Consider the following 71,358-nt stretch of genomic DNA (forward strand, 5'->3'; position numbering starts at 1 on the left):
ACTAACAACCACGTGTGTCTGGAGGCCACCACCCTACGGTGGTGACAGAGCCTCCTGAGCTCCCTGGACGGGTGGAAGGAGCATCTCCCACTTGGGCTACAAGCAGCCCAAACCCCAGATGGTGTGAACCCAAAATCCAGGAAGGAAGGGTGGCCAAACGGAAGGAGTCAAAAGTCCCCAGAAGGGCGCCTGGGTGGCTCAGTCAGTTAAGCGACTGCCTTTGGCTCAGGTCATGATCCTGGAGTCCCGGGATCGAGTCCCGCATCGGGCTCCCTGCTTGGCAAGGAGCCTGCTTCTCTCTCTGACCCTCCCCCCTCTCATGTGCTCTCTCTCTCTCATTCTCTCTGTCTCAAATAAATAAATAAAATCTTTAAAAAAAATTTTAAAAAGCTGTACAAAAGTCCCCAGAAGCCGGTCTGTGGCTCAGAAAGTGAGGGAGCTAAGCACTTGGAACATTTGGAATAAGGGAGAATGAGTCTTCCTGAGTTGAAAGAGCAGGGTCCTCAGGGGTCAGCCTTCACGTGCTGGGAGCCGCCTCGTGAAATGGCATGTCAGCTGGGTGTGGAGGGACAGGGTTTTATAGGTCACCATCAGCCACCCAAATGTTAATTTATGCTATCATTGTTGGCAAATGTGTATTCATACTTCAAGTCTTTCTTCGAAATTATCTCCTGAGGATTTTCTCATTCTTCCAAGGCTACATGGTGGACTGCTGTGCAGGGTCTATTCCAAGGGGGGGGGTCACTGCCGCTAGCACCCCCCTCCTGTGCCTACACAGCCCTACGCAGCGCCCCTGCTCCCCGAGGCCGATTTGTACAATGCTTCCCTTAAATCCACACTGGACGTCATTAGGAGCCTTATAACAATTGCCTAAGTGCGTTATACTTTCTTTCACACGTGTTCCCTGATGCTTTATGCCACCTGTTCGCTCTTCTGACCTACAATGAAATGATCTGAGAACAGAAACCTTGATTTTCGGGGCGCCTGGGTGGCTCATTCGTTAAGCGTCTGCCTTCAGCTCAGGTCATGATCCCAGAGTCCTGGGATCAAGCCCCGCATCGGGCTCCCTGCTCCGCGGGAAACCTGCTTCTCCCTCTCTCACTTCCCCTGCTTGTGTTCCCTCTCTCGCTGTGTCTCTCTCTGTCAAATAAATAAATAAAATCTTTAAAAAAAAAAAAAAAAAAACCTTGATTTTCTTTTTTTTCCTTTTTTTTTCTTTTTTTAAAGATTTTATTTATTTATTTGAGAGAGCATGAGAGGGGAGACAGCCAGAGGGTGAAGCAGACTCCCCGCTGAGCAGGGAGCCCAATGTGGGACTCGATCCCGGGACTCCAGGATCATGACCTTAGCCGAACGCAGTCGCCCAACCAACTGAGCCACCCAGGTGCCCCAGAAACCTTGATTTTCAACTTTAACACCTACAGAATGCCTGGGAGCTTAAGGAATTAATAATATGAATTATTGTTGTATTATATCTTAAAAGCTGCTTCCATCACAGAATGCTCAAAGCTCCTTTCAGGTGGGACTGTGTGCCAAGTGGTCTAAGGGCGAGCAAAGGTCAGGAAACAGGCAACTGACCATCTGGTGGAAAGGAAGGTGTCATGATTTACTTACTGAGAGTGTTCACAGTTTAGACATAGACTGGGTCCAGCCTAGGAAGAACCAGACCGTGAACCAGAGGATGAGAGGATGTTTTCACATTGGTTGGCAGTATTAATGGGGATATATTAAGGATTAAGTAAATTGCATTTTTTTAAGAAAAGATAAAGTTTGGTTTCACCTCTCAACAGACCAACCTCTTGAATACAATAATCATTGACTACATACAAAATACAAAATAACTACCCAGAGGCTCTGAGAGTAAACTAAAACAAGCAGATTTTGGAAGGGAGACACAATTTGGAAGAAATGCCACATGGTGAGTTTCTTGTTTTATGACTTTTAGCCACAGTAACAGTATGGCATGGCGGAAAACTGCGATCAAAACCCACAGAGACTTCTGTTCAGCCAGGATGGAGCAATAGAGGCTAGATTTACCCTCCTATCTAAAACAAAAAAGATGCAAAAATATATTTTTCAAAATATGTGGAACAATGGCTATGAGTCATATTTTCTTATTTCTTTGCATGGCTGCCAATTTGGATTAGATGCTGGACATTTCAGCTCAGGACAGAAATCCCATCAACCATTTATTTGAGAGAAGGGAATCAGATAAGGTGAGCCCTAAGACTTCCCCACATTATTACCTGGAGGGAGTCTGCAGGTGACAGAGCAGGAAGCAGAGTCCAAACAGAGCTTAAGTGGTCCCCCTGAATTGAGGAGACAGAATTTGGCATTTGGGAAGAATTTAGGATTTGGGAAGATTCGAATTTCTGGTTTTAAAACCAATGAAGAAGGAGCTCCAGAAATATGAAGAGGTGCACCCTTGAAAATGTAGCTGATACTTATCTGTTCGTGTATATGGGGAGCATACCAGAGGCCAGAGAAAGAGCCATTGTAAAGGAGCAGGGAACACAATCCAGGAAGCTCGCATGGGGCTGAGAACAGGTCAGACTTTCCCCAGCCTGAGTAGAAAGACCTCCTACTACATGAGCATGAGTAAAGTCCTCAAAAGGGTACTGCCTTAGTAATAGGAATAAATTATCCCTAGACTAAAGGCTGTCCTGAACCCACGTCACAGAGTTTTAAAGCAAGCTTTGAAGAGATTAGACTAATTACAAGTAACTAAACTGCATCCCCAAACAACACTCAACAATACTGAAACAACAAAATTTAGCACCCAACAATGTTCAATTTAAAATGTCCAACATCTAATCAAAAATTTTTAGCCATGCAAAGAAACAAGAAAATACAAACAATGCAATAACAACAGAAACAGACTCATAAATACAGAAAACTCATAAATACAGAGAATTCATTGGGGATGAAGATGGGGGGGATGGGCAAAATAGGTGAAAGGGATAAAGAGGTACAAACTTCTAGTTATAAAATAAGTAAGTTATAGGAATGAAAAGTGCACCATAGAGAATATAGTCAATAATACTGTAATAACATATGGTGACAGATGGTAACTATACTTACTGTGGTGAGCATTTCATAACATACAGAATTGTTAAATCACTATGTTGTACACCTGAAAATAACATAATATCATATGTCAACTACACTTCAATTAAAAAAATGTTTTGAATTTAAAAAAACAGGAAAATATGACCCATAATCAGTAGAAAAATCATCAAAGAAACAGACTCAGAAATGACAGAGATGAGGGGTGCCTAGGTGGCTCAATTGGCTCAGCATCCCACTCTTGATATCGACTCAGGGCATGATCTCAAGGTCGTTGGATCAAGTCCTGTGTCAGGCTCTGTATGGGGCATGGAGCCCACTTAAGATTGTCTCTCTCCCTCTGCCCCTCCTGTGCCGTGTCCCTCTCTAAAGAAAGAAAGAAAAAAAGAAGAAAGAAAAGAAAGAAAGAAAGAAAGAAAGAAAGAAAGAAAGAAAGAAAGAAAGAAAGAAAGAAATGACAGAGATAATAGAAAAAACAGAAAAAGATATTAAAACTGCAATTATAAATAAGTACCATATGTTTGAGAAGGTAGAAGAAAGCATGAATGAAATGAGGAGAAAAACCAAAGTTATGAGAAAAAGATCCAATGGGACTTCTGTAGATGAAAAACTACAAAATTTTCAAAATTGGCACAGATAATAGAGAATCTAGATAATCCTATATCTATTAAAGTCATTGAATTAATATCAAAAAGACTTTTGATGTTTGGCCCAGATAGTTTTAGTGTTGAATTCAAATATTGTAGGAAAAAAGTAGTATAAATGTCACCTAAATTCTTCCAGAAAACAAAGGAAGGGGGCCCCTGGGTGGCTAAAATGGTCTAGTGTCTGCCTTCGGCTTGGGTCATGATCTCTAGGTCCTGGGATCAAGCCCACGTCGGCTCCCAGCTCAGCGGGGAGTCTGCTTCTCCCTCTCCCTCTGCCTCTCCCCCTGCTTGTGCCCTCTCTGTCTCTCTCTCTCTAACGAATAAATAAAATCTTAAAAAAAAAAAAGAAAAGAAAAGAAAGGAGGGATAAACACTCCAATTACTTCATGAGTCCAATCTAACATTAATACCAAAACCCTACAAAAACATTAACAAAAACAAAAAATAGGAAGTACAAATCAGTAACCCTCATAAACACACATATTCTGAACAAAATACTAACAAGTATAAATTAAACATGTATGAAAAGAAGAATATATTTTTAAGTTGGGTTTATCTAAGAAATTCAAGATTGGTTTACCATTGATCAAAATCAACCACCCTGTTAGTAAACAAAAAGTATAAAAAGGTAATTTCCAAGTTAATAGAAAAAAGGAAGAAAACCCACATGATTGTTTTAATAGATTCTGAAGAAGCATTTGACAAAGTTCAATATCCATTCATGATTAAAGGAAAAAAAAACCCTCAGAAATGGATGAGAGCATCTTCCATCTGATTAAAAATCTGCAGCTAATGTCATCCTTAATGGAAAATTATTAAATACTTTCTCCTTAGGAGCAAAAAATAAGACAAGGATACTTTATCTCATCACTTTTATTCAACACTGTCCTGGTGATTCTAGAAAGCACAATGGGCAAGATAAAGAAATGAAAGACATAACTGTATAAAGAAAAAAACTGTCTCTATTTGCAGATGACATAACTGCATATATAGAAAATCCTAAAGAACCTATGAAATAACTGTAACTAATAAATGAATTTAAAGTAGTACTAGATTGGGGCTCCTGGGTGGCTCAGTTGGTTAAGCAGCTGCCTTCGGCTCAGGTCATGATCCTGGAGTCCCGGGATCGAGTCCCGCATCGGGCTCCCTGCTCAGCGGGGAGTCTGCTTCTCCCTCTGACCCTCCCCCCTCTCATGTGCTCTCTCTCTCTCTCATTCTCTCTCTTTCAAATAAATAAATAAAATCTTAAAAAAGTCTCTAAAAAAATAAAGTAGTACTAGATTATCACATTAATAAACAAAATTTATATTTGTAGCAAATAATTGGAAAATTAAATTTAAAACAAGTCCACTTATAATACCATTAAAAACAAAATATTTAAGAACAAATTTAGCAAAAGATATATGACTCTACAGTAAAAACTATATAACACTATAAAGAAAAATTAAAGAAAACCTCAGTAAATGGAGAGATATATCATCCTCACTGATTGGAAGACTCACTATTGTTAGGATGACATTTCTTCTCAAATTGATCTGTATACTTAGCACAGTAACTCAATTACAATCAAAATCTCAGCAGATTTTTAAAACAAAAATTGGTAAGTAGATTCTAAAATTTATATAGAAATTCGAAGAACCTAGAATATCCAAAGAAATCCCTTAAGAGAAAAACCAGGTAGGAGGGCTTAAACTTCCTGACTTTAAGATTTGCCATAAAGCTCCAGGATTCAAGACAGTATGATATGGGCAAAAGGAGCCACAAACGGATGGAATAGAATGGAGACCCCATTAATAGACCTTTATTTATATAGTCTCCCAAATTTCAACAAAAATGCCAAAACAATCCCCAGAAAAAGAGAATCCTTTCAACAAATGGCGTTGAAATAATTGGATTTCCATTTTGTAGGAAAAGGAAACCTGACTCCTAGTCGTACCATATATAAAAATTGATTTTCAATAGATCACCATTAAAACCATAACATTTCAGAAGAAAATGTAAAAGAAAATCCTTGTGACTTAGGAGTAGGAGTAGTAAGATGTTTCTTAAGGAAGTCACAGAAGGAAATAACCATAGAAGAAAAAAAATAGATTATATTCAAATAAAAACTTCTCATCAAAACACAGCATCTTTCAGGAAACACGTACGCAAAATACAACTTTTTAAAAAAAGTTGGAAAACATATATCTAAGGACTGGTTTGCAGAAAATATGAACTACTACAATTCAATAATAAAAACACAATCCTCTAAAAATGGGCAAAAGATTTGATGAGCCCCTTCGTAAAATAAGATACAGGAACTGCTGATAAGCACAACAAAAAGTGCTTAACATTATTAGTCATCAGGGAAATGCAAAGTAAAACCACATGAGATACTACTGCCAACTTACTGGAATTCCTACAATTAAAAAGATCAATACCACCAATTACCTGCAAGGATGCGAAGCAACCAAAACTCTTACATGATTGTTGTTGGGAGGATAAACGACATAACCACTTTGGGGAAAAGGTCTGCAATTTCTTTAAAAAATGAAATATATATTTACTCTCTGATCCAGCAGTTCCATTCCTACGTATTTATTCAAGAGAAATAACACATATCTCATCAAAAGACTTGAACAACACTGATCAAAACAGCTTTATTCCTAATAGCCCAAACAGGGAGAATCCCAGCTGCCTACCAACAGAGCAGACAAACAAACCCGTGATTCCCTGCAGAATACTACGCGCTCTACTACCCAGCATGAACAACACGGATGAATCTCAGGACTGCTGTGAAGACACAGGTAGACGAGCAACACCCTCCTAAAGATTTGCGAGGGCTGACCCCCAGAACCCTGGCCCTGTTAGCTTACACGGTGAGGAGGCATTCGGGGTGCTAATCAGCTCACCTGCAGTAGGCAAGTTATCCTGAATCACCCAGGTGGGCCCTGTCGTCGCTTTCCTTACCAGCTGAACAGGGAAGAAAAGAAGTCACAGCGGTGCATGGTGAGGCCAGAGAGGCCGAGGCTGGCTTTGGAGACAGAGGACGAGCGTGTAATTGTGACATAATAAATAGAAATTTTGGTCTTCAGTTCCAGGCTCACAGCCTCAAAGCCCTTGTGATATCCTCAGTGATTAGAGCAATAGGCACCTTTTGTTATATTTGATTTTGTCTTTGGTTCCTGAAATAGTTTCAGAACAATAAAGGTGAAATGTGTGTCTTCCGTTGTTCATAACAAACTCTGAGCATATGTAATGAGGTGACTTTTGGAAAGCCCCCCGATGACCTAAGGACGGGGCTGGTCACCAGGGGAACCAGCCCTGGGATTAGAGTTCGGACTTTCAGCCCCACCCCCAAGTTGGGGAAGGGAGGGGCAGGAGGTTGAATTCATCACCAGTGGCCAATGATTTAATCAATCATGCCTGTGTAATGAAGCCTCCATAAAAACAAATAAGGATGGGGTTCAGAGAGCTTCTGGGTTAGTGAACAAGAACACATCCATGTGCAGGGGGGTGGTCACCCCACACTCCACAGGGTCAGAAGCTCCTGCGCTTGGAAGATAAAGTTGCATTGTTTAAGCTGCCAAATTTGTGATAATTGGTTACAGCCCCTGTAGAAATCCAATATAACGAAGTAGAAGAATTCCGATGTGAAAGGGCAAATGCTGTTTGGCTTCAATTTTGTAAAGTTATAGAATAGGCCAATCTCATGTGTGATGGGAAAAAAATCAGCACAGTAATGGGGGCGGGGATTGACTGAGACAGGTACGGGAACCTCTGGGTCCATGGTCTGTTCTCTATATTGATAGGGTCAGGGTTATAAAAGTGTGTGCGTTGTCAAAGCCCAGTTAACGGACACTTCAGCTCTGCGTTTCACTGCATACGAATATGACACCTAAAGTGAAAACCTATAAACAAATGTTAATCTGGTTAATGATATATATGATGAAGTATTTATTGGGAAGTATAGAGATGTTGGCAGTTTATTTTGAAATGGGTCAAAAATAAGATGGCTCAGTGGATGGACAGAGGGATGGATAAGTGGACAGATGGCAGAATGAACATAGGAAAATGTTCATGGTAGAATCTAACTGATGAGTATACAGATGTTCACTGAGATGTTCCTTCAATTTTGTTGTTTGAAATTGCTTATTTTTTAAAAAGTAACAGGTTGGATCTGTATAAAGAATGTAAACAAAACTCTGAACCAGAAAACCCAAAGCTTTGGTCAGGGGTTAGATCACTGGGGAGATTTTTTAAAAAGCTCATGTCTGAGGCTCCCAAGGATTTGATAATAATTGGTCTATGCATGATTGATTTTTTTAAAAGAGAGAAAGTAAGGGTATCATCAGTCAGGATCCTTATATTCTACTTTCCAACAAACACCCTCCTGAAAAACAATTAGTCCTTACAGCACGTGGGCTGAAGACCTATCAGATCTGACATAAGAAGGAAACACGATTGCTCATGTAGCATCCTTGCATCATCATCACTATTGCTCATTTTCCTCTCAAAGTAGGACATGGGAAACCGAGGCAGGGCCAAAGAAGGACTAGGCAACATATTTTTATCCTTTTCAAGCCTTGGGCACGTAAAGCTCGGTTAGGAGGAGAGAAACCTCGGCGCCCAGGCGTGTGCGTGCACGGGGGTGACTGGAAACCCGTGTGGGTGTTGCGTACTGGGCTGGAGGGTGTCCCGCATCCAAGCCCCGTCCACCTGGAAGCTGCGGATTGACCTTCTCGGGAAACAAGGTCTTTGCAGATGCGGTAAGATGAAGCCATGCTAGATCTGGGTGGTCCCGCTCCGGTGACTGGTGTCTGATAAGAAGAGAGAACTTAGTCACAGGGGAGGCCACACGAAGGCGGAGGCAGAGGTTGGAGGCTCGCGGTCACAGCCAAGAAACGCCTGGAGCCACCAGAGGCTGGACGAGGCAGCCGTCGGAAAGAGCCCAGCTGCCCGCACCGTGGCTTTGGGGGTGTGGCCTCCAGCCCTGGGGGACAGTCCGTGCCTGTGTTGTAAGCTGCCTGGTGGGGTCATGTGTTCCGACAGCCTGAGCAAAGTGGCCCACCCCCGTCCTGGCGCTGGGGCGACGTGTCCGTTCTCCGGGCTGACAGACCGGCTGTCCCCGCGCGGCGGGCGCCGGAGGAACAGCTGAAGCACCTGCCCCCCGCACAGTCCCAGGGCCGCGGGCATCACCTCCACTTCGACCAGAGCCTCTCGCCGTGCGGGCTGAGCTTCACGCGCTCACCTCACAAATACCGCGGGTGGAAGATGCCGGATGCCCCAGGACCAACCTGATTCTTCTCTGGCAGTTCCTACCTGCGGAAGGTCTGGCCCCCGCGTCATGCCCTGGGCAGACGGACAGACAGAAGTGTGGAGGACGGAGCACAGAGGGGTCGCAGTTCCCTCCTGTTCCCCGAGGCCGCTGGTCTTGGTCTGTCTCTGCAGAGCTGAGGAGATGCACGGCCCGTTTCCCTTCCAGCCGCATCCCTAGCTGGAGACACCTGAAGGCGGAATCCCACCTGGATCTCAGGTGGACCTTGGCCAGGTATTACTCGTTGACAACAGTTTTGGTGGATTTGTGGAATGACACGAGCAGGGCCCCGAATTTAACTTTTCCTCCCAGGGTTCAGGAGAAGATGCTCCATCCACCGGCAAACGTCAGTGTTTCGGGGCGCGGCAGACACGAGAGGCGGAAGCCCGAGCCCTGGTGTCAGAACAAAGCCTGTCGCCGGCGCTGCCCGTGCGTATGACAGGCGTGGCTGTCCTGCCCAGCCGAGGCCTGAGACGTGGCGTCGCCTGCTCTGCCTTCTCTCCCCGGCCCACTGGCTGAGGGTCTGCCCCTGCGGCGGGCCGGGGGTCTGTGGACTCAAGTGGGGCAAAGAGCTACGTCTTTGTTTTTACTGGCCTCCGCGAAGTTTCTATTTCCTTGGGCTGTGAGCGTGGAAAACCCAGCGGCTGCATCAGGACCGGTGCTTTTGCTGCTGATGGAAGTCGCGTTTTCACATCCCATTCCCCGTCAGCCCAGGTGCTTTATTTTGAAGGAGTTATTCCGAGAAAAGCCCATCCCTCAGGCCGCCGGAAGGGGTCCAGGGCCCCAAGGCCATAAAGCCCAGCAGGGAGGCGAAAGGGGCCGGCAGGGCCGCCCTCCACAGGGGCCTGGGTGCCGGGCCCCGAACGCTGCGGTCGGTCGGACAGCGGCGCAGGAAGTAGGCGGCGTGTTTACCTCCCGGGCTGCTGCAGGGACAGCAGGCGGCCACCGGGAGCTGCCCCGCGCGCCCGCCCCGAGCCCCGTCGCCTCCCCTGTGGCCGGGGGTAGAGGGCGTCCTGGCCCAGGAGCCTGAGTCAGGCAGCCCCTGCCCGGCCCCGCTGCTGAGACGCACGGCCCGGGCTGTCCTGTCACGATCACTCTGCTTTGGAAACGGGGCCACGGCCCCACCGTCCGCTGGCCTCGCGGGGGTGCCCGAGAGCTGACATGGTCGCACAGCGGTGCCCTCCCGCGCAGAGAGACCCCGGCTCTCTTTCCACCCCTGCCCCCCGGGCAGCCAGGCCCTCGCTGGAACACGGCCTCGGACGCACAGGAGGAGGCGAGGAGGGGGGCGGGTGAGAATCGGGCCTCACCGGCGGGCGGAGGAGCTGCTTCCCAACCGGCACCCAGCGCCTCTCACCTGCCCCGGAGGCTTCTCGGGGAGCGATGGCCGCTAGGCCTTGGAAATCTCAACGCACGCCGGACACACTTCTGGGCCTGTCTGCGCGGACTCGCCTACCGCTCCCTAAAGGGCCCGCATTTCACAGGCCAGGGAAGTGAAGCAGAAACAGGAAGCCAGTGCACGGTTGGACCGGGATTCGAACCCGGGACCCTGCAGTCTCTCCTGGGCCCTCCTGCCCTGATGCCCCAGCCTACGGGTTTTGCTGCCATTCTCACCCAGCCCTGCCTGCCCCTCCCTGCTGGTTGGACTCAGCCTTCCAGTTGCTGCTTCAGGAGATGGGAATCTGTTTGGTTCTGTGTCCCAGATCCAGACCCCAGTCCTGAGCCACCTCGCTGGGAGACAGTGCGGAGCTGGGGAGACACTGAACTTTCCATCCGAAGGACAGGGTGGTTGTGGCGGCCATGGAGAGTCCCGGCTCTGGGCCCCCGAAGCCATGCTTGGCGGAGGGCATCGAGTACAGCAATCACCAGGGTCCCTGCTAAAATGCAGACTGAGACACGGGTGGAGGAAGAGCCTGAGGCTCTGCATTTGTAACCAGCCCCCGGTGATTCCAGTGTGGGAGGCCCAGGGCCCGCGCTGGAGTAACATGGACCTGTCGGAGGCTTTCTGGTAACCTTTCAGATGAGTGTGAGCATACCTGCTCCATGTACCTGCCCAGGCTCGCTGGGAGGACCACGTGGGAAGTCGCAGGAGGAAACACTGAAATCATAAAGCACAGTCACCCGAGGTGGCTTGTTGCTGTGCTGACCTTTCGGGTTCCTGCCGCCGGTCCCTGTGGAGCAGAGGGGAGACCTTGGCCCAGAAGTGCTGACAAACAGGCCCCACAGAGGAGGAGGAGCAGGACAGGAGGAGCCCGGCGGGGAGCCCGGCCTGAGCAGCGTGCAGACAGCGGAGCCAGGGGCAAAAGGAGGCTGGGGGAATCCGGCCGGCGATCGCCGCTCCCGTGTGATGCCAGGCTGGGAAAGATGTGGTCTCTTCCCTGCTCCCGGAAGGCTATAGCTATGTATGAGTGTTGGAGCCAGTTCCCAGCTGGGGAAGCAAACTGCAGAGTCACCCCAGCCTCTGGTGTGCCGATCAGGGGGCTCAGCGCCAACCACACCGCTGGCAAGTACACGACATGGGGTGCAGGACCACGAAGCGAAGAGAGAGGATGCAGGGGCATTCCAGTTACCATCTGGGAGCCGAGCGCCAGAACCGTAGCCTCGTCCTCCCTGGACGTGGGCGTTAAATCCCAAGGTCGCAATTCCCGGCGCGGAGATGAGAAAGTACAGCATGTGGCTGTGCGTTATGTCACAATACGTACTTCTCTCTTTTATTGGCTGCCTCCTCCCTCCCTTTGCTCGCAGCCTTGACTGCCGCGGGCAGGAGGGGCCCCCGCTGAGTGGGCCTGATTCCATGGCGGTGCGGCCCGTGGCGTGGGCCTGCTCGCTCACACAGCACGCTGCTCTGGGCGCAGAAGAGCAAGGACAGCGTGGTCTTGACCTTCTGGGAGCCTCTGGGAGGTTTTGCGCACAGAGATTTGAGTGTTTTCTGTGCTGGAGACCATGGAGACCGTGGAGACCGGGCGGGTAGATTCTCTGCTCCAGACGTGGATAGACTGTTGCAGGGAAAGCAGAGACACGTGGGGGACACGGGGTGGTGATCGAGACGCGTGAGGTCCCCAGAGGCCCTCGTGCTCCCAGCGCCTCGTGGGACCGGCCTCACGCTCACCGCCCCTATCCAGGCGGGTGTGGCGGGAGGAGGAGGGTGGTCCTGGATTCCTCCCTCACGCCACGGTACCCCCAGCCCTCGGCACACTGCTCCTCGCCTGGAGGAGGCACTCTGGGAGTAGTGGTTGAATAAATGAACGAATAAATAAAGGTGAAAGTGGCGGGAGGTACAAGAGGTGCCCCTTCCTGCTCAAGTGGCGGTAACTGCCCGGGTCCTGGCGGCCCCTCAGCCCTTCTCCGGGCGCACTGCTCTTGTTCACAAACTCTGCCCCATCCCGGCTCCTGCCCTGGGGCTTCCCCACTCCTCCGTGTTGTTGCCCAACACTTCTGCTTCCCTGGGGGGCCCTGCCTTGCTCCCCCCGCTTGGCGTCCTGTGCCATTCACACCACGGCTGTCTCGTGCCCCACCTGCGTCGTCACACTGTAGATCTTCTGGGTGTACTTTTACCCAACTGTAGAGCAAACGTCTAGAAGGCCTCGACCGGGTCTTCCGCTCTGTCTTTCCAATTCCTTAACACAGAGGCCATGATAACTTAATTTATCATGAAGATACTACTAAGCATTCCCAGACAAATCAGGACAAAAACGTCCTTGGCTTGGAAAAAATAAGGGGGTAAAATAAGGCGGGTAACTTACAGGCCCTCTCTGAGATAGCGAACGGTCTGAATTACACGTTCTTTCACAAATCATACTCCACGGTCATCGGCATGAGTGAATTAATTGTAGGCACATTTCTTGAGCCTGTAGTTTATAGAAACTACTGCTTTTAAACTGGATTTCCCCTTTTCACTGAATTATTCCTCCAGAAATAATTACACCTTGATACTGACTCAACTAAGCCCAGTTTTAATGATGCTATGGTTGATAATCATTGACAGCAATCCACGGTTCAGCATCTTTTCCTCTTCTGCACAGATGTCTAGATGGTCCCTCTGCACGAAGGGGGCATGTGAAAGGCAGCTCAAGCCTTTGGGTGAAGACCCGAAAACTGAGGTCTCCCGCTTTCCCTGTGAGCAGGTGAAGAGTAGATGCAGCCGACAGCATCCTCGGGTTAGACGCTCGTTCCGCCGCCGGCTCGCTCCAGACACACCTCCAGGAGGCGCCTGAGACTCCCCGATGCACAAGAACCAGGAGGTTCCCCGAGATGACTAGATCTGGAGTCAGAGGCCTCCGCTGGCTTTGGCTCCTGGGAGAGCCTCAACGTTTGTGTCCCCCACATTTGTCATGTTGCGGTCTTCATCTCCAGTGTGATGGCGTCGGGAGGCGGCCTTCGGGAGGCGATCAGTCATGGGGTGAAGCCTTCGTGAATGGGATGAGTGCCCTTATAAAAGAGACCCCAGACACCCAGACCCTTGTGCCATGTGAGGACACAGCGAGGAGGCTGCTCTGTGAACCAGGAACGGCCTCCCGGACCCTGACTCTGCGGGTGATCTGGGACCTCCCACTTCCGGAACCATCAGGAGTCAAGGTCTTGTTCAGACGGCACCCAGGCTGCGGTGGGTTTGCTAGGGCAGGCTGACGGGATGAGACAGCCCCCACTACCGGGGGCGGGTAGTGTGTCCAGGGCACGGGGGATGCTTCTCGGCAGACTCACTCCTGACTGTATGCACACGATTTCCAAACACGTCCAGGGGCCGGGTCATCCACAGGACGTTGGTCATAAACGGTCCTGGGTGGTTATGTATGTGGAGAGATGAAAACTGTCATCGAGAAGGGACACTTGGCAGCTGGTTTCGGACTCGGACGTTCCTGAGCTGGGACTGCTGGCCGGGCACTCACGGTCCGCGTGGCCGGGGCTGGTCCCTTGCTTCCCTGATGCCGCGGCCCATCTGTCCCAGTGTCTGCCGGGCGCTCAGGCCCCCATAATGGGGTGAGACCAGGGATACGACGGAGGGTCTCCGCCCCACCGCGAACACACCATGAGTGCTAGTAACACACTAATAATAAAAATTGCAGACTTCACAGACAAGCGTGAATAAAACATGACGGCAATGGGATTAAAAGGCCAAGGAGGCAGTGGGAGGAGGATGTAAAGTGCCTGTCGGCAGCAGGTTGACAAGAGGGGCCGGGGCGGAGGCCCTGGGAAGCACGACCCCTACAAACACAGCCAGCCCCGGGTGCGAGGGAGCCTCGGCCACGGCCCCCTCGAGTCTCCGACCAGAAGGAAGTGAAGTCACTGTCTCCGAAGTGCCTGCTTCCAGAAGCTGGGGGCCTGCACCCCTCACAGCGTGGACAGGGCAGAGGACAGGCAGCGGTGGTATCCGGGCCACCAACATGGGCAGGAGCTGGTTCATGCCACCTACTGATGCGTGACCACGTCCTCTGCCTCTGATGGCCTGGACAGAAATCTGCCTGAGTGCTCTTCCTCGTCCGGCTCATGAGTCCTACTCAAGGGCGCTCTACAAGTCCATCTGTCTGCCCTGCGTCCTCCATCTGCTACAGGCACCATTTCTCCCAGGCAACCTGGGGAGCCAGGTGGACATCTTTCTTAAGTTGAAAAATGATTCTTCTTGGGGTGCCTGGGTGGCTCAGTTGATTAGGCATCTGCCTTCGGCTCAGGTCATGATCCCGGGGTCCTGGGATCGAGCCCCGCGTCGGGGTCCCTGCTCGGCGGGAAGCCTGCTTCTCCCTCTCCCACTCCCCCTGCTTGTGTTCCCTCTCTCGCTATGTCTCTCTCTGTCAAATAAATACATAAAATCTTAAAAAAAAAAAAAAAGAAAAGAAAAATGATTCTTCATAACACAAAAGATTCAAAAAGGGCTTTCATCTCCCAATTTCCCATAAGCTCCTCTCTCCTGGATCTTTGTTCTCTGCTCCCCAACCCTGCGCTGGACCTGTGCCCCCCAATGGCTCTCCTGACCCTGGGATACTGAGGAAGTATTGCTCTCATGTGCTAATGAGCAATCACCTCCGGATTCTTCATTTCTACGTAGTGCCTGGGTCCCTCTCCCATGTCCCAGTAAGTAACACCAGTACTGGTTAGTGTGGACACCGAGGTTCAGACACAGGCCCGCCTGTTTGGGATGCGTGTGCTTCATCTGACCTATCCATCAACAGCCATCAAAGCAGAGCCCTTGGCAGACTCCCAGAAGAGGGACCAAGCGCGTCCTGGGACCCCGAGGGGGTGACGGGGCAGTCATGGGTGCCCGCTGTGCGTCTGTCCCTGAGCCACCAAGCAGCGGTCGGGCCTGACCGCCGGCGCTGTGTGCTGGCTGCAGCCACGGCCTGGGGTTGAGCCTGTGCCCGGTGAGGAGCCGCCGGGGCCCCTGGTGGTGAGCCCCTCATCATTCACGGGGTGACTGTCTCCCCTCCCCTCCGTGGGGGTGAATCCAACAGAAGGTGGTGTGTAAGCGCCAGAGCTTATGGAATTTCTCACCCCCGGAAATTCTGCTTCCTTGGTCTCCTGCTCATGGGGATTTGTGTGATAAACGGGAGAGGGGAAAGGGGGCGTTTTTAAAACCAAGACTGCCTGCTGCATTGCATCTGCCATGCGAGCTCTGAGAAGGGACGGCCCAGGGAGATGCTCGGGGAAGCCGGAATGCTGAGCGGGCCTCTGGTCCTGGGCCAGCCGCGGAGCTGGTGGCCCGCGTGGCTCCGCATGGCTGGCAGCCTCCGAGCGGCGCCACCTCTCTCCCCGGTGCTCGGGGACATTTCTCTCACACTGGCGCTTCAGGAAGCAGCATCAGCTGCCTCTTCAACCTTCCCCAAGTGGTGCCCCCCTCCCCCCGGCTTCCTCCAGGCGACAAGCCCTCCGTGAGCTCCGCTCAGCGCCTCCCGCGCTCCCCACACAGGTGCCCCCCTGCCAGAGGCAGGCACGGCCCGGGCGAGGGCCCCGGTTCTCCCGGCTGCAGCCAGCTCAGAAGGCAGATGTGGTGGCAGAACAAATTATTTTAGAAGAGTGTTATTGCAGCATCACAAAAATCCAGCATAAAGGGAACCAGAAGTGCCCCCCGACTCCACCTTAGAGGCCCGGCCTCCGGAGCCCTGCAAGGTGAGGAGAATCCAGGCCATCCCCCACCTTCACCCCCAGCCGAGACCCTCGCCAGCCCTCGGGGTGGGTTTGCACAGCGGATAATTGGGATACAGTGTTTTGAGGGTTAGCTGTCAGAACGCTTCATTACTAAGCATACCCCATTCTGTCTGGTCTCAGGGCTTCGGTTTTACAAGTTCTGGAAGAACTTGTGCATGGGCATAGACTTCGTAGATCACAAACACGCAAACGCCATGACTAGCTTCACAAAGGGTAAGACTCCCTTCCTCCCCTGGTCCCTCTGGGACGTTGGGGCCCCGGCGTGACGAGGCCCCGTAGGGACGGGGGACAAGAGCGTGGGTGTTGGAGCGCACGCGTGGGGCACAGCAGGGCAGGAGATGGACGGATCAACAGTCAGCTGTGCCGACGCTGGAGAAAGTCACAGACGTGGAAGCGAGCAGAGCACTGATCTTTGCAGCGTTCAAGTGGAACCGAAAGCATCTGCGTGAACCCAGCATTTGCAATATATATGGACCAATATGGGAACACATGTAGATGTTAAGCATGGAGAGGCATTTTTCTGTGCCAGAAGGTAAGGAAATGCTCAACCAGTGACAGGGCCACGTGAGCAGACACAGAGGCCAGCCGGAAGGGCTCCCAGGGGCCAAACCGGGGGCTATTTGAGCACCAAATAATGAAAGTAATGGGTTATAACTCACAGCATAAAACAGGAAGCCTGGGTCCACACTGACTTAAGTTACTAAATTAACAGATTGAAAGTGCCGTGAGGAACGGGATATTTATGTCACTGCAGAGTCCGTCCACTCACAGAATAGTCACTAACGAGGAAGAAAGGAGACATGCAATGGTGAAGACGCTGTCAGCAGCTGGCCGGGATGCGTGGAAATCAGGCGCCCCTGGCAGGATGTGGGAGACCCAGGCCTACTTCTCCAGCAGGCTCGACAAAGAACGTGCCCTGAGGAAACCTCAGAGGAAGCCCACCAAATAGTCTGCCCATGTGCCGAGGACAGGAAGGTCACACAAGTCCCGAGGAACATTCTGGATGGAAGGCCACGAGGGGGCATGGCCACTAAATGCAAGGAGGGGTCCCGGGTAGATGCTTTTCTCTACAGGTGATGTGGGAACAGTTGGTGGAGATGGAGCGAGTCTACGGACTGGGTCAGGCCAATTTCCTCATCCAGATGGAGGCACTGTGAGCTCGTAAGAGAATGTCCTTCGTTGTAGAAAACACACTGACTGTGTGTGGGTGACGGGAGACGCATTTTGTACCATTCTCGCAAGTTTCCTGTAAACTCAAAACTCTTTAGAAAGAAGAAGACATATGGTATCATGTGGCCAAGTGTCTCTGAGAGACTAAGAGATGGCACGGGGTGGGGGTAGTTCACTGGTCACATTTTTGGCTCCACATTTTATTTTTAAGGTTTTATTTATTTATTTTAGAGAGAGTGCGTGAGCATGCGAGCACGGGGAGAGGCAGAGGCAGAGGAAGAGAATCTCATGCAGACTCCATGCTGAGCAGGGAGCTGGACACAGGGCTCGATCTCAGAACCCTGAGATCATGACCTGAGCAGAAATCAAGAGTTGGCCGCTCGACTGACTGACCACCCAGGGGCCTCCCAGCTCCACATCTCACTATTTGCACCAACTCCGTTGATATTGGTGGTACCGTCTGTGTTAGGGTTCTGCAGAGAAAGCGGGAACTTACAGGATCCATACAGACATAGAGGAGAGCTTTATTCCAGACTTGGCTCATGAGGCCTCTGCCATCTGCAGGCTGGAGAACAAGGAAAGCCCGTGGGGTCCTTCAGTCTGAGGCCCAAGGCCCGAGAACCTTCCTCTTATGTCTGAGGGCAGGAAAAGAGAGACATGTCAGCTCAAAAACAGAGAGTGATTTGCCCTTCCTTTGCCTTTCCGTTCCATTCAGGCCCCCGCGGATGGGATGGTGCCCCCACGGCTGCGAGGGTGGGTTTCTACTGGGTAACGATGAGTCAAACGCTCATGGCTTCCACAAACACCCTCACAGACACACCCAGCAACGACGTTTACCAGCCCTTAGCTCAGCCGAGTCGACACCTCCAATTACCCATCACGATCTGTCTCTGTGCATGCTCATCCGTTCTTGGTGGTGGAGACCTTGTAGGGAGCCCTGCATGGAATCAGAGTTAACCCTTCATTTGCCCCTGAAAAGCAGAACAGCAGAAACTCAGCCAGTTCAGGGAGACCCCAGGAGCCCAGCTGGCTGGGAGCCTTGCATGTGCTAATGCTACCTTCACTCAAAGTGCGTATATCAGAGTTCTCCAGAGAAACAGAGCGGGTAGGATGTGTGTGTGAGAAAGGGAGGCTGATTAAGTGAATGAGTGAGTTTACATGATTATGCAGACTGTCAAGTCAGAAACCTGCAGTTCAAGTCTGAAATCTGCTGGAGAATTCCTTCTTGCTCTGGGGAGGTCAGTCTTTTGTTCTATTCAGGCCTTCAACTGATTGGACGAGGCCCACCCACAGTAGGGAGGACAACTGTATTACTCAAAGTCTACCCATTTAAAAGTTGATCTCCTCTAAAAACACCCTCACAGAAACATTCAGAATAATGTTTGACCACGTATCTGGGCACAGTGGCCCAGCCAAGTTGACATACACGATTAACCATCACAGTGGACCAAGATGTTGAACAGAAGAACCAGAAGGAAAGCAGAACAATTTTTCAATTCTTTTGGCCCATATTTTCATGTGGGCTCCTTCAGTCTGAGGCAAGGCCCGAGAACCAGCAGCTTGCTGGTTAAAGTCGTATTTCATGATTTTAATGCAAAGGTGGTAAACTGCCTGAATGTCACAGCTATGGTCCAACGTAAATGCAATGACATATTCCAAATACTATGTCACTGTTCTATGCATTACACTTATGATGAACGGCATAGTGACCCACGGCAGCCTTACAGGGAACACAGAAGCAGGACCGTCCTGAACTCAGCTTAAAAATCAGTGGCCAGTCTGGGGGCACCTTGGTGGCTCAGCTGGTTGAGCGACAAACTTTTGGTTTCGGCTGAGGTCATGATCCCGGGATTGTGGGATCGAGCCCCGTGTCGGGCTCCACATGGATCCTGCTTGGGATTCTCTCCCTCTGCCCCTCCCCCTGCTCTCTCTCTCTCTCTCAAATAAATAAAATCTTTAAAAAAAAATTTTTTTTTAAAAATCAGTGACCAGTCTGGAAATTAAAATAAGGGGAAGATGTACCACATTCTTAAGAGGTTGACAGATCCTCCTAAAGAGATCGTTGACTACAGAAAATCACTGATAAAGGAACACGGACCCCATCAGACAGGGAAAATCGTTATCGCGGAGGCAGAGGTGAGCTTTACAACACAGTCTATTTGCGGATGGAACATTGATGACCCATCCTTTTGCATACAAACTAACACAGAATTAATAGCAGCCCTGCAATCAAGCTTAGTGGGGAGGGATTAAGAGGTCCTCGTTTTAATATTCAACAAGCCACACTCACCTGAGTGAAAGCTAACTGCCATCTGCCTCCTCGTGGTCACCCTAGAAACTGCCATCCCAATGCACAGACAACGGCGGGTGCTGGGAAGAGCTCCCATCCAGCCCTGGTGCCCAACAGGAGGCGAGAGGACGATGGGGTGGGTCTCCGGCTCCAGGCAGCGCGCTGGGGCCGGGCTCCCCCCACCAAACGCACTGTCTGCACACCTCAGATTTAAGGAAACTGCAAGTGACAATTTTGCCTCCAGGAGGTCTCAGGCTGTCTTATCCCCACACGCAAAGCAGTGAGCCCTTCCCGAGCCACCCGCGTCAAAGCAGGCATCCGTCCAGGGCACTCCCACCCCCCCAGGGGACACGGGGTGCCTGGGAGGCGCTGAGCCCGTGGTACAAGGCCCGAGTCACCGCCTGCCCTCCTGTTCTCTCTCGGCAAGAACGAGGGAGGAAAAGGCACAGGGCAGAGCCAATTCACTCGACTATAACAAGTGCTCGGTCATTAAGCGCATTCCCGGCCGGGAGCAGGTCCCCGGAGAGAGCCTGCGTGGGAGCAGGGATAGACTCCCCATCTCACTGCCTTCTCTGGCCCTCGGTGGCCCCGGTACTCCCTGCCCCACGTGGGGGCTGCGCGGCGACCTGCACCACACCCCTTCCTGGGACGTGGGCCTCCCAGCTTTGCTCATCGGGTGAAGAGCCACTGTGTCCCTCAGACCATGCCTGTCGCACTGTTGAGGAGCTGTCTGGGGTCGGGGTCTGAGGCCCTCTGTATGCTGGGAATGTGGCCCGGGGACCCAGGGTGTCCTCTGAGCGGCAGCAGGCCGTGTTCTGCTGACCTCCGTCCTCTGCTGGCCCAGGACGGCCCTGCCCCTGCCCACCTGGCTCCCCTGCCGGAGCCCTGCCCCATGGCGGCTCCCCCCACCCCCGTCATTCTCTGCAGGAACGAGGGCCCAAAGGAAAGGTGACTGAACTGCACGGCGTGCGAAGCCACACCGCAAGCCTCACCTCGAGGTTAAAGAAAGTTGGAGGACAATTGCCGGCGGCATATACCCAGTATATGACTTGAGGTACTTACCATCTGTCGTAATTAGACATAAAGCATAAAACTCAGCCTTTCCTACAATCCTGCAGCTCTGAGTAGCAGCTGTAGAAGGAGACTGCTTGTCCTTCTAAGTCCCGTAGAGATAAAAGTGAAAGAGAGTACGGAGTTTAGGGAGATTCAGTTTGGGGGAACGTTGCTTTGCTTTCAAAGGAAATGACTTGGAAGCTCCTCCCGCATGGACCGGAGGCTCGGCACAGCTACATGTGGAGACAGGGCAGAGGGAAAACCGCCATGTGGAGGACAGTAATTGAGCTGTACCCTTGATCAAACTACACCTGAAGGCAGTTTTCAATTACTGAGGCCAACTAATTCCCTTCATTTTTAAAGATAGCTTTCATTTTCTTGCTCTTTGTAACTGTCAGGGTCCTAACTGATATGCATGCATGTATGTTTTCATGAATATATATGTTCATATTTCTGTCCGTGATATACATTATCAATGTGAAAGAAGTATCTACGCACATGCTCATGGATCACTAACTCCCATACTCAAGAGGCAAGACTCTCCGAGAGCTAGTAACCCCTCTTCCATTGGTTCCTGCCCATACCTCAGTGTGTCACCTCCAGTAAGCGGCACCCCACTGCACCCACATCATAGACGAGACCGTCCATTGTAGCAACATCAAATCATTTCCATCGATGCACATGGCGTAGCCCACCTGCAGGAGACTCCCAGCATCCTGGGTGGGACCACGCAAGTATCTATTGCTGTTCTTGTTTCTAACTGCTGTTTTTTGTGCTCTAACACGGAGAAAAAGCATGCTGGTGACCGTCAAGTCTGTGACGAAGGGAGCCCTGCACCTGAGTATAGGACACTTGTGACTAACTAGGGCCACTACGAGGTGACTTCTGATGAACAGGAACCCCTCTGGGCCACTGCCAACCGTCTTTCCGCAAATCTGGTCAAATGTTTACTAAGCACCTACAGTGTTCGACCAGCTATGCAGTGCACAGGTCACGGCAGAACCCCAAACAGACCCCAATAACTGGGAGAGCAGGGCCGGCCATGACCGGACCACTCACGCTGGACAAGCCAGGGTCAACGCCTTTGCCGGCGAAAACGGGTCCGTCCACCCTGCAGACTTTTCAACGTCCAAAAATGAATAGGAATTACTGCATGATTCTTGCTTTCTGAATGTACGGAAGCCGCGCAAGTGTGGAATGTTCCAGGCGAGTCCAGGTGAGGTCACCGTGGAACCTATCAGCTCTGACCCGCTGCATTTCCTACCCTCTGGCAATGTAGCGTCACCTGAACCTGAAACTCCGTCCATCTCGTCTACAGTCGGTGGAGGGCTGGCTACAGCTCCCAGAAACACAGAATTCCTATCACAAACCAGCACTTCTCACTGTCAAAGGTTTTGCTCAGGATGAGGAATTCCCATTACCGCCCCTCTATGTAAACGCAGCTCACCCGTACAACAATGCGGCAGGCCGACCTCACAGAAGTGCGGACATCAGTGGGACATGTGGGGCCGTGTCCTGGCCTCCCACGCGACGAGCCTGATCCCGGGAGCGAAAGCAGCTCTCTGGACTGCACGAGTGTTTTTCCAGCCCTCTGCAGTGATGAGCACAGCTGATCTAGTTGAAGTTTGGAAAGATATTTACAAAGTGCCTCGGGACCTGGATTAAATTCCTTGTATTCCTGATCCAAAGTTCACAAAAACACCGCAGAAAGAGAAAACGTAATTAGACAGTTCCGGCGCTTTCCTCCCTGACCAGGTTCTTTAAACCTCAGCCCTGCCCCGACCCCCAGACTCAGCACCACGCAAGGGCTTCATTTTATTCATTGTCTGTTGCTCCCTCTACTAGGCTGTAGGCTCCAAGAGGAGGGGCTTTTGTCTATCTGTTCACTGCTGGATCCCAGTGCCTGGAGGAGTGCTTGGCTCACGCAAGTGCTATAACGTTTGTTGAGTGAATAAAGAAGCCCCCGGTCTTATGGCAAGTGAGGTGTGGCCCGTGTCTACACTCAACAAGAGCTCTAACAGAGGCAAGACCCCAGACACCGGCCCCCCCGCCCGACCCAGGGGCAGAGTGGGGTCCAGGAGGTCTGCAGGAAATTCTGAGGGTCCCAGTGGCGCTAGCTGTCTGTAGGACAGCCGCCGAGCCAGCCTGTAAGCGTGTAAGTGGGGGTCTGGGGGTCCCAGGGGTGCTGGGCGACGGTGTAAGTGGGGGGTGGCCGAGCTGCAGGAGAGCGCTCCCGGTGCACAGAGACCTGCTGGCCGGCCGGGGGGGCCCCTCCAGAGCCCCCCCGGGGGGGGGGCTGGTGCCGCTGAGGGCCTGACCCCATGGCAGAGGCCTCGGCTGTGACCCAGAGTGACAGAACGCGGTGCTGAGGTGCCTTTTGGAGGAGAGACGGCCTGGAGTCAGCAGTGGTCTGCAGAAGGATGGATGAGGCTCTGAACTAAGTCCTCGTGGAAAGGAGAGAAGGAATCTAATTCGAACACGTTCTGACTGACAGGAATAGAACAAAGGACGAGAAAGTTCCGAGTTAACGCTGGAGTTTCTGCCAGGACCGAGGGAGGGGAGGGTGGTGATGGCATTCACTGAGGGGGGACACCAGGCTTCCACGGGAAGCAGTGGCTGGGGCAGTGACCACTCAGGAATGACAAGTCACCAGCGGGCACTGTTTTGGGCAGGTCGGGGCACCGGGTGCCAGGTCCCTTGCGGGGGGGCCAAGGTCATTCTTGGGCTGCACCTCTGGCGCTCTTCGTCTGGGTTTTTCAAGGGCTCTTTCCGTGGTGCTCCACGCAAAGGGGTCTGCCCACAGCGGGCTCGGGGGCAGGCAGAGCTGTGGGAGACCCCTGCCCCCCGCCCCTCCCCCCATCCCGCTTGCCCCCGTCCCGTCCCCCCCCCCGCTCCTGCCCACCTGCTAGGCACCGACTCCCCGGGGAGGAGCCTTCCTTGGTCCCATGGGAGACCCCTGCCCGCCCGTCCCCGCCCGCGCCGCCCCTCCCCGCATCCCGCTCGCCCCCGCCCCCCATCTGCTCCGCCCACCCTCTGGCGCTGACCCCCGGGGCCCACCCCGGCCCCGCCCCCGGGCGTGTGCAGCGGGAAGGGCGTGGGCAGTTGGATCCAGGGAGTGATGCTCACACGCAGACTTCCCTGTGTCTGCCGGACTGCACTGAGCCCTTGGGGCGGACTTCTGCTGCTTCGCGGCCCCGGGGCCCCCCGCAGGGCCCGTACTCGCTGGGTTCCCTCCAGGTCACCGGACGCGCGTCCCGCACCTGCTGTGTGCTCCAGGCCCAAACAAGGGCTGGTGAGCAGTCCGCAGCAGGGCCGGGTGGCCTCCCGCAGTGATCTAAGCCTTGTCGTGCAGCTTGCCCGGCCTGCCCCCGGCTTGCCCTCCGCCCGGCTCCGCGGGCAGCGCCCCGCCCCCTGCGCCAGCCCCAGTCTCCCCCGCAGGAAATGCCCCGGCTAGCACGCTGATAAATACGCCCTATCTAAAAAGAGAATGGCTTATCAGAACAAAGACAAGGCAGGCTTTAGATAGATGGGTGTCTGAGGAGCCTCGCCAGACGCCCGCTGTCCCGGATCCCCGCCCCCTGGGCCAGCACAGAAATGCAGTTCAAACGTGAAGCTTGTTTAGGTTCCCTGGCCAGACTGGAAATAATGAAGTTGAAACCCTAGCCCCGAGCCATGTATTTGCAAAACGACTCAAGGAAACAATAGCAATCTTTTAAATGACTCTGGGGTATGAAGTTTCTTTATGGAGTAAGGACACTGCAGGTGACCCAGGCCTGGAGGGCTGTCAGCCAGTCTAGACACAGATAAAATCCTGTTTCTGTTTCACCCTCTGCCTCTCCAGACCGGGACACAGGTGGTCCAGCAGAAGACAGGCCAAGCTGCACGGAGCCAGCAGGCCCACAGGAGAGCCTGGGGCCAGAGGCCAGGGCCGCAGGCTCTTCTTTCCTAGGTGACTGAGCCTGGGCCCTCAGCTCCCAGACGGCAGGGCCCCATCCTCGGCCTTGCAGAGATGACAGAATAATGCCACTGCTTTTGATCAGACTCCTGACACGGCCACTTTGTGACCGGTCTGGGGAAAGCAATCATGAGCATCTTTGTCTCAAGAAACCAGGTCTTAGCGTAGTGTTTACTTTTAGACATAGCCAAGGACCCTCTGCAGCCCCTGGAATGCTCTGGGGAGACAGATTCTCTGAGTCTGAGACACCTGATACCCTCCTGTCTCCATTTGCCAGTCAGTCGCCCTCCCTCTCTACTTGTTGCCTTATAAATCGCTGCACTTCAGGCGCATCTCTTTTATACCAGGGAGTTTGGGTTTTGCTTTTGAGCCATTTAAAAAAGTTTCTTTTTCAATGGTAAGTGATGTGCATTCACGTGTCTGGATAGGGCTGCTATGTTTGGTCTCAACTCTCATTTATAGCATGTGGCAATTACCGTGTGTCTTATGTTACATTTAACGTTTCCTTATTCGGTGTGTTCTTTTTGTTTTGTGAAAAATTGATTTTGGTACTTGGGAAGGTTTGTGTTTTCACTCTAGTGGTTACTGATGTGAAGTGTTGGGGTTCGGGGGTGAACGGTCAAGAAAGAATTCTTGAGACGTCTTTGGTGCAAAAAGGGTAGCTTTATTAAAGTATGGGACCAGGACCCGTGGGCAGAAGGAGCCGCACCGGGGTGGGCAGGAGTGGCTGATTATATACTTTCAGTTGGGAGGGGGTTAGGGAGAGCCTCTGAGGCATTTGGAAGCAAGGTTTCCAGGACCCTGAGGGGTCATTTACTACTGTCTAGTAAAACCTTAGTCATGAGACCCTACAGATGTCTATCAGTGGGTCATATGCTTGAAGGATGATTGCCAACATACATCTTGGGGGCACTGTCATTTGTTAAAGTAGACTTGCAGTATCCTGGAGGTCCGGCTGATGTCAAGCTAAGGTTGCGTTTTGCCCTTTGCCAAGTATTCACATTAAGGCAGTTGAGTTCCTGGAGGAAGGTTACCCTGCCTGTCTCAAGTAGTTGTCAGTGTGATGTGGGGAACAAAGGCAGAGGGAAAGATAGATAAAATTAAATGTGCTTATAACCTGCAGCCCACTGACAAATCCTTGAGGCAGGCAGAGCAGAACCTTCCTCCAGGAAACTCCCAACAGTCTTCACGCTGATGCTTTGTTAGAGGGAAAAACAACCTCAGCTTGACAAGAGCCAGGCCTACTGGGTCCTGTGAGTCTTCTTTAGCAGATCAAGGTCCTTTTGGAAACTTCCCTTTGTCTTTACCTCCCCAACCCCAAAGTCTCTAATCAGTTGCTCCTCACAGTCCTGGGGCAGCAGCTCTTTCTGCCCACGGGTCCTGTCCCTGTGCTTTAATAAGACCACCTTTTTGCTCCAAAGACGTCTCAAGAATTCTTTCTTGGCCCTTGGGTCCAGATCCCAACATCACTCCAAAACCACATCAAATGGGCTGTAAGTTATGAGGAAGTTTAAGACTCTATAACCTATAAATGGTGTCCCTGAAGAAGAAAATTATAACAATGTAACAAAACTGCCCTTTAAAATGATAACCCTTGATGGGGCGCTGTGTAGCTGTCAGTTGGACGACCGTCCAACTCTTATTTATTTATTTTATTCTTATGTTAATCCCCACACATTACATCATTAGTTTTAGATGAAGTGTTCCATGATTCATTGTTTGTGCATAACACCCAGTGCTCCATGCAGAACGTGCCCTCTTTAATACCCATCACCAGGCTAACCCGTCCCCCCACCCCCCTCCCCTCTAGAACCCTCAGTTTGTTTTTCAGAGTCCATCGTCTCTCATGGTTCGTCTCCCCCTCCGACCTCCCCTGCTTCATTCTTCCCCTCCCGCTACCTTCTTCTTCTTTTTTTCTTAACATATATTGCATTATTTGTTTCAGAGGTACAGATCTGAGATTCAACAGTCTTGCACAATTCACAGCGCTTACCAGAGCACATACCCTCCCCAGTGTCTATCACCCAGTCACCCCATCCCTCCCACCCCACCCCCCACTCCAGCAACCCTCAGTTTGTTTCCTGAGATTAAGAATTCCTCATATCAGTGAGGTCATATGATACATGTCTTTCTCTGTTTGACTTATTTCGCTCAGCATAATACCCTCCAGTTCCATCCATGTCATTGCAAATGGCAAGATCTCATTCCTTTTGATGGCTGCATAATATTCCATTGTGTATATATACCAGATCTTCTTTATCCATTCATCTGTTGATGGACATCTTGGCTCTTTCCACAGTTTGGCTATTGTGGACATTGCCGCTATAAACATCGGGGTGCACGTACCCTTTCGGATCCCTACTTTTGTATCTTTGGGGTAAACACCCAGTAGTGCAATTGCTGGATCATATGGTAGCTCTATTTTCAACTTTTTGAGGAACCTCCATACCGTTTTCCAGAGTGGCTGCACCAGCTTGCATTCCCACCAACAGTGTAGGAGGGTTCCCCTTTCTCCCCATCCCACCAACATCTGTCGTTTCCTGACTTGTTAATTTTAGCCATTCTGACTGGTGTGAGGCGGTATCTCATTGAGGTTTTGATTTGGATTTCCCTGATGCCGAGCGATATTGAGCACTTTTTCATGTGTCTGTTGGCCATTTGGATGTCTTCTTTGGAAAAATGTCTGTTCATGTCTTCTGCCCATTTCTTGATTGGATTCTTTGTTCTTTGGGTGTTGAGTTTGATGAGTTCTTTATAGATTTTGGATACTAGCCCTTTATCTGATCTGTCATTTGCAAATATCTTCTCCCATTCTGTCGGTTACGACCGTCCAACTCTTGATTTCAGCTCAGGTCATCATCTCAGCGTTGTGAGATCCAGCCCCATGTCAGGCTCAGCGGGGAATGTGCTTGAGATTCTCTCCCTTTGCCCCTCCCCCCAACTCATGCACAGGCTTTCTCTCTCTAAAATAAATAAATAAATCTTTAAAAAAATAAAATTTACAGGGGCGTCTGGGTGGCTCAGTTGGTTAAGCATCTGACTCCTGATCTGAGCTCAGGTCATGATCTCAGGGTTCTGAGACTGAGCCCCACGGCTGGCCCCACACTGGGCGTGGAGCCTGGTTAAGATTCTCTCTGTCCCTCAGCCCCTCCTGCCTCCCCCGCGAGGGCGCGCTCTCTCTCTCTAAAAATAAATAAAATTAAAAAAATAAAATTATAACCCTCGAAGACATTCCAGAGATAAAAGATATGGATGTACATAACTGAAAGGACCTACTGGGTATGCCAGGAGAAATTGATCCGGAATGATCCGCTGAGACATATCCTAGCAAACGTTCTCCATAGAACTAACCTTCCTGGCCCTTCTCAACTATCATGTCCTCTCTAATCTCCTGTTGGCCAGGGCCTGGCTGTTTGTGCCCTTCTCTCTCTCCCAGAAGTTTATTTATGCATCTGTCAGCTGTCTAGGAGCAAGAATTCCTGTCCCCTTCAAAGGTCCTTCTAGCTGAACTAAGAATCAAATTGCCATGAGACAGATTAACAGGAGAAAATCAGATTTAATAGTGTACACACGGGAAGTCCACCCAGACCTAGAAATTCCAGAGACCAGCAAAATGAGGTGTATGTGTCATTCTGAAGTAAGAAGGGGGCAGGGGTCTGGGACTTCCAGGAAGAAATGCAATTCACAGGAAGAGGAAAATGAGCACATGTTTGGTAAACAAATGTTTGCTGGGCCACAAAGACCCACTGGGCCTAGGAGACTCTGATCAAGCAGGGCGCTGGCCCTCCCCCCGGTCTCCCACCCCTGGTTCATAGGCAGACAGCTCTCTTCCAGGAGCAGGGCCCCTACCAAATTCTTTTTTTTTTTTTTTGGACGTTCTTGAAGGGGAGACAAGGAGCTTTTCCAAATTTGGGTTTTGATTCCTTCATAACTCAAAATAATCTTTATGCCGAAGTGACCTATCTGGGAACAGCCTGCCCTTGGCCCCCAACAGGGCACCTACTTCAAGTTCCAGTTGGGCTGTAACTATTCACATCCTGATCGGACCTGCTGAGAACCTGTTAAATGTTTCCTCACTGTAGTCTGTGCATTACCAGAAAGGTACGTGTTACAAAGGATAACCTCAATCTTGCTTAAAAATCTCTTCAGCCCTGATCAAGTAAGCCATCTTTACTGCGTGGGTTTTAAAGTGTGTTGAGAGCCTTCAGAGATCTCCTCTCCAACAATTCCCAGGTTCCTCGTTTTTGTAGGAGGATAATTTTCCAGTGGGCTCCTCCTTGGGGTAACGGCATCACAGCGCATCAGCCCTACTGTACAGAATACAGAGGCCAGCAGCCAGTCAGGTCTTGTCTGTGGTCCGTGTTGTGGGTTCTAATCCCCATGACTGGTGAATGTGACCTTATTTGGAAATAGGGTCTTTACAGATGTAATCAAGTCAAAATGAGGTTGTTAGGGTGGCTCTAGTCCAGTATGACTGGTGTCGTTCCAAGAGAAAGGAGAGGGAGATCTGACACAGACAGGCACATGGGGAGAAGCCACAGGAGGGTAGAGGCAGGGGCTGAAATGAAGCCTCCACCTGTGGGGGATTGCCAGGAGCTGGAAGAGACAAAGAAGGGTCCCCCCTGCAAGTGTTCAGAGCGAGCGCAGCCCTGCCCACGCCTTGGTCTCAGAGGTCTGGCCCCCAGAACCATAAAGGAATAAATTTCTGTTGTTTTAAGCCACTCAGTTTGTGGTCCTTTGTTACAGCAGCCCTGGGAAATAAAATTAGGACTTGCTCTGATGAGAAATCCAGCATCTTTTAAAAAATCTTCTTGCTTGCTATTGGGATCAGTCATGCCTACCTGTTCACTAACACTAACCCTAAAACGTGAAAGGAAACATCAGTTATTCCTCACAGCATGACCTTTTATAGCCCTTCAATTCAATAGGTTTTTTTGTTAGAGACAGGGTTATTTTGAAAATATGGCTGTTCTTAGGATTAAGTAAGTTAGTGTTCTGAAGTACACAGAGTCAATTTTATTTCAAGTGTTTGATAAACAAAAGAACTAGGACAGTATCAACCAGATTAAAACAAATAGATGGGTCGTATTTTACCCCCCACAGCCAAACACGTCTCGGAAGGGCAGAGACCAAGGGGGAGTCACGTTCCGAGGGTTTCCATCTCACAGACGGTCAGGTGTCCTCACTTCGCAGACGAAGCCTCAGTGCAGCAGGGGGAGAGCCTGTCCGTCGGCGGGGGGAGCCGCGTCGTCCTGCACAAAGGGAAGGGCGCAGTCTCCGGGGACAGGGAGGGGGCGCTGCCCCCACCCCCCGGGGCTACACTGTGTCACTGGGCGCTTTGCATCCTGATTCATCAGCGGCCCCACCAGGCTGCGGCTGGGCTACCTCCTCTCAGAAAGGAACCCAAACAGGGTCTGGGCTGAGGTTGTGCAGCCCCTGACTGGGTGGGGATGCCGGCTGGCAGGTCCCCTGCAGCCCCCTGGAGCATCTCCCCTGCCTGCGCCAGGCCACCAAGGGGACGCGGGTGAACACGTTCCGAGCTAGGAGGTGAGACGCCCACCCGCCGCTGGCCTGATCCCGGCCTGAGAACAGGCCCCACGCGACCCCCACGCCAAGAAGGCCACCTGCTTGGAGGGGCAGGCGAGCCACTCTGAATCCCCACCGTGTGCCCACCTCCAAGGGGCCTGCCGAGCCCAGGGCGCCAAAGAGCGTAATAAGGGAGAAGGAAAGAAAATCTGTATCCTTTATTCCAACCACAAAGCCTCCACCGAGGCGTGGGAGGCGTCCTTTCTCCCGCTGCACCCATATTCAGCCCAGAGTTACAGGTACAGCATCAGCACACGGCGTGAAGGGAAACGCAAAACCGAACAGCCTTGCAGCAGAGACGCTTGCAGACGCAACGTTCCACTTGGCAGCCGCTTTCTGACAGGCAGCGCTTTGTGCATCTCCAGCTTTTCAAAACATCCCCGTGGCCTGTGGGCGCCAGGGAGCCGTCTGCTGTGGCGGCGGGTAGAAGGCCGGGCCGTCCTCGCAGACCTCCAGCCCCGGGCCCCCGGCCCCCCCGGGCCCCCCGGGCTCCCCCGGCTCCGTGCAGTTTCGTAGCCGCAGCTCCTTGGTGAAGCACAGTTCGATCTGACCGATCGTCTGCACCTCCTCACCCTAAACACAGAAAATGAGGGGCGTCTGAGAATTTGGATCTCGGAGGATCGCCTGTTCTGTGGTCATCAAGTCTCAGACTCTGAAGACACAAGGGGGGACTCCAGGGGCCAGCAACGAGCGGGGGCTCCCCACTCTGTCCAGCAGCGACCGGCAGGGGGCTGCAGGGCTCGCCGCCCGGTCCCCACCCAGATGTCCCCCTGCCAGCCTGGTGGCCTGGGGGAGGGGACACCGCTTGAACCTGAGGAACGTGCACCTCTGTGCACGGCATATGCATCACGGCATCGGGAGACGTTTTGCAGAATAAATGGGTCATTCCAATTTTAGTATATGTGCTGCCGAAGCGAGCACCAGAATAAATGGGTCAAAGGACCCTATTGCTCAAAGAATTTAAGTCTTTATCGAAGCTGACAAAAGAAACTACAGGCCCTGTACACACTAGACAAGTATCTACGGTTAAAATGACTAAGACTAACAATGGAAAGCCTGAGAAAATCCCTAACTTAGAAATGTTTCGTACACCCGCCTCCTTCACCGTCCCTGCCAGAGCCCGTGTGTTCTTGTCGGGGAGAAGTCTCAAGAAAACAAACCCTATTCGAGCATGGCATCGAAGAACAATGTGTGTGTGTGTGTGTGTGTAATTTTTTTTTTAATTCCAGTACAGTTAACGTACAGTGTCATATATGTTTCGATGTGCAATACAGCGATTCATCACTTCCATCAACAGCCGGTGCTCATCACAAGTGCCCTCCTCAGCCCCATCACCTAGCCCCCCATCCCCCCACCCCCCTCCCCTCTGGTGACCAGCAGTGGTTTAGCTCTAGAGTCAAGAGTCTGTTTCTTGGTTTGTTTCTCTGTTTTTCCTTTGCTTGTTCCACATATGAGTGAGATTACATGGTATTTGTCTTTCTCTGACTGCCTTATTTCACTTAGCATCATACTCTCCGGCTCCATCCATGTTGCAAATGACAAGATCTCATTCGTTTCTATGGCTGAGCAACATTCCGTTGTGTATACACCACATCTTCATCCACGCATTAGTCGGTGGACACCTGGGCTGCTGCCACAGTCTGGCTATTGTAGATGATGCCGCTGTGAACAGGGACGCATGTGTCCCTTCGGATCCGTGTCTAACTGTCTGCGATTTTAAAGTGCACACAGCATTACCTGCACGCACACACTCCCACACACATGGGCACACACGCATCTCTGCCCCTGGGAACTCCACGGTGAGCACACAGATGCTGACAACATTAACCTGTCTTCTCGATAAAGACAAAGAGCAACAAAACATAGCATAGCACCTCTGACCTGTTTCGGTGGAAGACACTGGACTTTAGGTACGACTCCGTATATGCTGGCAAGGGCGTCTTTAATATCTGAAATCTGAAATGAGATAAAATGCATTAGAAATACTCGGGCAGAGGCGGTGTAAGGGGTCCACCCCATGCACACGGGACACTCCAGCTTCCGCGCTCACAAACACGCACAGCAGACCACAGGGCACAGTCCTCCCGGCACTCCGGGCTCGAAGACGAGACCCCGGGGACAGGCCGTCAGCCACCTGGGCTCCACCCTCAGACCGCAGTGGCCCCCACATGTGCTCCAGTCTCCACTCTCCCCCCTGCCCTGAGCTTCTGTCCACACCCAGAACGTAGGTGCTACGTGCAATAGATCAGACCAACTTTCACGGGCCAGGACTCCTGTCTGAGCTCACATCTTGCTGCTTCCGAACCTAACAAAGTGCCTACGGCACAGACAGGGAGCTCAAGACATTAGTTGTCCTTGGTGCTTTTACTGTCATTGAAATCCGTTCTCTGATAGACACATTCTGGGCAAAAATGTAAACACAGTCCCCCTACCTGCTTGAACATGAACCCTGAGGACCTAGGGGGCCCTGCAAACCCTCTCTCTCCTGGGGCAGCTGACACTGTCTCCCCAGGGTCACTGTTCCCTCCCAGCCCCACTCTCGCTGCAGGCGGGACATCAAGCGGAAGATCAAGATCCAATCAAGATCAAGATCAAGCGGAAACCGGCTACAGGGTGGAGCACAGATGTCCTAGAGCGCAGCAGAAATGCCAACTGATTTCACAGTCAGGAGACCTAAATGACAGCTCGGTGTGCAGCCAGGAGCCTGGAAACCAGGAATTGCTAAAATCAGTAACTTTAATCTTTTTTTAATCCCAGGAGATTAAATCAGCTTATGTAGAGAACACATCAGTTCCCTAACGCAAGAGTCAGCAAGCTTACTGTGCGAAGGACCAGGGGAAGTACTTCAGGCTCCGAGGGTCACTCAGTGTCTCTCCGTGGGACACCTGCCCACGGAGGGTGACCATGGGGGACAGTAAAGGGACCCGCCGGGCCGTGAGCCAGTAAGACTCCCTTTATGAAAACAGGCTATCCTGGGTGGAAAACAGTTATCTTTTGCATATGCTTACCAGACAGTAAGATCTGGTCTGTTTAAATTTCTGTAGTTTTATCATGAAAACAAAAAAAATCTTATGCGTCTTCCACAAACAAAATACTATAAAATGGAATGTGCTTTTTTTTTTTTTTAAAGATTTTATTTATTTATTTGAGAGAGAGAGCACATGAGAGTGGGGAGGGTCAGAGGGAGAAACAGACTCCCTGCCAAGCAGGGAGCCCGATGTGGGACTCGATCCCGGGACTCCAGGATCATGACCTGAGCCGAAGGCAGTCGCTTAACCAACTGAGCCACCCAGGCGCCCTGGAATGTGCTTTTCAAACCACTTACTCCCCTGCCCTGTGCGAGCCTAGAACACGCTTCTCACCGAGGGACCGTGAACCTCGGCTTCAAGGTTTACACAGCTTTCAGATCACAATGAGCACTGGGAAACAAGATATAAAAAAGCCTATTTGGAAACATAATAGTCAAATAGGAGAGGGCTTGTTCGAGTCACTTTAAAACCCAAGTGCGGTGCTCAGGCTGCAGACACTCTACCGTGGGCGGGATGCTAGGTGTCCTCAGGTGGCAGACATACATTCGGTTACGAAGCTGAAAGCAAGACTTACCTGGTAGTAATTGATAGATGGCTTTATTCCCAACTTTTGGAGCATGCTAAAATTTAAATTAAAAAAAATTAGCTGTATAATACATTTTCCTTTCTTGTTCTTTTAAAATATATTTCTTAATAAAAATGAAGATACTCTTAAAAGAAAGTACTTATTTTCTATTGCTTTCAGCAGTAAGTCTGTGAGCAAGGACAACACATAAATGGGACTCGGGCTTCCCTGAGCACCCCTCCCCAAGGCGCACCCACTGCGGATCTCTCTCCAGCACCCGGACCCTTCTCGACAGTGGCCAGATGGCCCGTACCTACTGGAGTTGGCACACACATTACCACCTATTTGCCAAGCATGCTTCAAAAGATAGTTAGCAACTGATTTTGGATTCCAGGCTTATCCTAGAAAACCACACTTGGTCAAATCTTTAAATACATTCAACACCCACAGACCTGAATCATTTCCTAAAGCATATGGTTTTGACCAGCTATCCCATCAAAATACCATATGACTAATTTACCTGTTAAATGATGGAGCACAATATAAACAACTCTCAGATTAAAAGTCCCAAAACAACACTCGAGCCTCCATCACGTCTCCCTGGATTATCGGGGCTATGACCACCCGGAGCAGACGTGAGACCCGGGCTGCCTCTCCGGACACGGACATCGTCAGATGAGTCTGCCCGAGGAAAACCGGACTGACCAGGGCATGCCTCCTCCAGCCGTGATTTCTGGCAACAGTATATATTGTGTTAACAAGACAGTGTTTGTAAAGACAGCACACCACCAAGGGTCTGGGTCTCCGCTGTAGCGCTCCTGGCCCAGGCAGGAGGAGGTGGTGGGCAAGGGTCCTCGGAGCCTAGAAATAAACGTGCCCACGGCCTGTCCTCATGCTATCTGCACAGCGTAAACACCAGATTTCAAAAGCTCTGGCTCTAGAAATGCAAAACTTTGCACATTTTAAATATTTATTTCAAGTTGCACTATTTTGGATACATTGGGTTAAATAATATAAAATCAATTTCACTGGTTTCTTTTTGCTATTTTTAATGAGGTACTAGGAAATTTTAAGTTACGTATATGGTTTGCATTATTTTTCTACTGGGCAGTTGAAGAGCCCGAGAGTCAGGTCACCAAGGAAGTGAGGCAGAGAAAGAGAAATATTTGGGGAGGCCTGGCATTCAGCCCAGATTAGTCTATAATATTTTCTATGGTGTTAAGATTAGATTGGCATTAATTCCCTGGCCCGTGTCTGTGGGTTATCCAAGATCTTCGGTTCACGATACTTTGCATTTTTCAGGTTTGCTACCTTCATATTATAAAGTGAATAGAACACTGCTAGTTTATGATAACATGACAGGCTTCCCTCTGAGAAAAAGATAATCTGTGGTAAGGGTTTATAACATAGAGAAAAATACAAGGGATCTTATGTTTTGACTTGCTAATTTTGTGAGCACTGGGATTTTAGATTTTCCTTGGAGGAACGGGGAAGGAATATACTTTCTCTACAACCCTATTCCCAGGTAGTCTAACAGACCTCATACCCCCGCAGAGCGTTGTGCTCAGCAGGCCCCGAGCGCACGTTTCTGCAGGAGGAATAATTAGGCGCCCCCAGCAGTGGTGATGGCCTTGCCCGAGCCGCAGTGACCCCAGCACTGGGGATCCTGCACCTGCGTGTGCACACAGAGAGCTACAGACATTCAGAAAGAGTAAGCAGGAGGTGCTTCCTAAACAGTTGTCAGATGAAAGGATGAATTATTGAGATGTTTTATATAAAGCCTTTCAGCAGTCCCCATTCACTGCCCTTTTCCTGATTGAGCAGAACAGGGCCTGGGCAGTGAGCCGGACCTCGCGCCGCTCAGGCGTCAGGAAAACCTGGGGCAGCCTCCTCTCTGCAGACGGCCCGCGAGTGGACCCCGCTCCGCCACTCTGCACTGCGGAAACTCTCCCAGGCAACCCTCACCAGGATGTCCGGACTGGGTATCAGCTACACTTCTGGGGTGAGGAAATGTCCCCAAAGGTCTTGCTCTTGCTGTGAGAAGAGCTGCAGAGAAGCCCGGCAGGCGGGAGCCGGGACGCCGGCTGGTGTGTACCCCCCGTGCGGCGGTCCTCAGTCCTGCGGTCCAAGAGCAGGAAGGCGTGGGAACCTGCGGGGACCCCTCCGTTACCTTCTGGCACGGAGACGCAGAACCTACAGAACCTACACGGTGCACAACGGGCCAGTGGCAGCCGCAGGATCCAGGGACATGTGGCTCTGAGGCCTCCTCTGCAGGGCGTAGTTCAGGCAGTCTTGTCCTCCCCCGGGGCGCTCGCCCCTCCCCACCCGGATCCCAATGACACGGGGGGCCGGCTGCGCCTCTGTAGGCCGGGGCAGTAGAGCGCATGTGCAGAGAACGGATGCAGGCCTGCGCATCTTCTAAGCAGATGTGGTTCACAAGCTTAAACACAGGTGACTAGCGAAGGTGCTTGATAGGATTCTGGCTGCTTCTAACTAAAGCAAACTATCTACTTTCCTGTCCTGGTCTTTAAAACAAGGTCACAGGTTTACTACGTGACCACTTAAATGAAGAAAAGCAAGAATTGCCCACACACCTGGTCACCAAAAGTGCTCAGACAGTGGACGGCCAGCCTCAGCCCCAGCTCTCAGTCACGGCCAGGCGGGGCGAGCAGGTGGGGCCCTGGCCCTCAGCAGGGCCATCTGGAGGGGGTTTTTACGAGTTCTGGGTCTGGGTAATTTCTAGGCTCCGAGGACCCCTGCCTACCACCTCCTCCTGCTTCTTCCAGAAACACTAGAGCAGCGATCCAAACACCTAGAGATGCGCGGTCTTTACAAAACCTGCCGCGTTAATGCAATAGACTTTCGTCAGAAATCCCCGCTGAGGGCGCCTGGGTGGCTCAGTCGTTAAGCGTCTGCCTTCGGCTCAGGTCATGATCCCAGGGTCCTGGGATCGAGCCCCGCACTGGGGTCCCTGCTTGGCGGGAAGCCTGCTTCTCCCTCTCTCACTCCCCCTGCTTGTGTTCCCTCTCTCGCTGTCTCTCTCTCTGTCAAATAAATAAATAAAACCTTAAAAAAAAAAAAAAAAAAAAGAAATCCCGGCTGAAAGACGTGTGCCCTGGTCAGTCTTGTTTCCTCGGGCCCACTCACCGTCCGATGACGTCCGAGCCCAGACAGGGCCCTACGTCTCCGAGGCCCACACTGACCTGCAAGGCTGGGTGGGAGATGCTAAGATTCCTCAGGACAGTTGCACGGCCTGGGAGGGCCAGGACCCAGGGGGCCCCCTACCTGTTAAGCTCCAGCCCCCGGTACAGGTCCAGGCTTCCACCAAAGTATTTCTTCTGCGAGTTGAGGGCGTCTACTTGGGCAGCACAGGTGCCGTGCTTCTCCCACTCGTGCTTCCTGGGAGAGCGTTTTAATCAACAGTCTCCGGTTAAAAGTCATGAAACAGACCCACAATGAAGAGTTCACACCTAGGACAGGACATTCGCACGCACGTTGTTTCTTGTATGAAGAAGGAGGCTAAGATTCCTTCTGTGCAACGGGCACGACTCGTGAGCCCCCTGCGCGTGGGAACGAGGCCCCAGGGGACAGAGTCCGGTCTCCAGAGGGTGCTCCATCTCCCTGCAGCCCCTCCCTGCCAGTCAGGGACAACTCACTTCGGTGACTCAGCACGAACCACGGCTGAGGAAAACAAAGCGCCCCCACGCAGGCAGGCACCCAGCCATCACGGGGCCCGGGTGTTCTGCTTCACAGGGACGCCGACCGGTCCTTTCTCAGCAGCTAGCCGAGAAGAGAAACGCCGCGGGCCCCCTCCCCATCTCCGCCTCCGCCCATCACGACGTGTCCTCATCCGCCCACAGACAGAACTCTAACAGAACACGCGAACAGCAATATGGATTCGAGAAGAATACTGTTGATAACAATTCCCCATGTTTTATTGCAGTTAACTAGGAAATTTCACATTCTTCTGCAAGGCAACAATACTGCTGGCTTAGAAATGGGGAAACTGAGGCAGAGGGGCTAGCGAGGCACCCTGCTGAAGCCACTCAGCCAGGAAGTCCCAGAGTCTGCACCCGAATGGCACTCTGGACTCCACAGCCGGGGCCCCTCCAGCTGCGCTGCGGCGCCATCCCAAGACCCCACAAACGTGGGGTGCGCCGCCTTCACATTCGCGGACGCTGTCGAGTCGGATGGTAGCCATCGTTAGTGCGGGAAAATGGAAGGGGCATTCATGAAGGGGTCCTATGCTGTCTTACAGAAGTGTGATCTGAATGGACACTGATGCGTCAGTAAAGCTCATCCACAGGGCCAGTGTTAAATGACAAGTCGCTCCAGCCCAAGAAAATGGCGTGGGAACAGCTACCTTTCTTCATCTACCACGGTTTCTGGGGTGAATTATTTCTACAGAGTAGAAAAAGGAGTTTTTTTCCGACTAGATGAAAATGGAACCCAAATTACAGACGCCCTCGTTTCTGTGGAGCTAGAATCATTCTAGAACCTGTCGTACAGGGTGCTGGCGGAGCAAAGAGCTTCGTGCCATTCCCAGCACATAAGAAATATTCAATTGGGGCGCCTGGGTGGCTCAGTTGGTTAAGCGACTGCCTTCGGCTCAGGTCATGATCCTGGAGTCCCTGGATTGAGTCCCGCATCGGGCTCCCTGCTCGGCAGGGAGTCTGCTTCTCCCTCTGACCCTCCCGACCCTCCCCCTTCTCATGCTCTCTCTCTCTCAGTCTCTCTCTCAAATAAATAAATAAAATCTTAAAAAAAAAAAAGAAATATTCAATAAATGTCAGTTATTATTACATTTGGATCAAGCTTAGCTTAAGGATCAGAATCTATTAGAGCATTGTTAGCGTACATCCAACACTGACTCCCACATCACCTGGAATTGGACAGTTTGCATTTAACACGAAATGGTCAGTTACCAGGCAGAGGTGCCCATCCTGTGGCCCTCTCACCCGCCAGGAGGGCACACGAGCAGGCCCGGGGGCCGCCCTCCGGGATGAGAGATGGGGGCTTCTCTGGGACGTCGAGGCCCAGGACAGTGAGGCTGTCCTCCCACAGTGAGGCCGCTCACCAAACTGGGCCTCACTCAACTCTCATTCTTCTTTGTACAAGCATCAAAAAACAAACAGAAATCCTACTTTGCAGGGGGCTCTGTCCAAGGTATTTTTCAATATGGCAAATTTTATGAATAGATTTAATCTAGAGAATTATCTCGAGCATAAAGTAATACCAAGACCGTGTACTCTGCATACTTGATTCCTATTTGGGATGAAAGAGGACAGTTTTCGGACAGGAGCCCTCCTCCATCCCCAGCCCCCAACAACGAAGCTGAGGTGGACAGGCCCGCGTGCCTCTAGGACCCTATAGAAACTCACACAGCAAAGGGAATTTGGGCAACAGGGAAGCATGACCCAACGCCGCACGCAGGGGGCCAGTGACGGTGGCCCTATACTCGGGTGCTCCAGGAGCATAAATACTAAGGAGAGCGGGATAGTCACCTCTGGGTTTACAACAAAAGTTTTTAGATGTGCTACTTACTATCCAACCTGAAAAAGTATCATTTTGCCTTTACAGAGCACAAACACATGTGTACTCTGCCCGCACTACTTGGATTTCATGTTCAAGGACCAGCTCGGACCGCCTTCTTTATGGGTATTTGTTGATTTATTGTTAAGTCACCTGGCAACAACAATCTGACCGATGGTGTCATGGAACACATCGGAACAAGTGGAAACTATACTTCGCACAGATTCGGCATTTTACGTGCACTGTGAAGTGCTGTAGAGGGTTTCCCCTGCGTTCCCCCATCCCCCCACTCCAGCTCATTCGGGCGTCAAGTTCTGGGAAAGCGTTCTCTGGAATGCAGCTGTGCAGAACATGTGTCGGAGACCCGGGCCATTCCTCTCCCTAACTCTGAGTGCTTCTCCTGTTGAAGAGACCCAGGGGGTGCATCCCAGAGCCACGCCCCTGCCACACTTGTCGGCCTAAGCACCAGGGAGCCTGGGGGACAGGCACCCAGTGCCCCTCCATGGTTTCAGAAAGCTTCCGTCTACACTTAATTCCTTTCCTGAATGTTCTACACACAAATATTTCCAAATTGAATTAATCATTTTGGACAAAATCTGAATAACTGCAATGTGAACTATAAACTGCCACACTGGGGCGAGGCAGAGATAATAATTATTTTCGGTTAATATAACGTAAATGAACGTTAATTTTACCTTCTTCAAAAGCAATGACTTAAAAAGCTATCTTGAGTTAAACACAGCATTTTTCTCCTTGGCTCAGCTCCCACTACACTTAAAGATGTTTCTGCGGATCGAGCCGCAGGTGGGACCTCACCCTGTCCTCCCTAAGTCATAGCACGGGACCGCGATCTTCTGAAGCGCCTCTTCTTCTTTCTTGATGTATCTCGAGACAACAGCACAAAGTCTTTTAAGAAACATTCTCTCCTGCCTGCGTTGAAGCGACTGCCCCTTAGGTACCCATGTATTTGGCTTAGTGAAACCACAGGAAAGGAGAGTCTAAAACAAAGTGATGAATGAAATAGTGGATTAGGAGCAACTCTATAAATTCCACTTGCCTGCATTTTTTTTTTTTTTTTTTCAAATACCCAGCACAGAGCCCAACACGGGGCTCGAACTCACAACCCTGAGATCAAGACCTAAGCTGAGATCAAGAGTCAGATGCTTAACTGGCTGAGTCACCTGGGCGCCCCTCGCCCACATTTTTTATCTATTGGAGAAAGGCCCTGAGAATGACATCCCAAATAAAAGGTGGTTCACACATCTGCGCCTCAGAAGGGCGGCCCCGTGGTCTGTCCCCGCGGCCCCAGCCCAACATGGTGCCCCCCGAGGCTATGGCTCTCCTGCACTCACCAGAAATGGCTGTGATTTAGTGGATGGATCACATCAGGCCAGTACATCTTCATTTCGGGCAGAAGGTCCTGTGCATAAAAAAAAAAAAAAATCTGTGTAGGACCTAACAACTCAAAACCTAGAAGGCAAATCTGATAAACCAATACATTAGAAGAATTGACCTCTGTTAAGCAATAACAGTCAGGTGAGTAAGATTATTTCTTACAACACATATAAAAGTGAAATCTGACTAATCATGAAAGTGCATTGGAAGCGGGAGTATGCAGAGGGGAGTGGGTAAACACACAGTGGTTCACCCAGACAAGGGAATGTTAGCTCTAACAAGAAACCAGCCATCAAGCGATGAAGGGACACGGAGAGCCTTCCATGCACATCACTGAGCGGAAGAGGCCAATCTGAAAAGGCTGTGGGTCCCGACGTGCGCTACCCTGGAAAAGACACGAGCACAGAGACAGTGGAGGCTCAGTGGTGTGAGGGGCTGGGGGAGGGAGGGGGATAGTGGGAGGATGAGGGATTTTAGGGCAGTGAGACGCCCCTGCATGGTACAGCGGGGGATGCACGTCATTACGTAGCTGTCGAAACCCCTAAGGCTCTGTGACACAGAGCGAGCCTACTGGGAACGGCAGTGTCTGCTAGCGACGAAGCACCCATCCTGTGACAAGCATACCACATGCATGCCAGGTGTCAACCACAGGGGACACGGTCTGTGCGTTCGGGGGACACACGTGGGAACTCTGCACCTGCCACTTAATCTTTCTGCTTTAGGTTTCTGAGACTGCTGTAAAAAGTAGCATCTACTAATTAAAACACACACCACAAAACTCAGGTTCTCCTTTCCCCCAGGAGGAGCTCATCTGGACTGGGCGCGCTGTACAATACAGAGAGTTGCCCTGAACTGCACAGCATCCGGGTTTACTTTTCCATTTCTACAAACGCACTGGACCAGAAACGAGGTTCACTTACAACAGCGTCTAAACAAACTCAGGGCGACCTCGCTTTCCCCTATTTGCCACCACCCCCCGCTACCCGCCAGTCACCGGACAACTGGACACCCCTTGCGTCCCCTGCCTGGTCAGCCTTGTCCTCACGCTCCCACGGCCGAACTTCCCAGGAAGCAGTCTGCCTCACTGTGTCCATGTGCCCCCGTCTTGCACCTGTCCCACACTCTGGCTTCAGCTCCCAACAGCTCCACAGGAGGGGGCAGTAGGCCACTTTCGTAGGGGACCAACGCTAAACTGGGCTTTCTGGGACAGAGCAAGTCACCCAGCAGTGTTTTGAACAAAGAGTGGCTTGCGGCCACCTCCCCACCTTGCCCAGCAGGCCGCTCAACTGAAAGGGCATTTTCAGCCTTCCTTTTACGAACCCTGTTAGTGCTCCTTCCCAAACCCCCCTCTCCTGGCTTCCCCCCTCCCCTCCCCTCCTCTGGCTGCTTTATCACATGCCCTGCCCCCCCAATCTCTGCTCCAGGCTCGGCCCTGCTTCCCCACCCCCTCCACGTTCACACCTATGGGCTTCATACCACCTATGCACTGATCCCACCAAAGCTCGTCTCTAGCCCAGACCGCTCCTGTGACAGACACACGTAACCCGCCGGGATGTTTCCAGGGCACTTCAAACTCAACACGTGCAAAGCTGACTGTCCACCACACACCCGCCAAAGCCCGGTTCCCCCGCCAGCGCCCCCGTGTCAGGAAGGAGGACACCCCCAGCAAAGCCCATACCCAGAGCCCCACGGGAAGCTTCTCTCCCAGCTAGTCACCGAGCCCTGTTCCTCGACTTCTGGGCTCCCCTCTTGCTCTCCATTCCCACGGCCTCTGCCTACTCAGCTCTTCAGCCCTGGCCCGTCCCCCACACCAGCTCTCACGCGAGCCAGCACGGCATCCGGGCTCTTTCCCTCTCGGGCGGGAAAGCTAGAGGCACTCGGTACACTGTCCGTGAATCTGTAATTCCACTGTCGGGTCACGAGACTCTAACCAGGAACACCCCCGCAGTATTAGGCAAGCTGCAGTGAGTCTGGGAAGGGGGACGTGGGTCTGAGGAATGAGACGTTGCCAGGCTTTGGGGTACACTAATAATTCTTACAGACAGTCCTCAGACTCAGGCCTCTGGGTTCCTGCCAGTGAAGGCCCTTACAGGAAGGAAAGAGGAGAAAAGAATACCACATGGACTAGAACGTGTGAAGGGTATGGAACTTCCTGCCTTGCCCTTTTGGGGGCCATATATTCATGGGAAGGACCCTCATTCTAGCAAATCCTGATGCCATCTCATGTTTTCAGGGAGGCCCTACCCTGTAAGTCCAGGTACTTGTTACCTGACAGATGACTGGTTACATGCCCAACGAAGTGTCTCAAGAGAGTGTCTGCATATTGCGGGTAAAAGCCGCTCCCTGGGCTATTCGGCAACACAGGCCTTTGTGCTGGGAGGGCCCATCCTTTCCTTTCTGCTCACAGGCCCTACCTGGAAGCCCACCCGCCCACAGCCAGAAAGGACAGGTGTGGTACCCTGTGCCTGTCCTCCAAGCCAGAGAGGTCTAGAAATGCTGACCGGGAGGCACAGGGGACCCGGGACTAACGTGGCCTGGCGGGGGGCAGTCAGGGTCGGCTTCACCCTCGTCTGCTGTCACTTCACAATTCACTTCTAGTGCTGTGGACCCCGGGCAGGGGAGAAAGGTTAGTTTGGATTTAATGTGTGGGATTGTTTTAGGGGATCCATAAATCCGGAAAAAGTGCCAGGGGTTGAATCCTGGTGAATACGATCGTGATTCCTCATTTGAAAGCATGCCTTTGAGGGTGCACTTCTGAGGAGTTAACCGAGCACAGTCTCTGCACTAGCAACAAAATGAACAGTGTTACCTTAATCTCTTCTAAATTAAAGGGCCATGATCCATTACATTCTTCTGCTTTATCGGGCCTTGAAATTAAAATGAAAAACAACAGCAATTAGTCTTGGTTGAGATGAGCTCCCAATGCAGGAGGAAGCACTTCTATTAACGTCTGTGGGAGCATCTGCGGGAACATCTGCGGGAGCAAAGGCAGAGACACGCTAAGGCCGTGTGAGTCACTTAACAAAGAACACTCAGGTAGGGGCAGTCAAAAAATCCACCCAGGAGCAAGGCACACAACGACTCCCTCCCCGGAAGCAAACGAAACAAGCCGGTCGGGGGAGCTCGGGAGTCAGGCCGGGGCCTGAAGTCTCTGCCCTCTGCCAATCTCCATGCCCATGGGCCGCGGCGCGACTCCCTCTCTTTACAGGAGGATGAGGCTCAATGACGCAGCGTACAGACGGTGCTCAGAGTGCCTGCCGATGACCCAGGCTCAGCTAGCACGGCTTCCTAAAATCCTAAGCACGGATCCCCTCCCTACTTCCCCACGTCTAATTCTGGACGTGTCAACTCCCAGTCTTCAGATGCAGCTGAGTTCACCAGGCCACCGAATCTACTTCCTAGACCCCCAACATGTCTCCAGTGTCAACAGGCCGGCCCAGCACCCCGAAACCAGAGCAGCTCCCTGCCGGGATGGGGGCACACGGTGCACCGTCCTCCCAGCTACAAGTGAAGCGGCAGGAACATCAGCACGACCCGAGGAAGCTCGCTCCCTGAGACTGCAGTGTGGGATCACTGACAAGTCTGTGGCAAAGGAGGGGCTGGAGCCGGGTCCCCGGGCCGCAGTCTAATTTGCTGCTCACAGAACCCCGTTCCTGAGGAACAAGCACGTACTGGCAAAGGCCAGAAGGGCCCCTCCCCCCACGGGAGCAGCTGGGCAAGGGCATCCCTTTGACAGGCTGACTCATGGGCACAGTTAAACACGATAAACACACGCACAAAGAGGGAAGAATAAACTACACAAAATGCAGGCAAAACCTGAACGATGAACTCGGGTATCCGTGTACGATGTAGACACATACACGCATGTACAATGCACACGCGCTTACTTATTTTTATGCATCTACTTATTGCCCCCAAAGAAGGATAAAATGAGAGGGTTACATTTAGTGACCCCAGCCTGGACCCAGAGTCCCTACCAGCAGATGTAAGCCGGATCGTCCCTGTTCCACCAAAGCAGAACTAAGCCACAACAAAATTAGGGTTATTGTACAAACAGTGAAGATATTTTAAATAAGGATTTGGTCCACTGAATAAACTCCTAACAAAAATCACTAGGGTAACTCTTAGGACCAGCCTCAATCTACTTTTGGGTTGGCTAGTTTTTTCCTGTTTAAATGTGAGCGGCGCTAGGGCTTGCCATAATCCGTGGATGGTCCAGTAATCCGGAGGGTCTCTGCAGTCGTTCTCAACCTCCTGCAGAGGAAAGACAGACAGCACATCACGGTTCCGTTGTTTATTTACTGCGGCTTCCAGCCCAGAGGAGCTACGTGGGGGCGGGCGCTCCATCTGGAAGGAGTGGCCCAGTCCTCAATTACATAACCAATTAAAAACTGAGTTTTGCCTTTTTTTATATGTTCTCAAATTAAGTCAATCTGATGGAAACACACCTATTTGCCCATTAATTTTCTTATCGTGTAATCAAAAATAAATGTTTGAGGGCTCACAGCACCCGTGAAATGAGCTGGTTCAGGCGCCAGGTCTGGATGTGTTAGTGATACAGTAAGTGTGAACGTTACAGAATATAAACGTGAGTGCGAGTGCTCTGGAGCGAAAACGCCAAGGTGAGGATAGGACAATAAAGATAAACTCACGGAGATAAAAGCTCAGTAGCATACGCTTTAGGGACTTCCAAATTTTTTAGCTAAATTGGGGAGTTCTTCCAAAACAACCATCAAGAAATGTATCGGCTATGGGATCGATGCGCCCGCGGGGAATAAACCCATGAAAAGCGGGTGTGGGTATCTGGTGAGGAACAAGTGAGGCTCCAGGCAGATTTTCAAGCCTTTCCTGTGGGGATCACTTTCTGTGGAGAGGCAGCTCTGCCCCAGGTTGGTCTGGAAATTAGGGAGGCTCTGGTTTAGGAGACTGGCACGAGGGGGGCATGAAAGGTACCTGCCACAGACCGAGAGGGCAGAAGAGCAGGACAACAAAGTGCAGGATCAGAGCGGGGGGCGTATACTTCACCTCTCCCGACATCCCAGGTTCATCCCTCAGGAAAGTACAGTCCAAGCAGGGGGCCCACTTCCCGCAGGTGCCCGGCTGGTAAAGAGCAAGGTCAGGACCCACGGCCAGGGCAGTGGGGGGTGTCTTCTGTTGGCCCTACGTCCAATGTCTCAGATGAGCCTTTAAGGGGATGACTGAGACCCAGGGGCAGCTAGTACCTGTCAGTCCCCGGCATGTGCCCGAGGTCCGTGCAGAGCACCGAGGACCATGGAGAAAGACAGACTAGCCACTGCACCCTATAACACCTACGTCACTCATGCAGGGAACAAGCCCGGAGACAGCCCCACTGCCTGGGATGACACCAGGGCCACAGTACAGGGACCCCTTGTCATGGGCACCCTGCAGTGAAATTAATTCCCTAACAATGACGCTTCACCGGCAGAAGATTTTTTTAAAAATCTCATGTCTGAAGCTTCAAGGTAGGAATGCATTTCAGTGCGCAAGAACACACCCACATTTTGTCCCAGAAACACCTCAGCCACCAAATGACCTTGCTCCGTGCCCCCAGGCAGATCTTCTGGTGTTACCCAGCACGGGAGCTCTCTACACCGGCCCTGCCCACAGGACCCAGGGCTCCCGCGATGCCCCACCGCCAGCGTGGAGAGCTAGATCTCCAACCGCACTCAAAGCTGGTCACCACTGCTCCATTCTCCGCCCTCCAACACTACTCGAGCCAGAGCACAGCAACAGCACGAGAGGCAGAAGGAGACAGTGCAGTGTGCAGTTTAGGCAGGAAAACTCACCTTGCACACTGTTACGGGCCAGTGGTGAACCATAATTAGCTTTTTCCACTGATGGTTGTCACTGTTAAAAGACAAGGAACTTATGTTTCAAGAACTGTTTAAAGAAAAATTCATCCATTCATTTACACCATCATGCATTCAACAAACACGGAGTGACTGTCATGGGCCAGGCGCTACTGTGGGATGGGGCCACGCTATGAATGAGGGACCTGGTCCCCAGGCACTACCACGGGGTGGGGGCACTGTCCGGAGGGACCCGGACCCTACCCTCGTGAAGCACGCGTGCCAGGGAAGGAGACAGTGACCGCGGTAGCTAAGAGAACACACACGGTGCCCCACAGTGACAAGTGACAAAGAATATAAGTAAGCAAGAGGACGGGCATGTCAGCAGTGGGGACAGGAACTGAAATTTTAGGCCAGAAAGCCCGGGAAGGCCTCGCTAAAGGTGGGGGCAGAGGCCAGGAGGCAGAGGGAAGGAGCCCTGAAGTGCCTTCCTCCTAGGGTTGGTCACGAGTGTAGAAACAGAAGCATTGTTGTCCCTTAGCCACATCTGTGAAACCCATAAGGCCCTCAAACCTGAATTTTTTTGTGGTTCATTGGGCAACAAAACATGACCTCAACTAGTTTGAGCTGCTTAGTGCTCTACACCCCTCAGTGTGAAGGTGCAGGTGCTTGGCCCCACGGTGCTCCCTCAGACACGGTGCTCCCTCAGACTCGGTCTGGAGCATGGCCATGCCCGCCATGACCCACACGCCCGGAAACCCCTGGCTCTAGGACCTCCAGGTGAGGGGGGGTGGAGCTATGTCTGCAAACAGGTCGAAGCAGGAAGGATAGCTGGTGAAAACACTCTACAGATGGGAAACGTCAGCGGCCACAAAGGGACTTCACTCAAACAGACACTTAATTCAGGATAAATTAGATTTTAAAAGGAATGACTCAAAAGTAAAACAGGACCAAGTGCTCACACATTGGTTTCTGTAAAGAGGTGAGTCCTGCTGAATAAGTACAGAATCACAATTCAGATGTTACACAAACTTAGTTGTAAGTTGCACTCAGTATAAAAGAAAAAGATAAGCTGCAGCATGAGAACTAGAGCTGAGACAAATGTCAGAAGCTGCTTTTTTCTGGGTGCAAAACCCTCGTTTAGGAGGAAACTGAGACTACAGGATCAAGTTACGGCCAGGGAGGGAGACCCCGAGTATGCTCTTTACCAGGACTCTATCAAGACTCAGAACGTCTACAAGACAAGGTCCACACACAAGCCAGGCAAGAGCGGCGGGGGTGTAGAGAAGCCTCCCCTGAAAGCAGTGCAGAAGCTGTTCTAAAGAGAAAGGCCACCAGGCAAAGGAAGAGAGGAGAGTCACCAAGTTGTCCACCCAGCCAGCGCTTGGGAAAACACCTTCCGACCCCTTAAGGCCTGGAGGGTTGAATCCGCTGCATTTTCTCCAGACCACGCCTCACTCACTGTGCTTGTCCAACTACATCAGTGCATGAATTATGCAGGGATGGGGGTGGCGGGGACCACATATTACAGAGTCAGGTCTTTATCCGACATTTACTGACTGCTACTGGCCAGACATGATTCTAAGCACATTCTGCCTCGCCTCGAATCAACACTTAGGAGGCAGGTGCTGTTGTTACGTCCACTTGACAGATGAGCAAAGCCACACAGGGAGCTCCAAGGTCACACATCTGGATGAACCAGCGGCTGGTTCTCAACCAGTACCCCACACTACCTCTCCAACGATACACTCTTAACCTGACGGCAAAAACTAATCCATTAATGAACGTAGCTCGTTTTCAAAAAATAGGCTTCCTGGGGAAAGCTGAAATACAATGTTACCTTTTCAAGTAGATGATGAAACAGCAATGACACTTAATTAAAAAGTAAAACCCACCTTTTCCCTCCCCTACCGTGTAAGTACGAAAGCTTTTATTAAATACGAAATCATTACCCAAAATAAATAGAGGAAAAAATTAAAGTCTGGTGCTCAAAATTTGGTTTCCTCTACAAACGTGCAACAAGAATCCTCCACAAAACCGCCTGTTTACCCCGGATCAGCTGCAACCCTGAATGAAAAGGAGGAAGGGGAAGGCCGGGGGATGAAGAGCCTGCGTAAGACACTTAAAAAGAGGAACCAGCACCGTATCCCCGACGTCGCACCGGAACCTAACCCAGAAGTGCGCGTCGACGATGTCGGAGGGGGTCAGAGCACCTGCCGGCGCCTCGGCCCGACCCCAGGCCCCCGGCCCCCGCGGAAGCTCAGAGCCGCCCCACCGCTCCCAGGGGTCCCGGGCTCACCTGCTCCGGGACCCGCGCGCGCCGCCCAGGCAGCACAGCGCCAGGCAGAGCGAGCGCAGCAGCGGGCTGTGGGGGGCTGCAGGCTTCATCGAGCCCCACGCCCGAGGACTACACGCTCACGCGCACAAACGCTCAGCTCCGAAATATCCGGCGCCAGGCCCTGCGCGTCCCTGCAAATGGACAGGATTCCTGAAGCCCAGCTCCGACCCGCCGCCGGCCGACCCCACCCCAGGGCGTCCGCCGGCCCGAGGGGGCCCCGCCCCTCCCCCAGCCCGCCGTCCGGACGGGGCCCCGCCCCTCCCCCAGCCCGCCGGCCCGAGGGGGCCCCTGCCAGGGCCCCCGCCTCACCCGGGCCCCCCAGGCGTGCACGCGCCCCTGCCAACGCCGCACCGCGACCCCAGCCGCGACCTCGCAGTGGACACCGCCCGGCTTCCCGGACCTGCGCGTTTCCGCCCCTGGGCGGCCGGCCCTGTTCAGGCCTCCGTAGGCGGGCCCGCCCCCGGCCCGGCAGACACGCCCCCGGACGCCCCGCCGCCGGGACAGGCCCCCGTGGACGGGCACGCCCCCGGCCCGGCAGACACGCCCCCTGACGCCCCGCCGCCAGGACACGCCCCCGTAGACGGGCACGGCCCCGGCCCGGCAGACACGCCCCCTGACGCCAAGCCGCCGGGACAGGCCCCCGTAGACGGGCCCGCCCCCGGCCCGGCAGACACGCCCCCTGACGCCCCGCCGCCGGGACACGCCCCCTGACGCCCCGCCGCCGGGACACGCCCCCGTAGACGGGCACGCCCCTAACCCCGGCCCTTGGCTCTTCGCCCTTCGCCCTTCTCCTGTTTGTCTCCCCGAGGAGGCTTCTCTTTCAGCCTAGCCTGCCTAGTGCCCAGGCCTGCCTTCTGTGATGTTCTCTGTGTCCCCTGGCCCTTCCTCGCGGAGTTGAATCGCCTGGGATCCCGCGGGGCACGGCCTCCTCCGGGCCGTTCCGCGCAGAGCCCGTGACAGGTGCGCTCAGGACCGGCTTCCAGGGCCTCGGCAAGTCCAGCCGCAGAGAAGGTGGCCCTCTAGGGCCCTGCTGAAGTCTCAAAGGGGCTGGGGCGCGACTGTTCCCTCAGGACCCCCTGCCCTTCCTGCCGCAGGGCCCGTTAGGGAGGCAGCCTGTGACCTTCATGGAGGTCATGTGTGTTCAGTTCCAAGAGCACGAAGCACGGCCCTACACTAGCCCCACCTAACTGTGTTCGGCTCCGCTCCATTCACAGGTCCCTCCTGTGTGCAGCACTTCCCAGAAGCCGGAGGGCACAGCTGGATATCACAGCGGAAGCTGCCCGCTCGCCCTCCGAGGGCCATCAGCCTTCTTTCAGGACCGTCCGACGGAAAAGCAAAGCCGTGCAGCAAACGAATGTCCCTGGGCCTAAGAACAAGGGGGCGTGGGGCGAGGGGCGGGCGCAGATCTGTCAAAGCAGTCGCTAAAGTCACTCTCCTTCATCCTCCACCATCTACTGCGCTGGCCCTCACAGTCCCTCCTTCTGGGTCCTCAGAAACTATACCCTCACGGATTGCCCAAGACCTCCCAACTGCGAAGAATGTCTTGTCCCCTTGGTTTTTCTGCAGCCCTGACAACCTTCACTGCCTGGGTCTCTTGTGCAGGACCAGGGTGCACACCCGTCCAGAGGCCCTGGCTCCCCCCGCAACGCTGGTCTGTTCAGTTCCCCAGCCATTGTCACTACCGAGGTAACTCTGCTCCCACCAGTGCCCACCCCACACCCTTCCAACCTGGTTAACGCCAATCATATTTACCTTCCGAGTAAGGACATGGCTTCCTCAGGGTCCTTTGTCATCCAGGACCATCTAAAGATCAGGTGCACAGGTAATATGTTCTCCTGGGTGGTGTCCGCATAGTACTTACCGCTGTTTGAATAAGTGTGTGATTATCCTGTAAAATCTGTTTTTCCCTCTAGACTGACCCCTTACCTGTGGGGTCTGATGCTAATTCCAGGTAGTGTCAGAATTGAGTTAAATTGTAGGAACCAGCTACCAGGAAAACTCCCCATGCATGTGGTGACCAGAAGTGGGGTGTTATGTGGCAGTAGTAAGAGGGACTCATAGGGAAGGGACACACAGACGGGAAGAACTGGGTTTTTCGCTCCATGGGGAAACTCGGTTTTTCCTTGACACTGAGTAGAGGCTCTGTCGCGGGGACAAGCAGAGGTGGCTCCAGCTTGCAGGAACCGGGAGGAACCGGAGGGTGGTATTAACAGCTCCCACGAGACAGCATATTCGGGGACCAGTTGTGAGGTTTAAGAAGTGGAGTCGGCTCATGCAGAAGCAGGTGCACAGGAGGCAGGGACAGATGGCAACGGCCATTTCTATGAACAGACCATCCTTAAGTCATTGCTGATGCCTCGAAGACTAAGATACTTTTATTGACCAGCTTCCTGTCGATTCACTCCTTCTGGTTTCTCATTCCCAAGTCAGTTTCGCCAGGTTATGCTGCAATGACAAACAGTCCCCAAACCTCAGTGGCTCACTAACTACCCCAACTGGGGTTGACCTTTGCTCACTCCATGCTGGCTGGAGGTCAGGGGCAGCTGCAGCCCCTGGCCTTCTTCACTCTGGGACCCAGGCTGAAGGAACAGCCACAGCCACCACCTGCCGTTCTAACAGCTGAGCTGCGGCAGAACCACACTGTGGCTCTGAACCTGGGCGTCTGATGTCTGATCTTCCACTTCAAGTGTTTTTGGCCCAAACAAGTGACATGGTCAAGATTGGCATCAATAGAGTAGAAAGTATCCTCCTCCTACAAGTGGGGGCCTTGCTGTAACAGGGCAAGTGTCTGGTACACACGGGGAACAACAGCAAATAGCTGGGAAGAGTAATATGGTCTATCATAGGTGAGGAGGCAGAAATAGGACCTTCAACAAGCCCAGGTGGGAAAGTGAAGGGTGAGCAGTGTGGACAGCATGCGGGGTCCGGATAGGAGGGCCCTATGCTGCTCCCACAGAGGGGCAGCCTGGGGGGCGAGGGGTGGAGTAACAGGAAGCTCCGGAGAAGCTCAAACTCAACTGAACAGCTCCACGTGGGCGACCAGCATCTGTTGGTGGGGGATTTGTCAGATGCAACTAATAAACACGAGCACTCAGTTGTGGAACAATTGAGTGTGCCAAATGTCAGGGTGCAAAGTTTTCAAACATGCTCCTCAAGATCCGCATGTGCTCAAGGATAGAGACTCTGGGAGCTTGCAGGGTCCTGGCCAGCCGAGGGAGGACTCTGGCCCATTGGGCTCAAAGCTTATGTTTACTCGTGTCTTCCAAACAAGCAGCCCTGACCTAAGCCAGGAGGCTCAGGGTGAACAAGGGCTTCGGGTCAAGTGGCCTTGTTTTAGAGCAGAGGGCGGACAGTGGTGAGGACCTGGGCTCCGAAGGTGTAAGTTCGGGTTTTCCCACTCGCTACCTGTGTAAACTCGGTGAACTAGCTGGCTCCTCTAAGCTTCGGTGACCTCATTTGTAAAGTAGGAAAGCAATCCTCTCTAACACTGTTGGGATGATGAAAAGAGATGTCAGTGGTGGTTTAGCAGGAGCCCACTGAACCTGGTGCAGGTGGGAGCTCAGGTCTGCGTCCTGTCTTACTACAGACACTCTGGACCCTCCGCTGGGAGGGAAGGACAGCAAGGGGCTCCTGGTGGGAACTCTGCAGATTCTGCCTTAGCCCTGAGCCTGGCTTTGGGGGGCTGCTTGTAGACCTTGTGTGTTAAAGGTGTGAGGGGTGACTGTGGTCCCCGTCTCTGCTGTGTCCGCTTAGGATTCTCAAGCTCTAAATAGCTTTGCCACCCTTAGGAGAATCTTCTTTTAAAAACTCCTTTGTATTCTAAATTATTTGTATGCTGAGAAAGTTAGGACACTTTCTAAATGTTTTCATTCTGGTCTTTCTCTTTTTTTTTTAAGATTTTATTTATTTATTTGATTGAGAGAGAGTGAGCATGCACACAGGCGCTGGGAGAAGGGCAGAGGGAGAGGGAGAAGCAGACTCCCCGCCAAGCAGGGAGCCCAACGTGGGGATCGATCCCAGAACCCCCAGCATCATGACCTGAGCCACCCAGGCGCCCCTGAGCTTTCTCTTCTTATTGTATCAGTATTTGTGACCTCTCCATGTGGTGTGGCGACTGTGGCAGTAATTTTGTTGGCCTGTTTCTTCTGGGCAGTGACTACCACGAAACAGGGATGGGAGAGGAGCAGGGAGGTCAGACGAGGGACTTTCAGGGTAATGCTTTTTGAAAATGTCACTTTAATAGTTGCAACCACAAAGAAGAGACTTTCTGGAACAGAAAATGATGACTAAATCAAATCAAACAGCATGAGATTCTGAAATGTGAGATAAAAGAATGTACAGCTGACCCTTGGACAACTCAGGGGTTAAGGACACGGAGCCGTGCAGTCAGAAATCTGCATATAACTTTTGACTCCCCAAAACCTCAACTACTAATAGCCTGTGTTGACCAGATGCCTTACATAAACAGTCGATTAATATGTAGTTTGCATGTTGTATGTATTATATACTGTAGTCTTAAAATAAAATAGAGAAAAGAAAATGCCATTAAGAAAATCATGAGGAAGAGAAAATGCATTTATAGTACCGTACTGTCCATTGGAAAAAACCGCATATAAGTGGACCCAAGCAGTTCAAGCCATGTTGTTTCAAGAATCAACTGTATTGGGGCGCCTGGGTGGCTCAGTCCTTAAGCGTCTGCCTTCAGCTTGGGTCGTGGTCCCAGGATTCTGGGATCGAGCCCCACATCGGGCTCCCCACTCCACGGGAAGCCTGCTTCCCCCTCTCCCACTCCCCCTGCTTGTGTTCCTGCTCTCGCTGTCTCTGTCTCTGTCAAATAAATAAATAAAATCTTAAAAAAAAAAAAAGAATCAACTGTATTAACTTTATTCTTTGATAATAAATTTTAGACTTCAAGGTCAACGAATTATTATCAAATGTTTACTAAAAAGTCTATTATTTATGATATTTCTGACTGCTCTCATAAAAGGCTCTGAAGGGGCGTCTGGGTGGCTCAGTCATTAGGCGTCTGCCTTCAGCTCAGGTCATGATCCCAGGGTCCTGGGATCGAGCCCCGCATCGGGCTCCCTGCTCGGCGGGAGGCCTGCTTCTCCCTCTCCCACTCCCCCTGCTTGTGTTCCCTCTCTTGCTGTGTCTCTCTCTGTCAAATGAATAAAATCTTAATAAATAAATAAAAGGCTCTGAAAAAGGAACAGAAAAAAGATGAGCTCACTCACCTATATATGCACACGTGTTCTCACACCCACACACACATTCATATACACTTCTCTATAGATATTAGAACAGACTGTTTACTTGGGCTATTTTTAACAATTATCTTAAAAGAAGCAAGCGATCTACTATAGACTTCTGAGGGGTTCCTACCTAACTGAGCGGCTCTCCTTCAGAGAAACATTCTGCATTATGAAAAATAGTTGAATATTGCATTAACAGTTCATGTAGTGGATATTCTCAAAATTTAGTCCTGACTTACAGTTTTTAGGAGCTGAGAGAATGCCCAAACATACTGGAAAGAGCATGCACTCTAAAGCCAGCCACTGGGTAGCATAAAGCTGTCTTCATTGCCCATCGTGTGGCGTTAGAGGCTGGGGATGTGCCCATCAGCCCCTGGGGGTGGGGGGACCGGCCCCTTGTGCTCATTCCACCCACCCATCACGTCCTCCCTAGAAAGACTGCATCTGCGTGCGCTAGGCGAGGGGCCCACATGCATTGTCCAGGAGGCAGCTCGCACACCGAAGCTTGCCCTGTCTTTGAATACGAGTCCCATAATGGTAGCTCTCCCTTATACAGAAGCGTTTACAAGTCAATTAAAAAAATCTCAACCAGGCAAACAGGACCAAGTGTCCTCCTTCCCCCAGAGTAGAGGGAGAAAAGCGGGCTCCTACTGGCCTGGCCTTAGGGCCCGGCCCTGCCCTCTCTGCTAGCCCCTCTTCCTCACTCTTAGGGAGCCTGTCCCTCCTTGACACCACCCCTCCTCAGCTTTCCAGTCCCCTCCCAGATCCACGGCCATATGGAATGAATGCTCCTGTATAGCTTTTCCCGCTCTTCTCCAGTCTTGTACTGCAGAAGACAAACCAAAATCTAACTAAAATGTGATGGCACTTTGTATTCAAAAGTGGCCTTGGCGTTCTTCCCAGCCCAGAGACTCTTCCAGAACCTTACCCTGCTGTATGGAAATATGGAGACCCCCCGTCCCCATGAACCTGGATGGGACTGCTGACCCCGACAGATAGCAGGCGGCAGAAGGGACTCCGGGTGGCTTCTGAGGTCACGTGGTCACCGTGGCTTTGTCCCTCTGTCCTAGGGCGCTCACTGTGAGGAGGCCACCAGCAGGGCCGCGGGGAAGCGCAGGTTCGCCCAGGCAAAGGGACGCCAGGAAAGGCCTGTCTGGGCAGGAGCTGAGAGCCGCCGAGGACCTGGGCCCCCGGGGCCGTGGCCGATCCCCGCTGAGGCCCGCCCTCATCCAGAAGCACAGCCTGGTCATCCTGCTGTGGGGCCTGTCTGAATGGATGACCCACAAAGCTAGTGAGTCTAATAAATGGTTGTGCGGGCCACTGAGCTTTGTGTCTTTTGTTGCACAGCCTTAGAAACTGGGACAAATGGGCCTCAGTGGAGGGAACAAAGGAAGGAGACTCTGAGAGCGATTGCCTTGCGGATTTAACTTCAGAACAGTGTACATGTGACATAATTGTGCAACACAAGTTAATTCTTAGAAAGGCAGCCCCTAAGAACTGAAAGCCAAGTGGAAGAAATGGGTGTAGGTAGGGAATGGGTGGCATAACCACACAGTCCAGAATTCTGTGAAGTTACCCTAAACCCTGTAATTTGACCGTACTGCTCAGTAGGACACATCCTACTGGCAGAACGAACCGGAAAGGGACCGAGCTGTGTCCACTGTCCATTTTGTTAGCAAGTGCCCAGCGTTAAGAAAATAAATCAACGCAACAAGTAAGGAATGAGATGAAAGCCACTAGGGATGTTTTAAGAATGAGAGAAAGCCATTGCCAACCTAAAAATTAAAGAAAATGAAGAAATGTACTACAAATTAAGTGGAAGTTCTGTCAGGCTCAGTTTGAATTGCGAACCTCATTACAAACCCGTGATCTATTTTCTGTAAAAAGGAGACACAGAGCCAGCCAAACAGAAACCTTGTTTCTGAAACCTCTCCACTGAAAAGTCCCGGGAGCAGTGAGCGGCTCGCAGCAACAAGCACCAGGGCTGTGGTCTCGGCAGGCAGGTTCTCACCGGGGGGACCAGGGCTTCTGGGGAATGGCTGCTCCCAGGCTGGAGGGGTCACCACACCCCGCAAGCCAGAGCATGGCAGGGGGAGGAACGCTGTCCAACACGGCCAGGCCATGCCACGCAGCTCAGGAGTGTACCTGAGGGGCTCCTGTTGGCAAAAGTCACATTTTTTTGAGCATCACACACACAAAAAAAGATAACTGCAATGGAATGAAACACATCAAATACATTAAAATCTGTGAATGCTTAATGGCACCTCCCTCACAGGGAACGAGCCTCAGTGGTCCTTTGAGGACCAAGTCATTAATTCTGAACACCTGTGACTAACGAGGAAGAATCACTCGTTCACTCTTCCCTGATGAAGTGCACATCAATCAAATCATTGATCAGGAAAGTTCTTCTGTATAGAGTTCCAGCCAAAACATGAAGAAGGAATAAAGGTATTACAATATTGCCATTTTGCAACCCCAAGTAAAATAATGGATCTTGGTGATGATCGTCAACAGAAGCCAAACCATTGGAGGAGAAGCAGAGGGAAATTTACAGGGGGCAGATGGGTGTGGTGACCCCCGCAGCCATGATCCATGCTAACATCACGGGAGACAAGCAGACGGGGTGTCCTCTGGGCTCGAGGTGACAGGGCGCACACCACACCATCCGCGCCACATCCTCGCCATGGTCTTGCATTTCTGTGTATTTTGCTTTGAGTTGTTTGGTGCTACAGCTTCACGTTTTCTTTATAAAACTCCCATTTATCATTAGGAATGTTTCCCTATTTCTATTGTATTTGCCTCAAATTCCACATCAGTTAATACACATTTTGCTACTCCTGCCTTTCTTTGTTGAAAGGCACTCTGGATCCTTCTAGGTGGAAATCTGTATTCAGAGACCACAGTCCTGGGGCTTTCTGCCCTGGGGTGAGCCATGGTTTTCCAGGCCTTGCAAAGGCCCAAGCCTAGGAGATAAGTTTTGTGTGTCCATATGTTTGGGTTTTGTTTTGAAGAAAACGCATCATGGGTTCATTGGTGAGTCAAATCTAGGATGGAAGGGCTGATTTTCTTATTTTGATACATCTTTGTGTTTCCCTTTCATCCCTTTCAAGCATTTATTTGGCCACAGATGAAAAAGGGGACTCTTTAGTCTAAGTGTTATCTTGTTCCTCCTTCAACACATAGCTAGTCATTAATGCAATTTGCCCTTTCCTTTGGGGTTGATTTGACCTGGAAGCTACTCCACACAATAGTTTACCTGGGCCAGATTAAGATGGTGACTCATAATTTGTCATAACTAGCTTAAAGTAAACAAGAGCTCATCATAATTTGGCTTTCATCATTGTCTTAAAAAGTCTGTGTCATGGGGGAGTCATTTGGCTCATCATTAATTAACCCTCTGTATCTGTGCATAAACACAGCGTCGAACGCAGCAGGCGCAGCAGGGGAAGCGAAGAGTTAGGGCGGCCGGGAGGAGAGGAGGCTGCTTCCTGCCAGGCCAGCAGCAGGCCTGGGGCCTCCAAGTGCATCAGATGTGTGGGCTCAGAAACCAAAATCATGCTCTTTCCCGCTCGGTTTTAACCGTTCTTAACTGTAGCATCTCTGCTGGGAGCCGCTCCCCCTCTGCTTCAAATCCCGTCCATTCAAAATGTACGGCATGGAGACCACAGTTAGTCACTCCCTATTGCCTCTTTGAAAGTTACTAAGACAGTAGATCTTAAAGGTTCTCATCCCGAGAAAAGAACTGTGTAACTCTGTGGTCCCAGATGTTAACTAGACTTACTCCCATGGTCCTTCACAATGTACACAAACGTCACATCATTGCCTCGTACACTGGAAGCTAATATGATGTTACCTGTCAATTATATCCCAATAAAAAGGGAAACAAATCCTGCCATTCATCAAAACTCAAATCAAGTTTCATCTTTTTCCTTGAAACTTGGCCCCTTCATGGAATCCTTCCAATTCCTTATCCGAATTCGAATTTCTTTTAGCCTAAAGCCACTGAAAATATACTCTCAGATATGGACGTTGCTACTCACTCTCTGACACGAAATTATGAACTCCCCAGGACAGAGCTGTGTCTGGTCATTCTTGTATGTGCTGTGCTGTGGGTAGGGGAGGCAATTAACAGACACTTGCTAATTAATAAATTCAGCCCTGCTTCACCCACTCAGCCAAAAGCTATATTGTTCCCCTATTTATGCTTATAAACAAGACAAAACAAATAACTTCCATTTACATAGCAACATCTGGATTCGAAAGCATTTTACTCTAATTATTTAGTCTCTGACAATCCAATAGGTAGACAAGCAGGTGTTTGCGTCCATTTCTCAGAGGAGGGGCCTGGGGCCGTGAGAAGGTCAGCAGGTGTAAAAGGAGATGGGTCCTTGCTGGGGGAGCCCAGTGTCCTGAGTCCTCAGAGACTGTTCTCCCTCCTACACCACAGACGTTCTGGAAAATATTTAAGAAATGTTACCTAAGACTTGGAAATAATGCAGAAAACATCATTACGGGCCCTTGCAATGTCATCCTGGAGCATCATTTTACAGGCCTGCCCAAGGATTACTTTATTCTCTAAGACAGCATTTCTTTTCTTTTCAAATTTTTTATTGTTATGTTAATCACCATACATTACATCATTAGTTTTAGATGTAGTGTTCCATGATTCATTGTTTGTGCATAACACCCAGTGCTCCATGCAGAACGTGCCCTCTTTAATACCCATCACCAGGCTAACCCATTCTCCCACTCCCTCCCCTCTAGAACCCTCAGTTTGTTTCTCAGAGTCCATCATCTCTCACGGTTCGTCTCCCCCTCTGATTTCCCCCCCTTCATTCTTCCCCTCCTGCTATCTTCTTCTTTTTTTTTTTTTTCTTAACATATATTGCATTATTTGTTTCAGAGGTACAGATCTGAGATTCAACAGTCTTGCACAATTCACAGCGCTTACCAGAGCACATACCCTCCCCAGTAAGATAGCATTTCTCAGACTTTTTGGTCTCAGGATCCCTGACATCCTTACAATTATTGAGGACTCCAAGGGACTTTTGTTTCTATGTGTTACATTTAATACTTACCTTATTTGAAGTTAAAACTGAGAACATTCTAAACATTTATTAATTTAAAAATAATGATAAGCCCTTTATGCATTATCATAAATAACATATTTTTAATACAAATTACAATGTTTTTCAAAACAAAAGCAATTTACTGGGAAGACTGGCATTGTTTTTACATTTTTGCAAATCTCCTCAATGTCTGGTTTGATGAAAGAAAATTGGATTCTTTTGTTTCTGCATTCACTCCGTTGCAGTGGGTTGCTTGGTTAAAGTTTATAAAGAATATCCAGGCCCACTCACATATGTAGCTGGAAAGGGTGGGAGTATTTTTAATAGCCTTTTAGATACTAGACAAAAACTCTAGAACATAAAATTTAGAAAAGATTAGCTGCAATGCAGGATTTGAAACTACGTCAATGAACTTTGTGCCCCGTTACCTTAGGATCCATTGCTCTACTCAGAATTCTGAATACATCATTCATCATGTGTGGTAGGCAGAATAATGGTCCCTGGAAGGCATCCACGTCCTATTTCCCTGAACCTGGAAGTATGTTACCTGACTTTGCAAAAGGGACATTGGCTGATGTGGTGGTTGGGGACGTTGAGAGGGTGATGTCAGGATGGAAGAGTCAGGGGGATGCGACATGGAAAGGACTCAACCCAGTGTTGCTAGCTTTGAAGATGGAAGACAAATTCCATGAGCTGGGAACGCAGGCCTGAGAGGCTGGAAAGACAAGGGGACAGATCCTCCCCTGGCACCTCCAGAAAAGACCTCAGTCCAACATGGTACCTTGGTCTCAGCCAGGGAGACTCAGTCACACTATAGTCCAGTTCTTCCTGCCCCAACTTTGCCTGTCACGGCAGCAGTGGGAAACCCCTGCACCACGCAGGACTCTGGAGAGTTGTGTACCGGGAATTTGGAAAGTAATGGCTCACTGGGTTACATGTAGATTTCCCCAGTGTTGATGTGTCTCATGATACCATATCAAAGAATCATCTTCATTAATGTCACACTGACCTCTGCAGAAAGCTCTTTAAACATTAGGAAGCTTTCAAGCAGCCATGGCCGATCCTAGCTTTCCAAAGTTTTCACTTGAAAACTCCAATGTTATCATTGAGGACAAACATGGTCAGCTGTTTGGCTTGAAGAAAGAGCCTAAACTTCATTCATTTTTGGAAAAAAAAATAAAGTCTTCCAAATATTGAAGTCTGAATAAGCATCGTATCTGCCCATTGTTCCTTCAAATAAGAATGTATTTCAGTTGGCAGTTTGGCCAGCAGCCCGGGCTTCAGGTTTCGCAGGGAGGTAACCTCATGCTGCCCAGGGCGGGGAAGTGCTCTGCGCCCTCTCTCTGGTTTATGTCACAGAACTCTAGGACACTCACACAGGAGGGGCAAGAGTGAATAAAGTTAATACGTTAATCCTCATCAAGGTCACTAGTATGGGAACTGACTTGTCTTGAAATTCATTGTTGTAGTTTAAATTTTAATTCTATTTCATAAAATTGTTTTTTATTGAACTTTAAAATGGTACTTCAGATAGCTTAGTATTGAATAAACTTGACCTTCGGGATTAGGGTTCATTCTCAGCACTCTTGACACTTTGGGTCAGATGATCCTTGGATGTGTAGGGGTGGAGGCTATATCAGATGGAGCAGCATTGCTGGCTCCTCCCTCTACTGATGCTCGGAGCAACCCCTCGGGTGGGGCAACCTAAAGTGTCTCCAGACACTGGAAATGCACCCAAGGGGCAAAGTCACCTCCAGTTGAGAACAGAGCTCTAGATCCTCTGACTTCAAACACCTCTGACACCTGCCACTGACCCAATTTAAGAAACCAACCCAACCAGGGCTAGCATTTCACTGTGATGTGGGGACTTCAAAGGGTTTTGCTCTCAAACTTTTAAAATAGTTTTGAAAGCCTACAAACCCATTTGCAAGTTTACACGTAAACATTATCATAAATTCAAATCATTATAAAAACATATTTTCCAGTGTATTATATATTTATATATTGTATATATCATCTGTTGCATGTTTAAATATATTTTATTCAGAACCTTAAACCTACGAAGAACTTATTATATTTGAGAGTGTCAGCTGGAAACCCAATCCTGTCCTCAGAGTCAAACCCATCAGTCAACTCAGGCTTACTCTTGATTTGAGAAAAGCTTACCTTTCTAATTCAAGGGAGCATGTTGGGTTCTCACTATCTCTTCTAGTTCTGTGGAGCAGATCGATTGGGAGCCTCAGGAGGAAGAGTCTTTGCTCTCTGGGAAACTCCCTCAGGAGCGGTCCTCTTGAACTGCCCCTTAGTTGCCCTAGAGGGTTTGACACCCAAGACAGTGCCCCACAGAGAAGGGCTCCATGGGCTGAGGGAACATCTTTTTTTCTCTAGAGCAGGAGAAGCCTTCCTCTTCGGAAGACTCCTTTTCAAGAAGCTCAGTATTAGGAAGAAGAATCCTTGGAAGTTGGGCACACAGATATCAATCATTTTTTTTCCTTAAGATTTTATTTATTTACTTGACAGAGAGAGACAGCGAGAGAGGGAACACAAGCAGGGGGAGCGGGAGAGGGAGAAGCAGGCTTCCCACTGAGCAGGGACCCCGATGCGGGGCTCGATCCCAGGACCCTGGGATCATGACCTGAGCTGAAGGCAGACGCCCAATGACTGAGCCACCCAGGCACCCCGCAGATATCAGTCTTAACTCTCTGGCCCTCCCTACATGGCATCTGTATACCCTAGGCTGTGAGCATCGTCCAGAGGCTCTGCTTCACAGCTGGAGCATTCCTGGAGGATGACCTCACACAACGTTTCTAGCCATGTTTATTATTGGTTATTTACTAATTTTATTAAGAGGTCTCTGGTAGAAATGAGGGCTCAGTGTCCGCACTGGGACCGGGAACAGTCTCCGTCCACAGTCACGAATGTCCCTTTGATAAGGGAAGCCATGGTTGTGCTCTCTGGGCCATAATTCACTCAAGTTCCAACGCCTGCAGTTGTGTACGGATAACACAGAGCATGAACCTAGGAAGTGAGATGCTTGTGTTAGGAGATCAAAGAAAACTGCTTATTTCCTATCTTCTTGCAGGTGGCAGGTATGGAAGGCCGACCACTAGTTCTTACCCCAGGAAAACTGACTGAAGGTGGCTCCTGCCATGACACTGAGCATTTGGATCTCACCACAAAGGGCAGCTGGGTGTTTGTATTCAATGAGTCCTGCAGGAGAACCAGCAGCTGTGTCTGGGGGTCGGGGCTAAGAACCTACCACCTAACCTGTTCATGCTCCTCCAGTCTGAGGGATCCATTGACAGAAATAATGAATGGTTATTTACTGTTATTAAATACAAATCCATGTGTGTCGCATGAATTGTCTGCAAACCTAAGAGCAAGGAGTGCTGTAGGGTGGAGAAAGAGGTTGAAGTTCTGCACCCAGCTGTGCCCCACACTAGCCCCGGGCTCTTGAGCAGGTGGCTTAGTCCAGGGATGCAGTCCTCTGCTTGCTGCCAGCCCTGTGGCGCTCGTCCATCTGTGGATATGAGCAAATGAAGTCATGCATGGAAAAGTACCGGGTAAATGCAAGTTAGAAGAAAAAGATGGTCTCAGTCATAGGCACCACCGCTTTCCTAAGCCAAAAATCTATGAATTGGCCTAATGCCCTCACAAACAGCTGCCCTGCCATCTTTGGACACATACCTCCAATGCCGTCTAAGAAATACCCCTCGTTCTGTCTTCTCCTCTCCAGGCCCAGGACCATGTCCTAGTGTTTGTGTCACTTTGCTGGGTAGGACCCCATGCTTTGCAGCATGAACCAACAATGATTTTATCATGCCCACAGACTGAGGGAAAGGCCCGTTTGGGATAGCTGTCGCTGAGGCCTCTGGTGGGAGGACTCAGGCCCGTTTCAGTTTGCTCCCATGGCTGGGCCCTGAGGCGGCTGGAGCCGGAGGGTGCACTAATTATGGAATATTGTTCGGTCATCAAAAAGAAAGAAATCTTGCCATTTGCAATCACATGGATGGAGCTGGAGAGTATAATGCTGAGCAAAATAAATCAGTCAGAAAAAGACAAATACCGTATGAGGTCACTCATATGTGGAATTTAAGAAACAAAAAATGAGCAAAGGGAAAAAAAGAGAGACAAACCAAGAAACAGACTCTTTTTTAAAAATTTTTTATTGTTATGTTAATCACCATACATCACATCGTTAGCTTTTGATGTAGTGTTCCATGATTCATTGTTTGCGTATAACACCCAGTGCTCCATGCAGAATGTGCCCTCCTCAATACCCACCACCAGGCTAACCCAACCCCCCATCCCCCTCCCCTCTAGAACCCTCAGTTTGTTTTTCAGAGTCCATCGTCTCAAGAAACAGACTCTTAACTCTAGAGAACACACTGATGGTTACAGAGGGGAGGTGGGTGGGGGGATGGGGGACACAGGTGATGGGGATGAAGGGATGCACTTGGGATGAGCACCAGGTGATGTATGGAAGTGCTGAATCTCTATATTGTACACCGGACGCTAACACAGCACTGTATGTTAACTAACTGGAATTTAAATAAAAAGTTTTTTAAAAAGAATGCTTGTTTTGTCTTAAGTAGCTGATATAAACATTTATGTGTGTATATGTGTGTATATTGACAAAACCCTGAAAACATTTTCCTTGTATTTATTTTATCTTCACTTGTTTTATAATGACTACATGCTACTTTTGTAAACAGGAATCTAATTTTTAAAAATTAAAATCTAGACATACAAACCTGTATTATCTGGTTTCTTCATGTCCATCCGAGTAAAGTCACATGTCTTAGCTATTCTAGAATGTTGGGCCCATAAAGGGATAAGACTTGCTTACCAGTCAAAATCAGGCATGGGGCGCCTGGGTGGCTCAACTCTTGGTTTCAGTTCAGGTCGTGATCTCATGGGTTGTGGGCTGGAGCCCAGAATTGTTCTCTACTCCGTGGGGAGTCTGCCGGAAAATTCTCTCCCTCTGCTCCCCCCCCCGCCCATTTGTGCACATGCACAAACACACACATTCTCTCTCTCTCTCTCAAATAAATAAATAAATCTTAAAAAAAATCAGACAGAATTCTGATCCAAAGTGGGACAAAGTATACAGAAAAATGTTAAATCCAACCCCCAAGTTAAATTCTTTCTAGGTGCATGAAACGACTATCAGAGTAATTTAGCCTCTGTCATGACATTTGGAAGTCAGTGACCTTGCCACAGGAAAATGACTATAAAATATATATTAAACACAGGAAGTTAGCAAATTGAAAAGTGCAAACTATAATATTATTTCACTTGTTACAATATTTTCATCCATGAAAATATTTTTTTAGGGGCACCGGGGTAGCTCAGTGGGTTAAGTGTCCGACTCTTGATCTCAGCCCAGGTCTTGATCTCAAGGTCATGAGTTCAAGCCCTGCATTGGGCTCCATGCTGGGCATGGAGCCTACTTGAAAAAAATAAAATAAATAAAATAAATATTTTTAAAGAGAAACAAAAGTTTTATATGGAGAGATAAAAGTGGGGCACACTTTGTGTCTGATATTTAAAATACTAATTTCTTGTATTAGGCTTTCAGTTCTGTTAAATGTTTACTCGGGTGAATCAGGAAGAGTTCCGAGGCACACACTGCCGTCCCCAGCCTTCTGACTGCTCACTCTTAGACTTTCCCCACATCACTTGGAGGCATCCTCCGTGGTCTCCCAGTGAGGGAAGACAAGGATTTAATGGCATATTTAAATCATCTCCCCCGATTCTCCTCTTTCTTTCCAGGCAGTAAGAGTTAAAACAGTATTAATTATTTACCTCATGTGAAAATGTAAGTAGTTTTTCCTGTTGAGACTAGTTGAATACTATGATTATATTTATTACTCTCTTGCATAATTCTTGCTTTTCCTAGAGGTAATCATTGTTAACTATGGGGCATTCTATCATTGCTTCTTAGGCTCTCCAAAGGGATATGTAAGAATAAAAGAGCCTAATTGCTATCTTCCAAATGGCCAAGTATATCATCAGAGGAGTTGGTTCTTATTCCTTTAGGCTCATTCGGGGATAGTCTTGCCGCTCTGCTCCGGCTGAGACAGGTTTCTCCGGAAACCTCTGCACACCTGTCCTCTCAAGACTCGCATTTACCTCTCACTTCTGACGTGCGTGCATCTCATCACTACAGCCAGGAAGAATACTCCACCCTGCTGGACCATGTCAGCAGCCCGGGCTCACCTACACACCCCGGACAATCTCTCCACCTCCACTCCCTCTGCCGTCTGGAGAAAAAACACACAGGATCTGGACATCTCTGGGCACCCGTCCTTCTGGCCACCGCACAGCTCTTTTCATCTTCTCTTAATGCATTGTCAGTTCTCTTTATTGGCTTTTATGTTATTTCTCCTTGTTTCTGAAAAAAATTTTTTTAAATTTTTATTTAAATTCAATTAACATATAATGTACTATTGGTTTCAGAGGTAGAGGTCAGTGATTCATCGGTCTTATATAACACCCAGTACTCATTACATCACATGGCCTCCTTAACGTCCATCACCCAGTTACTCCATCCCCCCACCCCCCTCCCCTCCAGCGACCCTGTTTGTTTCCTAGAGTTAAGAGTCTCTTATGGTTTGTCTCCCTCTCTGATTTTGTCTTGTTTTATTTTTTTCCTCTCTTCCCCTATGATCCTCTGTTTTGTTTCTTAAATTCCACATATGAGTGGAAATCATACAATAATTGTCTTTCTCTGATTGACTTATTTCACTTAGCATAATACTCTCTAGTTCCATTCATATCAATGCAAATGGCAAGATTGCATTTTTTTGATGGCTGCCTAATATTCCATATATATGGAATATTATATATATTATATATATAATAATATATATATATTACATCTTCTTTATCCATTCATCTATTGATGGACGTCTGGGCTCTTTCCATAGTTTGGCTATTGTGGATATTGCTGCTATAAACATCGGGGTGCACGTACCCCTTCAGATCCCGACTTTTGTATCTTTGGGGTAAATACTCAATAGTGCAATTGCTGGGTCATAGGGTAGTTCTATTTTCAACCTTTTGAGGAACCTCCATACTGTTTTCCAGAATGGTTGCACCAGCTTGCATTCCCACCAACAGTGTAGGAGGGTTCCCCTTTCTCTGCATCCCCGCCAACATCTGTCACTTCCTGACTTGTTAATTTTAGCCATTCTGACTGGTGTGAGGTGGTATCTCATCATGGTTTTGATTTGTATTTCCTTGATCCCACGGGAGAACATTTTTTCATGTGTCTGTTGGCCATGTGTATGTCTTCTTTGGAGAAATGTCTGTTTATGTCTTCCGTTTCTGAAATAATTTTTAAAAAATTTTTAGTTCTTTCCTGAGTTTCCCACATCCTTTCTGGCTTTTCCTTAAATCTGAAGTGTCACTTTTTCATATCTTACACCATTTTTATGTCTGCTAACTTATTTTAATTTTTTAAGAAGGATATTTTTTATTGTGGTACAAGTCACTTAAAAATATTATAGTGTTCTTCTGTTTGGAGACAGGACTTTCTTGCATGATTTGTTACCCACAGGGCTGTTTTTTATCTTCTTTTTTTCTTATAAGGATTTTGGGATTTGACCTTAATCCTCTTCTGTTGGTCATCTTTGTATAACACTAGTTTCTTGAACATGTGGAAGGGAAGACTTATTTAGGGTGGTTTTTCTAATTTCATGGTTCTGTTCTCTCTTCTGCTGTCCATTCACCATTTGTGAAAAATTAATAAAAGGAAATCTTGTTTAGAATGGAGAGGGAGGCCAGTAGGGGGAGCTCTCAGGCCCTACCCCTTGTCGGCAATTGCAGACCCAATGGGAAGAGCCCACCTTGCAAGTCCGTACCAACTTAGCTATTAATTTATTATCCCGGCAGAGGAAGAAAAGCTTCCTCCTCACCATAGCAACTGCCAGCCAATGAGAGGTGGTCACAGGTCAGCCAATGAGAAATGACGATCCTTCAAACTCTCAGTTTCATCCAATCCACTTTTTGTTTATAACAGGCCCTCCCACTGGCCCTTTCCTCTGGGAAATCAGGCGCTTCTTTATTCTCTGGACCAGCTTGTGGTTTTGCCATAGCTTGGGCATCCTGGGTTGCAGTTCTCTGCTCTTCCTGAATATGCCCATTTTTTTTGCTAGTAAAATAACTAACAGTTTTTTATTTTTAAGGTTAACGCTCAGACCCGGTCAAAATCCATAAGTGTTTTCGAGGATATCGATAAACTAATTTAACATCTGGATGAGTAGCCACAGCATTCCTAAAAGTGAATAAAGTGGAAGATAGCCTTATTGTACCTCAAAACATATTATACCGTTCTAATAATTTAACTGTGTTATTGGTGCAGTTATAGACCAACATAAAACTGGAACAGAATAGAGACCCCAGGGGAAAGCTCACAGATGTTTGGAACTGTGATTTACGTTAGAGACCACATTGCAGGTAAATAGGGAAAGAGGGGTCCCTTCAATATAAACAATGCTGGGATAATTGGTTGTGTATGTGGAAAAATGAAATTTGATCCCTCCTGCACTCCATACACAAAAAATAATTTCAGAGATATTAAGGATTTAAACATGAAAAGCAAAACTTTAAAACTTTTAGAAGAACACATAGAATACTTTATTTCTAATCTCGAGTTACACAAGATTTTTAGAAAATGAAGTCCATAAGTAGTAACCATAAAAAAGATGGCAAATATAACTACATTAAAATTTAAAATTTCTGACAACATAAGGAAATTGAAGAGATAAGCCACAATCTGCAACACACATTGTTGAAAAAGGATTGGTAACCATAATATATAAGGAACCTCTAGAAATCAATAAGCAAAAGACAACCTACTATGAAAATGGGCAAACAAGAATCTCAGAAGATTAAAAACATACAACTAATAAACCGATGAAAAGATATGCAATCTCAATAGTCATTGGGGAAATGCAAATTTAAAACACAAGTCAAAGGCAAAAAGAGGAGTTTGGTACATGTATATATGCAAATATATATGAAAGACATTTTAAGAGGCTAAGGGGTTCTTTCAATGGATATATCCTGATCTTTGTGTGTTGTGTGTATTTTAATCTTCACAGGTATTTTTTAGATTCACCAATTAAATCAAAATAATTCTTACATTGTTTAGATGGAGATTGCTATGATTTGTCCGGCATAACTGACCACCCCAATCTGCACGTAGGCAGGTAGGTTAAGGAATGTTGTGTGTGAGACTTTTGCTGCATAAGTGACCTCGGGAGCCTGGTTAGTGACATTAGCTGGCCCCCAGGTCAGAACTAAGCCTTCTGGTCTGGACACCAAGAACTTGCCTTGCATCCCCTCTGGCTCCAGGCCGGGCTGGCCCCCTGGGATGGAATCCAGGAGGGGAGGCAAACACACCTAGCCCAGGCTCCTTGAGTATGCAAAAACACGAAAACTTAGGAATGCAGCTCCCTCCGAACTGCATGTAGGCAAACAAATGTTTAATTTCAGACCCGTCATTTGCCCAGTAAATATGGCCCTTATGGGGATGGTTAGTTAGAAGTCTCACCTGAGGGGAGGACACTCCACCCAGACCTCTTCACCGGGACTCTAGACTGGCTGTCTCCACAGGCTTCCCCAGATGCTGAGTTTGGATGTTGTAAGCACCCGATTTGATGTGTCTTACTCTCCTTTACTGCTTACTACTGCTCTCATCTATACACAGATTTCCCTTTTCTTCTTTCTGTCTCTATTAGATTTTTATCCTATCAATGAAGTGTTTCTTCCCCTTCAAAACTGAGAGTATGGCTACCGTGAATCTTTTCTTTAGAACAATCTTCTATTTCACTCACATTGTAGAGAATGAATTCACATCCATTTGGGAATTAAAATAGTACTGGCATTTAATGTTTTTTTTTTTTTTTTAAGATTTTATTTATTTATTTGAGAGAGAGAGAGGCGGAGAGGGAGCGCACAAGCTGGGGGAGGAGCAGAGAGAGAGAGAGAGAATCAGACTCCCCACTGAGCGCAGAGCCTGCCATGGGGCCCCATACAGGGCTCGATCCTTTAAATATGAAAATATGAAATATGTGCCCTCAGATCATGACCTGAGCTGAAATCAAGTATCAGATGCTCAACCGACTGAGCCACCCAGGTGCCTCCTAATGGTTTTAATTAATTTATTTTGGTAGAATTCTGAGCTTCAATGTCAAAGATATTTAACTAATGGATGAAAATAGTGAATTATAAATAACAATTCACAGTAATTTTTAAAAATCCCAATTCTTCAAGTATGAGTAGTGTATAGAAAGCTTCTGCAGCACAGAGAATGTGCATTTCCAAGGTCTGAATGTACCATATACTGATCTGGTCCTAAAGCTATGGCTTTGGTACCAATCAATTATGTGTGCACATGCACTTTGCAACAAGGTAATTAAATTCATAAAGTGGAGGGGTGCCTGCCTGGCTCAGTCCGTGGAGCGTGAGACTCTTGAGCTCAGAGTTTTGGGTTCAAGCCCCATGCTGGATGTGGAGATTACTTTAAAAAATTTTTTTAAAAATTGAGGAGGGCACGTTCTGCATGGAGCACTGGGTGTTATGCACAAACAATGAATCATGGAACACTACATCTAAAACTAATGATGTAATGTATGGGGATTAACATAACAATAAAAAAATTAAATTTTTTTTTTTAAAAAAGGTCTATAAAAAAATCAATTCATAAAGAGGGCTATGCACTGTAAAGCTAAATAAATAAATACTCAGAAGTAGCAGAAAGGAGAAAAAACGTTAATATTGTTCTAGGTATTGAAGAATACCTAATTTAAATGCATCAGTTAGCTAGAGGGTCCACGAACTGATATCAGTGGCCATCAGCTTCCACATCGTATCTTGGAGCAGTTAATGAAACTACTGAGCAAGGGGCCCTCGGCTCTTGTCCTTGCGCGCACTGCCCTCTGGTGGCTTTGATCGTGTCTTTGGACATGACATTTGTGGAAACCCCTAGGCCACAGAGGGGGGCCTCATTCATTCCCCACTTCTGTCTAAACGCCCCCGAGCCTCACAAGCACAGGACGGCTGGCCTCAAGGGAGAAAGCACCACCATTCCTGAGTACAGACTCAGAGACTAGTCCACGCGCACCACACACTTTCAGTTCTGGGACCTGAAAGAATCAGGGCTCTTCTTTGCCAAGGACAGAGGCGGGGTGGGGGGGTGGGGGGGCTGAAGGAATTTCCTTATGGTAGCCTCCAGAATTCACTCTCAGAATGCAGGGAAAGAGTTTGCTTCTGTGGCTCATTCCTGTCTCTCAAACCACCTTCCACACCCCTTCACTTCTGCAGCCTGAGTCCAGACCCTTCTTTTCTTGGAAGGCGAGTTGTCTGCATTTGTTGGTGTCAATCACAACCACATTAAATAAATATACGCTTACACAAAAACTTGACTTTGTGTTGACAGCAGCGGTATTCATGATAGCCCAAGCTAGAAAAAGACCGAAGTGTCCGTCAACCGATAAATAGACACATAAATAAGTGTATCCACCCAATGGAGCAGTACTCTGTAGTAACAGTAACACATTCTCCTTAGTGAGAAACCAAGTACAGCGCTGATGGCCCTTGACAACACGATGCTAAGTGACAGAGGCCAGTCACAGGAGAGCCCATGTGACAAGGAGTCCATGTATAGGGATAGACCAGAAGAGGCAAAATTACAGAGACCTAAAATATATTAGTGGCTGCCTAGGGCTTCTGCGACTGCTAATGGGTGTGGGTTCCTTGTAGTGAGGACAAAAAATTCTAAAATTAGAGTGTGGTGATGTTGCACAACTCTGTAAATATACTAGAATCATTAAATTGTACACTTTATTTGTATTTATCTATTTATTTTTAGAGACAGGGTAGGGAGGGGCTGAGGGAGACGGCGAGAGAGAATCCCAAGCAGGCTCCATGCCCAGTGCAGGGCCTGACAGTGGGGCTCGATCCCAGGACCCTGAGATCATGACCTGAGCTGAAATCAAGAATCCGACGCTTACCTGACTGAGCCACCCAGGTGCCCCGAATTGTGCACTTTAAATGACTGAATGCATGATGTGTGAATTATTCTTCAATGAAGCTGTGGAAAACAGAGCAATTTATTGAGTAGCTTGGATAAAGCATAATTACCAGCTGTGCAGTTGTTTC

The 71,358-nt window shown here is 49.9% G+C and overlaps 1 protein-coding gene across 5 annotated transcripts; it reads right to left on the minus strand.

Annotated features, from left to right (window-relative positions):
* Positions 1-29,594: 29,594 nt before the first annotated feature.
* LOC118001892 (ribonuclease T2-like) lies at positions 29,595-49,325 on the minus strand. Of its 5 annotated transcripts, none has more exons than XM_034992068.1 (10): positions 49,176-49,271; positions 48,828-48,997; positions 46,526-46,586; positions 44,917-44,972; positions 43,528-43,585; positions 40,676-40,743; positions 37,077-37,190; positions 33,801-33,846; positions 32,079-32,153; positions 29,595-29,863 (listed from the first exon to the last, which is right to left on the minus strand). In XM_034992068.1, the coding sequence occupies exons 2-10, from the start codon at positions 48,914-48,916 to the stop codon at positions 29,813-29,815; spliced, it is 618 nt and encodes a 205-aa protein (XP_034847959.1). In that variant the 5' UTR covers positions 48,917-48,997; positions 49,176-49,271; the 3' UTR covers positions 29,595-29,812. The 5 variants fall into 5 exon arrangements, with proteins under 5 accessions (XP_034847959.1, XP_034847956.1, XP_034847955.1 ...); XM_034992065.1 differs by lacking the exon at positions 29,595-29,863 and adding an exon at positions 30,341-30,770 and having other exon boundaries at positions 49,267-49,325; XM_034992064.1 differs by lacking the exon at positions 29,595-29,863 and adding an exon at positions 30,341-30,770.
* Positions 49,326-71,358: the final 22,033 nt, after the last annotated feature.

The sequence above is a fragment of the Mirounga leonina genome, unplaced genomic scaffold, assembly GCF_011800145.1.
Source record: "Mirounga leonina isolate KUSES-001 unplaced genomic scaffold, KU_Mleo_1.0 Mir_55, whole genome shotgun sequence".
Lineage (NCBI taxonomy): Eukaryota > Metazoa > Chordata > Mammalia > Carnivora > Phocidae > Mirounga > Mirounga leonina.

Bases quoted from the DNA above. Each gene is read 5' to 3' on its own strand.
- LOC118001892 (XM_034992065.1), bottom strand. From the start codon at position 48,916: ATGAAGCCTGCAGCCCCCCACAGCCCGCTGCTGCGCTCGCTCTGCCTG. The intron at 44,973-46,525 runs GTGAGTTTTCCT...TTTCCTCTGCAG, and splicing joins GGCCCGTAACAGTGTGCAAG to GAGGTTGAGAACGACTGCAG. The intron at 33,847-37,076 runs GTAGGGGGCCCC...TTTAAATTTTAG, and splicing joins CGGGGGCTGGAGCTTAACAG to CATGCTCCAAAAGTTGGGAA.